The sequence below is a fragment of the Lynx canadensis genome, chromosome A3 (genome assembly GCF_007474595.2).
Source record: "Lynx canadensis isolate LIC74 chromosome A3, mLynCan4.pri.v2, whole genome shotgun sequence".
Taxonomy (NCBI): domain Eukaryota; kingdom Metazoa; phylum Chordata; class Mammalia; order Carnivora; family Felidae; genus Lynx; species Lynx canadensis.
The window spans coordinates 28857437-28928417 of record NC_044305.1 but is presented as its reverse complement, the minus strand read 5'-3'; the positions used below and the strand labels follow the sequence as shown (position 1 = coordinate 28928417).

General features: G+C 48.9%; 2 protein-coding genes across 3 annotated transcripts in view; one reads left to right on the top strand and one right to left on the bottom strand.

Moving 5' to 3' along the window:
* SNRPB (small nuclear ribonucleoprotein polypeptides B and B1) overlaps positions 1-6220 on the top strand; it is a 10333-nt gene extending 4113 nt beyond the window's left edge. Inside the window, exons 3-7 of one of the 2 annotated variants that reach the window (XM_030309923.3) lie at positions 1812-1923; positions 3977-4129; positions 4679-4817; positions 5136-5261; positions 5994-6220. In XM_030309923.3, the coding sequence (XP_030165783.1) occupies positions 1812-1923; positions 3977-4129; positions 4679-4817; positions 5136-5261; positions 5994-6004 (541 nt within the window). In that variant the 3' untranslated portion in view covers positions 6005-6220. The remainder of the gene's footprint in view (positions 1-1811; positions 1924-3976; positions 4130-4678; positions 4818-5135; positions 5262-5993) is intronic. The other variant, XM_030309922.3, reaches the window with a different exon arrangement.
* A 15937-nt stretch (positions 6221-22157) lies between these two features.
* On the bottom strand, positions 22158-59192 carry TGM6 (transglutaminase 6). The gene is made up of 13 exons (XM_030311769.1): positions 59186-59192; positions 46190-46363; positions 45420-45662; positions 44547-44665; positions 42884-43012; positions 41393-41570; positions 40473-40611; positions 38185-38288; positions 37865-38107; positions 26856-27197; positions 23747-23901; positions 23339-23472; positions 22158-22311 (listed from the first exon to the last, which is right to left on the bottom strand). Exons 1-13 carry the CDS (start codon positions 59190-59192, stop codon positions 22158-22160), a joined length of 2121 nt encoding a protein of 706 aa, XP_030167629.1.
* Positions 59193-70981: the final 11789 nt, after the last annotated feature.

Sequence of the window (70981 nt, the reverse complement as noted above, 5' to 3'; positions counted from 1 at the left end):
CAAAAATCGTGAGATCATGACCTGAGCCGAAGTCGGACGCTTAACTGACTGAGCCACCCAGGCGCCCCTAAATTTTTTTTTTGAATGTTTATTTTTGAGAGAGAGAGACAGAGCATGAGCAGGGGAGGGGCAGAGAGGGAGGGAGACACAATCTGAAGCAGGCTCCAGGCCCCAGGCCCCAAGCTGTCAGCACAGAGCCCGATGCGGGGCTCGAACTCACAGACCACGAGACCATGACCTGAGCTGAAGTTGGACACTCAACTGACTGAGCCACCCAGGTGCTCCATCTTTTATTTTTTTTAAATGAAATTATTCTGATAATTAAAAAATGTCTATTAGAAGATACATTTTAAAAATACATAAAAGCATATGAGGAAAAATTTAAATACCCAGAAAGGTTTGTTTTTTTTTTTTTTTTTAATGAAAGAACAATACGTGTTTTTAGTATAAAAAAAAAAAAAAAGAAAGAAAGAGAAAATAAAGATAGGCCCAAAAGAAAAGGAAGAACTATCTACCCCCAGAAAACTCTTAATTTAATATAAAAAATATCATTAAAAGGAAACCTTTACGTTTTTTTTTTAATTAAAAAAATTTTTTTCAGTTTATTTATTTTTGACAGACAGAGTGACGGGGGGAGGGCCAGAGAGAGGGGAAGAGAGAGAATCCCACGCAGGCTCTGCACTGTCAGCACGGAGCCCTGTGTGTGGCTTGACTCATAAACCGTGACGTCATGACTTGAGCTAAAACCAAGAGTCGGGCGCTTAACCGACTGAGCCACCCCGGCGCCCCAGAAACCTTTAAGCTTTTAAAAATCCAGGCATTTTGTCTTTCCTTTATTCTTAGGGTATTGGTTTTGGCTTTTTCTTCCCTTCCCCTGTCTTGTTACGGTTATTTTATTTCCCAGTTTACATTTACAGCTGACCCTCGAACAACCCAGGAGTTGGGGTGCAGACTCCACACCATTGAAAATCCACGTGTAACTCTTGACTTCTCCCAAACTGAACTACTAGTCTACTGTTGGCCAGGAAGCCTTACCAATAAGATAAACGTTTGATTAGCATGTAATTAGTGTGTTCTGTTTTGTATATACAGTATTCCTACAGTAAAGTAAAAGAAACGTTTTTAAAAATCATAAGGAAGAGAAAATACATTTATAGCACTGTATCAGAAAAAAATCCGCATCTAAGTGGCCCCGCACGGTTTAGACCCAGGTTGTTCAAGGGTCAGCGGTATATTTTGTTCATCCTTTTCTGGTTGTTGCGTTGGAACTTTCTGTTTTTGTGCTTTGAGGATAGAGGTGTAACTTCTATGAAGTTATTTTTCCTTTCTTCTACTTCTGAGGTGACCTGAGGGATGGAGTTAATAGTTCTGCGGGGTTGACTTGATGGTGGAAGGAGGCTTGCGTGCAAGAAGGCTGACTGGGATTCGGTCGACTGGAGTTGTTCAGGCTGCCTCTTCACACAGACGAGGCCTTAAGCTGAAGGGAGGGAATAGGGTAATGGCAAAGAAGAGTGGACTGAGGAAAGACCTTCACCATGGTTACAGAGCAACATTTGAGCCAGGGCTGGGCTTTCTTAACTCTTGTCCTATCTCTTGGCCAGCGCGTCCTCTTGGCGTGGGAGACAGCCACCTAAGGGGTTATGAGTCAGCCTGTGAGGACTGTGCAGAGGAGTTGCTTTAGAGAAAGTTTTTGTACCATTTGTCGAGAGATACAGTGTAAAAATTTTGGAGGCCCCTAGGCAGGTGAACGGGAGCTTTACCCTCTTTCTGATGCTTACTTTTTTTGTTTGTTTCCCTAAACCCATCCCCAGGCCAAAGAACTCAAAGCAAGCAGAAAGAGAAGAGAAGCGAGTCCTCGGTCTGGTGCTGCTTCGCGGGGAGAACCTAGTCTCCATGACTGTAGAGGGACCTCCTCCCAAAGACGTAAGTCAGCGTAGAGCAGAGCTCGCCAGTGCAAGGCCAGGAAGCCTTGGAGAAGGGAGCCCCTGCTGTGAGCCAGGCTCTGCCTTAGCTTCTCTGCATTTCATTGCATAATTCACAGGCATCCTCAGATTTTTGTCCTCCTTTTATAGACAATAGAATCTCCAAGAGGTTACCCTCTAAGTAGGAAGTAGCAATGGGGAACTAGAATTTGAGGGTTTCCAACTTTAAAGCCCTCTCTTCTTCCTCAGTTGATGTACAGAGTGAGTCAGGAGAAGAGGCACTTAAGGTCATCTGGTCAGTTCTTAATGTGATGGCAGTCTGGCTGGACAGTAAAAAGTCTTAACTCCAAACAGCAGAATGTATATATTTTGTACAGTTGGAGAAAACTAGTTAACATTTATGAAATGTCTGCTGTGCGAAGCACTTCAGTATTTTAGCCACTTCTTGTAAGCCGTTTTTTGAGATAAATCATTCCCACAAGAGAAGACAAACTGGGGGTTAGTAACTTGCCCAAGGTGTCTCAGCCATTAAGTGGTGAGGCTGGCATTTGATCCCAGGCAATCTTGGTTCTGTAAACACCAGCCTGCACTTAGAAATAGACTAGACTTTAGAGCATCTAACCAAGTTTTCTTGTTTTCGTTTTAAAACATTGTCATCAAAGAAATAATTTTTCTTATTTTTGTCCATGTACGTTTTTTTTTTTTAACATATAACGTGTGTAATACTGTGTTCTGCTTTTTCCCTTAACATTGTAAACATTCTTCTGATTGCTGTATTTTTTTCTTTTTCTTTTAAGTTTGTTTATTTTGAGAGAGAGAATGGGGGAGGGACACAGAGAGAGGGAGAGAGAGAATCCCAGGCAGGCTCCACACTCAGCACAGAGCTTGAACTGTGAGTTCATGACCTAAGCTGAACTCGAGTCAGACTCTTAACCGACTGAGCCACCCAGGCTCCCCTGCTGTATGCTTTTTAAAAGGCATGTTAATGACTTAAAAATATTCCCTTAAGTGAGGACAGAGTAGTTATCCTAGTCATCTCCCTCTCTCTTTTTTAATGTGTATTTAATTTATTTTGAGAGGGAGAGAGCGGATCCCCCAGGGGTCGAACTCCCCAACTTTGAGATCATGACCTGAGCGGAAATCCAGAGTCGACGCTTAACCAACTGAGCCACCCAGGTGCCCCCTAGTCATTTCTGTCTTTTTTGGACTCATACATTGACTCCAAAGGGAATAGGGAGCCTTTCCAATTATAAATGCCTGCAAGGGGTTTATCACATTTTTTGGTTGAAGCATACGTCTGTATTCATAACTCCTGGTGTCTGTTTCCAGTAGAAGTTGCTACTCACTCTAAATCTTCATGACTGCAACCGGTTTTGTTATAACCCCATCATTTACAGGTGAGGAAACAGCCCCAGAATTGTGGGATTACTTGCCCACTGTCACCTGCTAGGTGAGAATCAGAGCTGGGACTGGACTTCATTTCTCTTTGATGCCAGGTCAAGTGCTCTTGACTACTATACCCCCCTTTTTTTAAAAAATATTTGTTATTTTAATTTTATTATATTTTGGGGTGCGCCAGCAGGCAGGGGAGAGGGACAGAGAGAGGGAGAGGGAGAATCTCAAGCAGACTCCACACTCCCCATGGAGCCCGACACAGGGCTCGATCCCATGACCCCGGGATCGTGACCTGAGCCGAAATCAAGAGTCACGCGCTCAACCGACTGAGCCACCCAGGAGCCCCTGTGGTATATACCCTTCTGAATGGAGCCCTGGCCCTTTGTTGGTTTAATTTTCATAGGAATGCACGTAGGTTGAGTTGTGGTGTGTTTTCTCTAGACTTACTCTTAAGTTTCTCTAGCCTGCGCAGGGGTGACAGCTAGGCACATGATCTTGGATGGAAGAGGAATGTCATTAACACATGGGTGGCTAGGTAGTATCTTTAAGCTGTTTGGTTTGATGTCCTGTGAATCTGAGGGCCTCTCTTGGCAGTGGTGTTCCAAAGTGCACGGATTCTCTAGGCCCTAAGCATTTTAGCATATTTCTTTATTTTTTAGACTGGCATTGCCCGAGTGCCACTTGCTGGAGCTGCCGGGGGCCCAGGGATTGGCAGGGCTGCCGGCAGAGGAATCCCAGCTGGTGTTCCAATGCCGCAGGCTCCTGCAGGACTTGCCGGGCCAGTCCGAGGGGTTGGTGGGCCGTCGCAACAGGTAAGGGGTTGGGGAAGGGCACCAACTTCTTGTGGTTAAAATGGAGGACGGAGAGGGGCCCCACAGTTCGGGAAGAGTCCAGAAGGACCAACCTGTGACTCTCAGGCCGTCAGTATCTCATTGTCCTTCGTATGTAGTCCCAGACTCCCGTGAGAAGGGAAACCGAACGTTGTAAATTAACGTTGATGCTACTGAAGTAAAGAGATGCATGAAAGGTATTTTGGCCAACCACATTGGGGCAAAATGTTTCCACAACAGCATGTGAGGGAATGCTCTCTTACAACCGGTTATCCGTCATACTTGATAATGCAGTTGCCTTCCCTGATTTGGAGTGGGCCTCCTCAACTCCGGTCTAGAAGGTGGGAATTGAGCATTCAGGCTTGATCTTCTCTGGCAGGTGGTTTCAGATAGCCTGATGCTGATGCCGGGAGTTGCAGCGTGGGGGATCGATTGGGTGTCGGCTCCGTCTTAACCACGTTGGGGGCAGGAGAGTGGGATGCTGCATTGCCCTCTGCTGTTCTGCCTGACCCCGATCCCATGTCCTCTTAGGTGATGACCCCGCAAGGAAGAGGCACTGTGGCTGCTGCCGCCGCCGCCGCCACAGCCAGTATTGCAGGGGCCCCAACCCAGTATCCACCCGGCCGTGGGGGTCCTCCCCCACCTATGGGCCGAGGGGCACCCCCTCCAGGTGAGAAGCCTGTAAGGAGACCCCTGCTAATTGATGGAAGGTGCCTGCGCTGGATTCGTGATGAGACATAACGTTGACTGAAACTGGTGATGAGTTTGTGTAATTAAGCAGGATTACTCTGAGATCCAGCCTTGACTGACTGACCACGGAACTAGCTGGACAGGAGCCATGGGGAGCCCCACCTCTTTGGCTCAAGGCCCAGAGACTGGGAGGGTAGAATGGTCCGTCCTCAGAACTTGGTGGACAGTTTTGTTACGTTCCCTGCTACCTTTTCAAGACAGACACTTGAGCTGTGTTCTTGGGGCTTTTCTCTCGTAGGCATGATGGGCCCACCACCTGGCATGAGGCCTCCCATGGGTCCCCCGATGGGGATCCCCCCTGGACGGGGAACTCCGATGGGCATGCCCCCTCCGGGGATGCGGCCCCCTCCCCCGGGGATGCGAGGTAAGTGCCAATAGCAGTGATTTGGACTTCCTTAGAGAGCATGTTGGGATGGGGAATGGAAGGAAGGTTGAATTTTGACCATACCCTCTGGGCTTTCAGGCCTTAAGCCTAAGGATATGCACTCTTAGAGGGCAACTTTGTCCAGAAAGGGAAGAGGGGAAAAGTAGTTCTGAAATTGACCTTCCCTCCCTCTTAGAGCAGTTAGGGCAGTCCTACACCCGGGTACTTCTCAGTGTCCACGGTGGTGTTCTCAGGGCACTGTGCGATCATGCATTCTGAGAGTCCCCCACAAAGGTCATGGGATTGTCCTGTGTCCTTTGGCTTGACAATGTCTGGTAATGAAGAGGTTGCCGTACTACTTATTATGTATATCTCTCAAACTCCAATTTGAGAAATGCTGACAGACTCGTCCTCTCACTTTATAGATAAGGAAATGGGCCCCGACAGCTTAGTGTCCTGGCTCCCAGATTGGTGTTCTTTGCAGCAAGCCATGGTGGTCTCGAAGATAACCCACAGCCACACTGGTTGACCCCTGTGTCTCTAGTTAGGTTTTTTGTTGATGGGCTTTATAAGCCTAGGAACCCAGTCTGTCCCAGAGAAGTCCCTAGTTAGCATATATGTCGTATATGTCCCTCTGATCACTGGGTAACTGCAGGGTGTGGGAGGCTGGGGTGGGGCTGGGGATTTGAGTTGCAGATCAGGCACTGACTAAACTTCTTACTCTTACTTCAGGCCTTCTTTGACCCTTGGCCACAGAGTTACGGAAGTAGCTCCACAGAGGCGTGGGCCCGATTACCACAGACCTGTTTGTTTGTTATGCCGTTGTTCTCGGAGTCTCACGGGATTGTCTGGTTTCCCTTTCAGGGCCCCCTCCCCCGGGAATGCGCCCACCAAGGCCCTAGACTCATCTTGGCCCTCCTCAGCTCCCTGCCTGTTTCCCGTAAGGCTGTACATAGTCCTTTTACTTCCTTGTGGCCTGTGAAACTAGTTTATAATAAACTCTTAAGACTATTATAAACGTGTCTGGTGTGTCTGTTCAATTTTAGAAAGCCTTTGTTGGGTAGTTAATAGAGTCAGGAAAGGTTGCCTTGGAAAAGCTAGCCCTAATCTCTGCTGCTTCCTTTATGAAATATTTTACAGCGCATTTGCAGAGAAGCACAAACCTCTCTCCTACTGAGAGAATTAGCAACATTGAACTGCGAGACATTTCCACCTATCAGACTGGCAAAATTAGTTTGTTGAAGTAAACACTCATATACCGTTGGCGACACTTGTGAGTTGGCAGACCCTTTTTGGAAGGCACTCCTTGATAGCCTCTTGTGCGTTACTTGAGATTATATTCATTTTTATATGATAAGGGAGGAGGCAAGTAGTAAAAATGAAAAACAATCCCACTGGAAGAGGAACAGTTTTGGTATAACTCTCCCACCGTCACACGTGCATATAGCCTAAGTCGTGGGGCTCCGTGATTTCTTCCCCCTAGAGTCCATGTTCAGTTGATGGTCACTGAGCAGTACTGTAGTGCTTAGTACATCAAGCTTTGAGGTTACAGAAATAGGAAGTGGATGCTACTCTTAGGTTACTGTCTGGGGGAAGACGATTCTAGATGCAAAGGAGCCCTTGGGAAAAAAAAAAAAGGGTGATGCACTACTGGGGTGTTAGGAATTTCTTCAGGAACGTGAGGGTGGTTCAACACACAAACAACAGAATACCCCGCATTAATAGAAAAAAGTCCCTAATCGTTACGTCAATAGATGCGGAAAAAACATTTGACAAAATTCTGACACGCGTGATAAAGACACTCCGCAAATTAGGAATAGAAAGGAACTTTGTAAACATAAAGGGGGTTATTTGAAAAACCTACAGCCAACAGGAGTGAAAACTCTCCCTTTAGTGGAAGGAAGCAGTAAGCGTGCCCGCTTTTAACACTGCTGTTCAACATTGTCCTGGAGGTTACAGCCGCAGCAATTAGGTAAGGATATAGAATGAAAGGTGCACTTGGAAGACTTGATGTTGTTAAAATGGCAGTACTCTCCAAAGTGGTCCACAGATTCAAGTGCTATATCTGTCAAAATTCCAATGGCTTCTTTCCGTTTGTTTCTTTCAGGAACAGCAGCGGATCCTGGAGTTCGCATGAAGCTATAAGGAAGAGGCCCTAATTAGCAAAAATGATCTTGAAAAATGCTCAAAGTGGATGTCTGATTGTAAAACCTAGTACAAAGCTTCAGTAATCCAAGCAGTGCGGTACTGGCATAAAAGTAGACGTATAGACTAATGGAATAGAATTGAGAATCCAGAAACAAACCCTTGCGTGCACGGCTGGTATAAGAAGTCTCCAACAAACAGTGCTGGGACAATTGGATAACCAACGCAGAAGAATGAAGTTAGACCTGTGCCTCACTCCGTATGTCACTCGTTAACTCAAAATGGATCAACAGTCTGTAGGAGCTAAAACTACAAACCTACTAGAAGAAAACAGGTAAATCTTGACCTGGGGTCTGGTGATGGTTTCTTCGATTTGGTATCAAAAGAACAACTCTTGTGCATCCAAGGATATTATCAAGAATGCGATAAGGCAGTCTGTAGAAGGGGAGAAAATACTTGCAAATCCTAGATCTGACTTGGGTTTAATATCCAGACTCTGTAAGGAACGTTTGACGACTCAACAGTGAAAAGATAGACGGCCCAATTTAAGAGCAAAGGAATGGCCATTTCTTCAAACAAGATGTATATACAAATGGTAACAGGCACTGGAAAAGGACGGTTAACATCCTTGGTTATTAAAGAGATGCAAATTAACACCACAATGAGCTACCATTTCATACCCACTGGATGGCCTTCATGGAGAAAAAGGGCCAGAGGTGGGGCTGGGGAGGATGGGGGGAAAATGAACGCTTGTGCTCTGCTGGCAAAACAAAATGGTGCAGCCAGAGTGGAAAACAGTTTGGCGGTTCGTCAAAAAGTTAAACATAGAAATACCATATGATCCGGCAATCCCACTCCTAAGTATATACCCAAGAGAAATGAAAATAGACGTCAACACAGAAACTTGTATGTGAATGTTTACGGTACATGAATCATAATAGCCACAAAGCGGAAACAACTCGACGGTCCGTCGATGGATGAGTGGAGAAACAAACTGGGATATTACGTTCAATAAAATATTATTCAGCCATAAAAGAAATGTAAGTATTGATACGAACTATTTGGATGAATCTCAAAAACATTGAGCAAAGAGAAAGAAGCCAGAATCAAAAGGACACGTTATAGGATTCCTTTTATTTGAAATGTCCAGAATAGGTAAGATCACAGAGGCAGCAGATTAGAAGCTACCAGGGCGTAGGGATGGGGCCAAGGGAAATAGAGATTGATTACTTAGTGGATATGGGGTGTTTCTACCTGGTGATGAAAAGGTTTTGAAACTAGAGATGGCTGGTTATTGTACAACATAGTGAATGCAACTAAATACAGTCGGCTTCTAATGGTCACATTAAAGTGGTTAATTGTTAATGTTGGGTGAATGTTGCCTGAATTAAAAAGGAAGGAAGAGCAGTTTCTTTGTGGAGAGTTTACCAAGGCTTTTTATTGTGGGCGGGATATGTTAGCAGAGGAACAGGCCGAGGAGTAAGGGGCTTGGCGGTAGATTTTGGCAGAAAAATCAATGGCTGGCTCAGACAATGTCACCGGAACCTATACCCTGAGTTGCACAAACCGCAAAGCAAGGCTGAGGCACCAGCCCCCCTCCCCCGGCTAGCTTCCCATTTGCCTACCAGGTATGACCCAGAAGGGTTTTGTATTCTTAGCCTGAGCTGGAAGGCATAGACTCTTATTTTGCCACACACAAAAAACATTTTCTTCAACAAAGGAAAAATATAGAGAGTCACGCATTGCCAAGCAATTAGTAAAGTAAAACTACTAGATGCTTACAACTATCCTTGAAAATCCATAAAACCCTCTTGAAGTATGGTCTGCGTGGTTCTGTGTATACAACCATATGCAGAAAAATCCTTAGGAACCATTTACTAAACAAGAAAAAGAAAAAAAGTCTGCTGTCAGACATCTGGGCATTCCAACTATTTTCTCTTGAAGATAATTCCTGTGTCTCTGGTGGTGAAAGAGGTTTGGGATTGAATGTACATTTTGACCTGCCTGTAGGCTTTTCTCGGCTCCGGTGTTTGTATTAAGCCTTTCTAACATTAGTTCAGTTAGTAAATTGGTCTGTGGCTTGAGGATTGAAAGAGACAACATGAGTAAAACCATCAGGTTTGCTGTGGGTTTACATCCAAATTCTTGGTCAGACCCATATGCATACTATTCCATAGTTTATATATTCTGCTGGTTTCTTTTAAGAATATTTAATTGTATAAGTGTTCATTTAAGAATGACTGTAGAAAAAATACTCGGTCCTAGCATTCTTAACGTTCAACATGAATCTTTGCCTCCTTGGGTTTTGTGATCTTGCTATAGCCTCAACTTTCTGTTTGTTTTAACATCAGAACATCTCCAGATCTTTGCAAACATTATAATGACCTTAGTGTCTCATTAAGGGAACACTGAACATATCACTGTTTACTTAACCAGATCTCTGCAGTTGGACATTTAGCGTTTTCACTGTCAAATAACGTGATAATCGTACTTGTGCGTAAAGATCATTCTGTTTTTAGGTAATTCAAAAGGAGTTTCTGAGTCAAAGGTTGCAGATGTTTTCGTTAACTTTATTAAAACCCGAGTTGATTTGCCCTGTTCCAAAACACACGACTACACTTTTCACAGAATCCTCCTGAGAATTGATAATTGTCATTAAGAAGAAATACACTCCTGAAAATGGTATATCGTTATTATATCATTGTGTTCTTTTTATTTCCAAGGGGGGATTTCTTTTTCTTTTTTTCAAAGTGGTAGGTTTTATTTATTTATTTATTTATTTATTTATTTATTTATTTATTGCCAGTGTGGGAGAGGAGCAGAGGGAGAGAGGGAGAGAGAGAATGCCTTCCAGCTCAGGCTAAGAATACAATACATGTTCCATGCTCTGCTTAGAGCCCAGTGAGGGGCTGGATCCCATGACCCTGGGATCATGACCTGAGCCAAAATCGAGTTGGACAGTCAACCAGCTGAGCTACCCAGGCAGCTTAAATTATCAATTTCCTCTTTTGTGTATGTCTTTAAAAAAACTTTTGTGATAGACGTTTTCCTGTTATTACCTAAGTCCTAAGAATGATGATGGATGGATGTCACCTGATCATTCTTATTTTGGGAATTCATACTATCTCTGATTTTTCATGATTACAACCAGGCAGTAATGAATATTGCGTATAGAAATACTTTCTCTTTGGATTTTGTAAGTTTTTAGGAGAAATACTCATGATTCAAAGGCGGGCACTAGAAGGAAGGAAGTTCTCGTTTACTGAATGGGGGCGTGTGCCTGCACCCTCTGGAGGAGCTATGTACTGGGCTCAGCCAGTTAGGTTGCCTGTGGGGAAAGGAATCTAGTCCCAGGGGAACAGACATGAAAGGAAGTTCCCACTGTATACCATTTAGAACATTTAAACTATGAACCATGTGAGCGCATTACCTCATTAAAAAAATTCAGTACATTTTAAAAGTTAAAAATGGCGAATAATGAATGTACTTAAAAACAAATCCACCAGGAGGCAGCATTGCTCTGTCAGGAAGGGAGCCTCCAGTGTCTGAGCTCAGTCTTGCACCTGTGCTGGGATTGTGGGTTGATCTTTTTTCTTCCTCATCTTCTGTATTGTTCTGATTTTCTACAAAGACCCACACGGAGATAAACTACACTTTATTTAAGCAAAGGAGGAAGTGTCAAGCCCTGCCCCTCTTTGGCTGTGGGCCATGCCTCTGTACGTGTGTATAAATTCCTGAAAGTAGATTACCAAAGAAGAGAATGGATACGCTTAAAATGTTGATAGATACACCAAATAAATAACCCTCCAATTGTGTTATCTTGCACCGTTTGTAACAGTGTAGGCAGGTGCCTGTTTCCCACATCCTTGCCGAGTCGGTGTGTTGATACATTGTTAGATCTTGTTCAATCTGATAAATTTAAAAAAAGGCTTGTTTTAATTAGTAAATAGTTATAAGGAAGGATAGTGATGTTTTCATATATTTATTTTTTTGTGAGAGACTCTCCCACTCTAATGAGGGCAGGAAATTCATCCATGTTGTTTCCCATGGCTTTGTGCACTCCACACATGTTGTTGAATGAATGAAAGATAAATAAATTTTCTAGGCTCTGGTTTCCTCATTTGTAAAATGCCAGCGTTGTCTTGTTGGGGGGATTGACACCCCTCCCATCCAAATTTGATTGAATAGCTGGGACTGATGACCCTACACACGCATCAAGGGGATATGAAAATTTTTATTGTTGACATAAAGTGGCTTTTGTGGCAGAGCGGGCAGGCTCCTAAGCAGGTGTGAAAATGGCTTGAGAGAGCAAGGAGAGGTGACTGTCCCATTTTATTGTGCTTACGGGGTGGGGCTGTGGTGAGGGTCCCTTGAGAGGGACCACACGTGCCAAGGGAGGGAGCCCAAAGGCTTTCTTGTGGGCTTCAAAGCTGTTAGCAGTGAAACATAAAAAAATGAAATTGGACTTTGTATTACAGGGTGATGGAACAGCACCTCACTGAAGATTAGACGACGTTATATAATATACATAATAAGGTTGGCACAAAGGAAGCCGGTAAATACTTGTCATTAGCATTGTTCTTGAGTCTTTCAATTTTAACTTTGTAAAGGGATTTTTTTCTTTTGAATATAACCCTAGGATATTTTTTTTCAGGAGTGGGATCTATAGTTACAGGGTTTGGCTACTCTTATGTAGGATGTGGCTTGTTTTTTTCATCCCGGTGGATTAGCTACAGTGCTTTGCATGAAGTCAAAGATAGAACATGCTCATTTCCAGAATGCCTTGTATTGAGGGCCTTGCATAGTGCTGGGTGCTTCACATGTGTTATGTCAGGGAATGCTTGTTGACATGAAGGAGAGAGAATATCCCTGGGGTGTGGGGTGGGGAGGCTGGCTGGTAAAGCTGAACATATGCATGTTCTATGATCCAGCATTTCCACTCGTAGATGTGTACCCAACAGAAATGCTGGCATATGCTCACAAAAAGAAATACACAAGAATGTATATAGATAGCAACCCTATTCATACACAATAGCCCAAACTGGAAACCACCTAAATATCCATCGACAGTAAGCGGGTAAATTGTAGTATACAGTTTGAAAGATAGGAAAGATAAATTGCAGTATACCCACACCGTGCAATATTCCACATCAAAGAATATGACAGATCTACAATAATTCGCAGCAATATAGATGAATCTTCTATACGAAATGTCAAGTGACAGGAGTCAGGGCCAAAGAAAAGATACATATGTGCAATTCCATTCATATAAAGCACAAACACTAAACTTTGCTTCCACAATTTAGGATTATGGTTACTCTGGGAGGGGACACAAAGGGAGCTTCTAGGGTGCTGGGAATATTCTATTTCTTGATCTGGGCGCCCGTTACCTAAGTGGGTTGTTTGTGAAAATGCAGCAATGCTGCACACTTTTGATATAAATACATTTTTGTATGCATGTTAAGCCCATATAAAAATTAAAATGAAATTTTCATTGGGGGAAAATGTAAAAGGAAGCTTCCCACTATGCTAACTGTGGTAGTGTCTAGGCGAGGAGACTCTGGCTGGTATTTTCCCTACTCTTTCTGTATGTTTTTTTTTTTTTTCACATTTATTTATTTTTGAGAGAGAGAGCACAAGTGGGGGAGGGGCAGAGAGAGAAGGAGACACAGAATCCGAAGCAGGTTCCAGGCTCTGAGCTGTCAGCACAGGGCCTGACATGAGGCTCGAACTCACAAGCCATGAGGTCATGACCAGAGCTGAAGTCGGACGCTCAACCGACTGAGCCACCCAGGCGCCCCTCTTTCTGTATGTTTCTGATTTACTATAATTCATTCATTCATTCATTCATTCGTTCATTCATTCATTCAATAAGTATTTACTGCATGCCTCCTATGTACTAGGCACTGATCTATTCAACTCTGCTGGGTATAAGAATGAACAAAATAGAATTCTCTGTACTTGATGGACTTACATTCTCCAAGAGGGAGATGGACACTAAATAATAAACATGTAAGTAAATTATGTCCAATGGTAACAATTGCTATGGAGGAAAACAAATCAGAAAGGGAGATGCAAAGTGCTGTGAACATTAGGGTGGTCAGGGACCGTCTTCTGATAAAGAGCAGTTTGAGCAGAAACCTGTTAGAACAAGGGAGCAAACCTGGTAGGTGTTGGTTGGGGATGGACCCTAAGGGTTCCAGGTGGGTGGTACAGCGACTGCCAAGGCACTGAGGTCGGAGCGCTCTGTATTTTTCAGAAAACGTCAAGAAGGGCACAACCCCAGTTACAAATTTATTCCATCTCGGCTCCAAACCCACCTTTGTCAGTAGAGGGCGCCGGAGAGACACTGCAGGATGGAGAGGGCTTGCTTTCTCGCTTCCGGCATGCTCTCGGCGGGCTTCTGCAGTTTCCACTGCTTCCCCAGGGCCCGGCTCCCACAGCCCCGGTGGTCTCGGCAGCACCAGGCTTCCGCAGGGAAGATGGCTTTGTTAGCACTGGCGCCTGCAATGCACCGGCCATCAGCAAGCACCCCGTGACCAGCAGCCTCCCCAGGCACCTGTCTTGGGCGGTTTTGTAAGAGCATTTCGAGGGAGATACCTCACCATGAATGGCTCTCCCTTGCACCCGGAGAGGGCAGATTTCCAGCAACTTCCACTAGTGAAGCACCACAGGGACTTCTCTGCCAATGTTCAGCCATAGCATATTCTCCCCAGTAGATGTGATCTCGACCTTGTTGGTGGGGGTGGGGCGTTGGGGGGGGGTAGTGGGCTCTTCCTGGGGCTCTCTCCACCCTAGGGCTAGCAGCCTCTTGTTAAATATGAAATTCCTAAATTCTTCGGAGGGCTCTTTCTTTTTTTTTTCTTTTTTTTAAGTTTGTTTATTTTTGAGACAGAGAGAGACAGAGCATGAACAGGGAAGGGTCAGAGAGAGAGGGAGACACAGAATCAGAAGCAGGCTCCAGGCTCCGAGCCATCAGCCCAGATCCCGACGCTGGGCTCGAACTCACGACCGCGAGATCCTGACCTGAGCCGAAGTCGGACGCTTAACCGACTGAGCCACCCAGGCGCCCCTGGAGGGCTCTTTATTTCTTATTAGCCAATCTCCGATTACTCCACCCTCGTTAGAGTCATTAATTCTTTATATTATACTTTCCCCATACAGATTCAGCATGGTAGCTCCTGACTGATCCACTCACTCTGGCTCTGGAGGAGTGGTAAGTACCAGAATGATAGGAGAAGCCAGAGAGCAGCCAAGGGGGCGCCAGAGAACCCTTGCTTTCACTCTGTGTGAGATGGGGCGCCCATGGAGGGGGTGTGAACAAAGGGATGACAAGATGTGACTTAGATTTGGAAGGCTCCCCTGATGGCCTCGGGGAGGAAGGAGAGAAGGCAAGCAGGAGCAGAGGCAGGGGAACCAGCGGGAAGGCGACGGTAATAGTCTAAGCAAAAAATGGCCACGGCTGGGATCTGAGTAGGCTTTTGGTGGTGGAGTCAAAAGGCATATGAATTCTGGACCTTTCGAAGGTGGAGCCGACAGGATTTGCCTTGGATGTCATGAGACGAGAGGGAAAAACGGGTAAAGAATAACTCCAAAGGGTTTTTGACCTGAAAGGCTGTAAGGAGGGAGTTCCCATCTGCCTTGGGAGGCGACGGGAATCAGGGATTCGGTTTTGGATGCGTTAAAATAGACACAAATTGAGAAGCATTTATTTAAGAAAATCTAGCAAACGACGGCAAAACCAACGGGAATCCACGGCATTTCAGCTCAGAGCAGCTGGTCTCCCTACCCCCAGCTCTGTGGTCCTACCGGGGCGAGGCAGGTCATGAGGATTGCAGCTCTGTGGGTGAAAGGGCCAGACTTTTTTGTAGAAAAGGGCAGAAAACTACATGCTCAGGGTTGATCTCAAACCCAACAGCAAGATCAGTGGCAAACTATCAGACAAGGCCAACGTCACAGTCGTAAGACGGGACGTCCATACTGGTTGGGGCAAGCAGCAGACTGGTAGACCAGCCAGAAGTTTAACAACGAGGGGCACCTGGGTGGCTTAGTCGGTTAGGTGACCGACATCGGCTCAGGCCATGAGCTCATGGTTCATGGGTATGAGCCCAAGTTGGGCTTTGTTGCTGACAGCTCAGAGCCTGGAGCCTGCTTCGGATTCTGTGTCTCCTCTCTCTCTCTAACCCCTCCCCTACTCATGTTCTCTCTCTCTCAAAAATAAATAAACATTAAAAAATTAAAAAAAAAATTAACAAGGAATATCTGGGAAGGAGGCAGCCAGAGTGGGTCTTGATTAAGATCCTACTTAAATCCCTTGTGGGCTGGAAGGCTGAGGTCATACCGAAGGCTATGAGCACCTAAAGGGAGATCAGAGGGCACACCGGCCAGCTGTTCCCTGCTGGTTGACCCTGAGGTGTTGTAAACACAGAACTTAAAAGATGGGGCCCACTTGTAAACTGCCCGAATTTTGCATTCCTGAAACCACCCACAGATTCATTAGCAAAGACTAGGAGCCGGGCCGCTCAAGGTGTTTCAGCGCAAGCTCTTGACTAATCTGCTGACCCAGGGATGACCTCTAAGAAGTCAGACTTAAAAACAAGGATCAAAAACACAACACCCCCAAACTCCAAGTGGAGAAATCAGTCACCACACAATGCAAGGGAAATAGACTTCATAGAATGAATCCAGGCAAACACATCAAGGACACAAAGAAGCAAATAAACAGCGGTAACAATTGCCTCTCCCGGGAGGGATCAGAATTCAATGTGAGAGCATTATCTGATGTAAAATGTCTGGTCTCCCGTAAAAATTATAAGACCTGCAACGCGCGTGCGCACACACACACACACACACACACACGCACACACAAGCTAGGAAAATGTGACCTCCCTTCTCCCCCGCCCCGCCCAGGGGTAAAAAACAACAATAGTCAATACACACAATCTCTGAGCAAAGACTTCAAAGCTGCTCTTATCAATTCACTGACCTAACAGATCTATAGGACACCCTGTCCAACAACAACAGAATACACAGTTGTTTTTTGGTTTAAGTTTATGTATTTTGAGAGAGAGCTGAAGGGGCAGAGAGAGAGGAAGAGAGAGAGAATCCGAAGGAGGCTCCTCGCTGCCAGCACAGAGCCCGATGTGGGGCTCGAACCCACGAACCGTGAGATCATGACCTGAGCTGAAACCGAGAGTCGGACACTTTAACCGACTGAGCCCCCCCAGGCGCCCCCCGGAATACACCTCCTTCTCAAGCACACGGTAACATTCTTGAGAGTGGATGATATGCTACACAATAAAGCAAACCTCTATCCATTAATTTTTTTTAAACTTTTTATTTTGAGATAATAATTCACGTGCCGTCGTAAGAAACAACACAGAAAGATCCCAGGTACTCTTTAGCCAGTTTGCCCCAATGGTAACATCTTGCAAAATTTATAGGACGGCATCCCAACTAGGATACTGGCGGTGACAGGGTTCAGAGAGTCCACATTCGAATCATCACGGGGATGCTTGTGTTGCCCTGTTATGGCCACATCGACTCTCTCTCACCTTCAGTCCTCCTTAACTTCAGGCAACCATTAATCTGTTCTCCCTTTCTAGAATTTTGTCAATTCAAGAAAGTTCTAGAAATGGAATCCTATACTGTGTCACCTATTAGAATTGGCTTTTTTTTTTTTAATTCGGCATAATTCTATGGGGATTCCTCCAGATTGTGTAGGTATCCATCGTTCATCCCTTTTTATCTCTGAGTAGTATTCCATGCTATAGATGGACCACTGTTTTTTGTTTTTGTTTTCAAAGTTTATTTATTGATTTATTTTGAGAGAGAGAGAGCAATCAGGGGAGGGGCAGAGAGAGAGAGAGAGAGAGGGAGAGAGAGAGAGCAAGAGAATCCCAAGCAGACTCTGCACTGTCAGTGCAGAGCCCCATGTGGGGCTTGAACTCCCAAACCGTGAGATCATGACCTGAGCCAAAGTCAAGAGTCGGACGCTTAACCGACTGAGCCATGGAGGCGCCCCAATTGTTGAATTACTTAGCAATGAAAGGACATCTAGGTTGTTTCCAGCTTGGGGCTGCTACAAATAAAACTGCTAAACATCCATGCACAGATGTTTATATGCACACAAGTTTCACTTCCTGGAATAAATGCCCAGGAGTGCGATTGCTTGCTTGTTTCTTAGTGCATATTCCTCCCTCCCGTCTTTCTTCCTCCTCCTTCTGTCCTTCCTTCCTCCCTCCCTTCCTTCCTCCCTCCCTCCCTCCCTCCGTCCCTCCCTCCTTCTTTCCCTCCTTCCTTGCTTCCGTCCTTCCTCCCTTCCTCCCTTCCCTCCCTCCCTTCCTTCCTTCCTTCCTTCCTTCCGAAACCACCAAATTATTTTCCACAGTGGCTGCAACATTTTACATTTATTCCAGCAAGGTAAGAGTGATCAAGAGTCTCCTTACCAGCATTTGGCATTGTCACCTTTTTAAAACGTCAGCAATTGTGTTGGTATATAGTGACATCTCATTGTGGTTTTAATTTGCATTTCCCTAGTGGCTAATAATATTGAATATCCTTTCATTTTTTTTTTTTTTTTTTTTTGCCATCTGTATATCCTCTTCATCGAAAAGGTTATGTCTTTTGCCCATTTTCTTAGATTGCTTTTTACTGTTGGATTTTGAGAGTTCTTTATGTATCCTGGATTCTAGTTCTCTGTCAGATACGTGGTTTGCAAACGTTTTTTCCCCCCAGTATGTAGCTTGTCTTTCATTCTTTCCACAGGATCTCTCACGGACGCACACATTTTGAATTGTGATGAAGTCCAATTTATCAAGTTTTCTTGCTGAGATTTTGATGGGAGTTGCATTAAACCTGTATATCAATTTGGGGATAACTGACTTAACTCTGCTGAATCTTCCCATTCATGAAAAAGAGATGTCTCTCCATTTATTTAAATCTGCCTTCGTTTCCCTCATCAGTATTTTTTAGTTTTCCGCACGGAAATCCATATGTTTTGTTAGATTGACATCTAAATATTTCATGTTTATGGACTGTAAATGTAAATTGAAAATAAATTTGGTTTGGATTGTTCGATGAGAGTCCATAGGAGTACAGCTGATTAAAATATTGGTTCCCGTGATTCTGGAGGCAGACGGGTCTGATATATACATCCCGTTGGTTCTGTTTCTCGCGAGAACCCCGGCTCACACAAGCACCCCCATTACCACAACCACTTTTCCACCTTGCCTGCTTCGGTTTGGGAAATAGTCTCGTAACCCACCAAGCCTCGCCAGTGAAGAGGAGACCAGGGATCTTTTGCGGGGACAGTCTCTTAGGCCTGTGGTAGAGGCAAAGATAATGTGAAGGGGAAGCTATTGGAGGGGTCAGGGTCAAGGTACTGGCCTCTGAATCTCCCTTGTCGGTTACCATCTCGAGACTGAAGGTTAGGGCTGCTGACCCATATCAAGAAGGTAGTGAGCTACAAGACACTTTGGGCACATTGGCCTTCACTTTGTTCCCGGGGTGTCCCAGGACAAGGTCGTTTTTGCCTCAGCGTCTCCATGAATCAGACTTCTTGGCTGCAAGCGGAAGAAACTGATCCTTGTCGGCTTAAGCAAAGCGGATGGGGTAGAAATTAAGGGCAACCTGGAGAAGATAGTAAGACACGGAGCAGACATCGGGAAATATGGGATTCGACGAGTCTTCAGAGGGTCAAGAAGTAGGCAGCCCGAGACAGCACGGCAGATTGTGTCTTTCCAGAAATATCTATGGCGATATTTTCAGTCCTCCAAGCTCTTCCAGAATCTTTGCACCTTTTTTTTTTTTAAATCATGAGCTGGGTCTATTTCCTCTTGAAACTTGGAGGAACTCTGTAAGTGCCTTGACGAACAGGATGTGGCAGAAGTGGCACTGGATGACCTCTAACCCCAAGGCATAAGGGCAATATGGCTTCCGTCTGACTCTCTTGAGATGCTTGCCCTTCTACTTTGTTGTGAGGAAACCCGGGCCACGTGGAGAAGCTGTAGGTGGGCGTCCTGGCTGACAGCCCAGCGTGGTGCTTGGCCAACAGCCAGCATCCACGGCCAGAAACGTGAGTGGATAAGCCTTCAGACATCCCCGGCCCAGCCTTTGAGCTGTCTCTGCTCCCCTAAGTCAAGCAGAGATGAGCTATCCCTACGCAGCCCTGACCAGACTGCAGTTTCATCAGCAAAATAACGGTCGTCGTGATTTTAAGCCTTAAGTTACGGGCTGGTTTGTTACACAGCAGTTGATAACTGGAACATGCGGCCACTATGTCAGAGCAGAAATTACCTGGCTGGGACACAGCCCAGGACCCCGAGGACCCCTCCACCCCTGTGAGACCGTCTGAACATTTATTCCCTCCATCCTGATCTCAGGAGAGAGCCCGTGCCCGCGTGAGTGAAGGTGCCCAGCCCTGGCTGCACCGTGAGGCAGGTTGAAGATGGAGAGAATAATAGTGTCTCCTTCGCTGAGTCGTTATGAAGGTTAAATAAATTCATATGCATCAAGCCCCCGAAACAGTTCCTGGCATGTAGTAAGAACACGGATTCGATTTTTAATCATTAGTTTTGTTACTATTAAAATGTGAGCTTGGATACCACTTCCTCGGGGAGTCTTTCTCTGATGCCGCCATGGGGACAGGTGTCATCCTAGCCCCCACGCCTCGGGGACATGTAATTAGCTTATTTACAGATTTGTTTGCTTGTTTCCTCTTAGGTCTCCTTTTACTTTTCACACCCTTTAAGGTGCTGTGATTGAATACCTGTGTCCCCGGCCGGAAAGTCATCGCCCTGGGCAGAGGGACCTTGTACTGTCACTGCTCTGTCCCTGGGTTGGACAGAATGCAGGTGGACGTGGCGACACATTGTCTAGACCTTCCTTCAGTGGACGGCTTGTTGCACCAGCTGCTGGGGGTGCTGCCTGCAGATGACCGTCACTGTCAACCCCCTCAGGGATGGCCTCCACTGTCGGGAGCTATCTTGCCCAAAGTCACACCTCTTCGGGGGCCAATCGGTGACGGATGCAGGTGTAGGAAGGCCCAGCCATCTTGGCCCAACTTAGGACAACTCTCAAAGGCCATGTTAGCTCCACAGCTGCCCGTGGGGTGGTCCCCAGCTGGCACTGGGCCAGTATCAGCACTCTCTTCCTCTCTCTGCCTATCCTGCTTCATCCCCCCCCTTCCACTGTGTTGACCCCCAGGTCATTCCTTACTAAATGTCCTGCACCCTACACTCCAAATCAGAGGGTCAGCCTCCTGGGACGTGAAACTTGGTTCAGCCAAGCCTGAGGAAGATGGGCAGTCGGCACTTGCTTCAAGGATGGGGTGTCTGGGGCCACTGGGGGCGGGGAGACCATCTTGGTCTCCCTGCTGAAAGGAGCGTCCCTTTTACTAAGCGTGGGAGATCCGCTCTGTTGTACTGAGCCCCCAGTACCCCTTCCTGCTGCTCAATCCTGAGGAAATGGCTGCCTCTTCTGAACCTCCAGCTGCCCCTCTTACGTGGACAGGATGAGCATCCAAAACCTAGGCTTGGAAAGGGGGTCCTCCACGCATCTGGGTTCTCTAAGCTGTCCTGCTGTGTAGACTCGTCAGAGAAATGCCTTCACTGAAGCCTCGGTCACAAGGATCACCCACCCCTCACTGTCTGTGTGTTTGCCTGACGCCCTTTTAGCAAAGACTCACTACATAAATTGTTTCCACGGAAGTCCGTATTCAGGAGGTGTCTCACTGCCTGTTTTGTTCTTGTTCAGATGATTTAAATTCCGTGACTAATCGTAATTCTTTTGACTGTCTGGGACATTTCGAGCTGATTTCTCTGACCTGTGCAGTTGTCCTCAGGTCCTGGTGGTCTCTACTCCAGTCCTCGTTCCAGAAATCTCTGTCCTGTTTTGATGCCAAGAACACGGTCGTGTGTAGTAAGCGGCTGGGGGTGTTTTGCAAAGTTAACACCGTTTCCATTTTCAGAAAGTAAATAACCCCTGGGCTGGTGGTAGGAGGCCCCTGATGACCGTGATGGGATCAGATTTGGGGTTTCATCCTCAAATGCAATCCGAGCTTGATGGCCTCTCTCCTGCTGTCCGCAGGTGCTGGTCGTGGGTCTTCACTGAGGGAACATCTCCCATTGCTTCAAATCTAACGATTTCCAGAACATGACTTTGGGGGTAACACTTTGGTGGTGTAAATGGCATCCACGCGGACCCCAATTCTGTCTGTAGCTCCCCAAGGCTGTGGACAAGGCTCTTCCCTCTACGTAAAATGGGAGTGTGGAGGGATGTGTGGGTGTCAGCTCTAACACTTTCGGGTTCCTCTTCAACGCTGGGAGGACATTCTTGGATCTGGATTTGGTCAGAGTGTTGAGGACCTGAGATGGAAGCAAGGAGAACCTAGGGGTCGGCCAGGGTGATGGTGGGCTGGCAGGGCAGGGGTGGCAGAGCTGGGTGGGCCACGGTCACAGTGATGCTTGATCAGCCTCCTGGCAATGAGGATGATGGGTGACGGGAGTGGAGGCTCCCAACATCACCCATCGTTGTCCAAAAGTTTAAGGATTGCTGAGTCTAACACCTTGTTTCACAGACGGGGAAACAGGCCCAAGAGAAGAAGGGACTTGCCCATGTTCGCAAAGTGGGGCAGAAACCGAAGCAGGACTGGAACCCAGGCCTCCTGGCTCCCACGCAAGAGAGGCAGAGAGGTGGACAGGGAGGGACCAGGGGCCATCTCCTCCCCTCTCAGCCCCTGGTGGTGGCCAGTCACTTGGCTGTGGCCACGTGGATGATCACAAAGCCTTTGATGTCTGGGAAGTAGGGGCTGATGAGGTCCACCTGCAGCTGCCTTGGGCCGCTCTTGGAAGGGGTGATGTTGAACTGGACCGAGGCCCTCTCCTGAGGCTCCAGGCTGGGCACACTGGGGAAAGGGGATGGGAGAAAGGCAGACCATCAGCCCCCTCTCCTTCTGAACCTGGCCTGCCCTCTCCAGAGCCCTTGGGATCAAGGACACACCTTGAGACTTGACATTTAAGCCTCACCAGTAGGCTTCCAGCATAATTTTCCCTTCTACCACTTCTCACCTCTTTCCACCCAACCAGGCTTGTCTCCTCCCTGTGCCCTGAACTTACCTTACACTTCCTCTCTCTGGGCTTTTGTCCGCACTGTTCCTCCCACCTAGGTTACCCTTTCTATTCCAATCACAACCAAGGGCCAGATCAAGTGTCTCTTCTTCCAGGAGACCCTCCCCGACAATACCAGCCATTGAGACCTCTGACTGGGAAACCCTCCATGCTTCTTGGTACCTGAAAACTTCTCAAGTCAGCATTCAAGGCCCAGCTCAAATATCAGCTCCGCTGCAGCTTTTCCCTGGTTCCACCTCATCCCCAATTAAGGGCTATTCCTGATTCTCTGGACCCTGGAGATCCATTCCTCTGCACAAATCACACGTATCTTCATTTGAAGGACCACCTGTCTAGGAGAACACTTCTCCAGGCAGAACCCCATCTGTTCATCTTGGTGTTCCCAAAGTTGACACATGGCTCAGAGAAGAGGTCATTATGATTAAGGATCATGTGAACGAGTGAGCGTGTGGATGCAAGAACGAAGGAGTGGATGGTTGAGAGTAAGTCAACAAGTGCATGAATGAACAGAACATGCGTGAATGAGTGGGGGAAGAAACCAGTCAAGACTGAGTTGAGCAGATAGATGAAGTGAATGAATGAGGGAATGAGTGAGTGGATGAGTTCCACAACTAAGCTAATGATGGAAGGAAGGAAGGAAGGAAGGAAGGAAGGAAGGAAGGAAGGAAAGTATACATAAATGAAGGCTGATGTAGGCTGTGAGCTGGTTCCTGGGAGGCCAGGGTATCTCCCGCACCCCTCTCTGTTGGTAGCTTCACCATCCTATAAGGAAGGTGGACCTTCCACTCCCAGGCTGATACTTACTCAATGCCGAGCTGTCCCTGGAGAAGGCCACTGCCCTCCACCATCAGCATACAATCCTCCACTGTCTCCAGGAGGGGGTTGACCACCGTCACTTTCACCACAACCGCCACCCCTACAATGGCTGGGCCCAGCACCTGGAGGGGTAACACCCATAAGTCATCCTTCTCCTCCTCCACACTCCCCCAGGAAACCTATGGGGCCCGGCTGGGACGCCGGTTGGGTCGTGGCATGGGCATTAATCATGGCATCCTCCCACCCCCTCAGTGAGCTCCATCATTATATCTATCCCCCCTGCATCCATGCCACCTCTCCACTGCCAGAGCTCATGGCACAACCCCCCGGCCTCTGATGCCCTCCCTCAGCTGTGAACGGGGACTTCCAGGAATGGGGAGTGCAGACTGGATTCACCTTGATGGTGATGACATCCTCCAGAGTGATGTCCTTCTCCACCAGGAGCTTCTCTCCTTTGGTGACAAAGCACATCGCAGCCAACAGGATCTTCTTGTCCTCTGTCAGGTCTTCCTTATACTGAGAGTAAGCTAGTGTGATTGGGATCTTTTTCTCTGGAAGGGAAAGCAGAGGTGGGAGTTAGGGGTCCAATGTTTTCTTTCAACGGGATCCAGAATGAGGCGGGAGTCTCAATTCCTAGTTATACTCTCTTTGGCCCTTGTCACCAAGCTGGGATGGGCATTATTAGTACCAGTTCACAGATGAAGACACCTAAGGCTCAGAGAGGTTAATTTCTTGTCCAATAGCAGACAGCAAGTAAGTCAAGGAGCCAAGATGAGGTGGGATCCAAATTCAGGCCAGTGGGCTACCTTCACACCACACAATTTCTCCATGAACTCCCGGAGGTGTGTTTAAACTTCCCCTAGTCATTCCAGATGGAAATCCCCCAGTCCATTATGTATTCCTCCCATTAGGAATCCACTCCCTGTCTATTGAGCACCTACTATGTGCCAGGTGCAGAGAAGAGAGAGGTCAAGGGTCTGCCTCAAGCTTCCAATCCAGTGAGGAGGCCAACTTCTTTGAAGCTTCTCCAAATCCTCCCTCGCCATGAAGGCCCATCCTAGTCAGCCCCACCAGGGGTGGAAAGCCTTCATGGACACCCCACTCAAGTGATCTCATGCCCTCTGCCTTCTGAGCTCCCATGGTCCTGGGACCCTCACCAGCCACAGACACCCTGCCTATGCATTTCCTTCTTTCGAGCAAGGCCACAGCTGATTGCCAGTCGGATTTGGATTTTTTGGACCACCATATGTTTTTTCTTTTAGGTACGATGTGTTCTTTCCAACTTGCTCTAGGTCCCCCCCCCCCCCCCCCCACTGCTCTTCCTGTAATTCTGTTTCCATATTGTCCCTGAAGTCATCTGAGTTTTCAACGTGTGGGTTTGGGTCCTTAAAGGATTTGAACTTGGTTCACTCCATGCTCCCCCAGAGCACATGTGCATACAGTAGATGCCTCCTGAATGCCCAGATGCTGATCCATTTATCAAAATTCTACATTGTTTCATGGGTTTCCTTAGTCCAGTAAGCCATTACTAAGACTCCTTACTACAATCACAGCAATAATTAATAATGGGAAAAGCTGACTTTTACTAACTTCGCTGCTGGGCCCTGGGGATCCAGCACATTCATCAGCTAATTCATTCCGTCCGTACAACAATTCCATGAGCAAGTATTATTATCCCCAACTTCTAATAATATCAATAACACTGTCAGTCCCTGCAAAAAATCACACGTTCCTTAGGTTGTAAGAACTATGCCAAATGCTTGATATATTTTACATCATTCACTCCTTGTGTGGTGGGAGATGGGTGGTTCTCAAAGTGTGGTCCTGGACCCAGGGGCACTGGCATCATCTGGGAACTTGTTAGAAATGCAAATTCGGGGTGCCTGGGTGGCTCAGTCGGTTAAGCGTCTGGCTTCCGCTCAGGTCATGATCTCACGGTTTGTGAGTTGGAGCCCTGAGTCGGGCTCTGTGCTGACCGCTCGGAGCCCGGAGGCTGCTTCAGATTCTGTGTCTCCCTCTCTCTCTGTCCCTCCCCCGCTCACGCTCTGTCTGTCTGTCTCTCTCAAAAATAAATAAACATTAAAAATAAAAATAAAAATAAAAGAAATGCAAATTCTAAGGCTCCGCAACAAAATATTAGTGACTTGAATCCCGCAACGTATACACAGAACTATCTATTTATTTAAAGATTATGCATCTATTAAAATGATGCGAATGAAGAGCTTATAAAAATATTTAAAGAACAATGTGATGTGGAAAGAGTGGAAAGATGTGGAAAGCACTAATGAACATTAAGCATGCACAGTTTAATTAGAGCTGTTTCGCAAAAGGCAAGAGGAATTAAAAATATGGAAGGAAAACATGGTAACAATTTGTAGGTGGGTGGCAGGATCACGGGTGACCTTTCTCTGTGCTCTCGAAATCCTTAATGAATATATACTACTTTTTTTTTTATATTTATTTATTTTTGAGACAGAGAGAGACAGAGCATGAACAGGGGAGGGGCAGAGAGAGAGGGAGACACAGAATCTGAAACAGGCTCCAGGCTCTGAGCTGTCAGCACAGAGCCCGACGCGGGGCTCGAACTCATGGACCGTGAGATCATGACCTGAGCTGAAGTCGGATGCTCAACCGACAGAGCCACCCGGGCGCCCCTAGTATATACTACTTTTAATATGAAAAAAAAAAAAAAGAAAACCGAGGAGAAAGTGTCTGTTAATATTTCCTTATGCAGTGTTATTGTGTTACTTGGGTTTCGTGAAAAACAAAAAGCAAAAACGTGAAAAGGTGCGTGACATCTCCTCTACGTGTTTTCACTCAGTCAAAACACACAAGCTTCCCCAGAAACGGGCCCAGGGAAGCAGTTTCTTTCTTTAATTGAATCCTGAGAGTTCAGAATGTCATGTGAGGGAGGAGAGGGAGAGGGGTGGGGGAAGGGAGAGGGTAGAGGGGGAGGGGTGAGAGAGGGGGGAGAGGGAGGGGGAAGAGCAGGAGGGGAGGGAAGGGAGGAGTGAGGACAGAGAAGGGTTGTAGGGATGCTGGCTCATGTGTGCAGAATTCTCGGGACAGACCCTTGCACCTGCGACCACGTGGCAGCCATTTCTTACTGGTCCACGCCTCTCACACAGGACTCTTGTAGCCAGACGGGCTCCAGAATAAGTTGGATGTTAGAAAGGTAGCACGGGGCCTATGTCGTGAAACGCTCCCAGCAGGTATTTACTCGGGGTGTCAATATTCACATGAACTGCGATCCCCTCTTCTTCATACGTTTGTCACCAGACGGTCAGGGGCTTTTATTATTAGTCCCATTACTTAGCCCCTCTGAGCTCAGTTTTCTCACCCGCCAAGTGGGGACGAGAGGCAGGCACTGAACAAATGGCCAGAAGCATGCCCATGTTTCCTGGGAATGGAGCAGGATGCTGGGAAGTCCCGCCCTGTCCCCCCAACTCCCGCCCCGGTCCCCCCAGTAAGGGGTTCCCACCAAGCGGAGCGGCGGCCTTCCTACCTTCTTCGGGCCCCAGCCGCACCGTATGGGATTCGTGCAGGATCTCCGCCACCGGCCTGCGGGTGTAGAGAATGGTGGCGCCGCTCAGGTTGACTCGGACCCTCTGGGCCCGGGAGGTGAGGTTGGCCAAGCACAGGGCCAGTCTCAGGTCGTGGCCCAGCATGGGCGGCTCCAGCATCTTGAACTTGCCGGTGATGCTGGGCTTGGTGGCGGGCTCCAGGAGGTCCTCCCGCCAAAGACCACGGCCGCCGGCCCTGCGGACCCGGCTCCTCCTCCCGGAGGCTTCCACACCGAACAGCTTCCTCACGGCCTTGCGGTACACCTGCCTCTCCTTCCGGGATCCTGCAGGCATCGTGCAAGGTGAGGCGGGCACCCCTCTCCTCCTCCCCCCCCCCCGTCCGGGGGCCCCCGGGGCCGTCCCTGCCATTTCCCTTCCTCTCCAGAGAAAGCCACCGTTTACAGACTGACAGCCCAGGAGCCAGAGGCGCACCTCAGCCAGGTGCCCTGTGTTCGGTTCTGGGACCATTTGAATACTTTTCAAGTCAGTCGCCAACAACTTCAGATCGGGAAATTTCGCACAAAAGTGCAGGTTCGCGGCTTCCCTGACAACTGGGTCGGAAGACTAGTGACGCGGATAGCTGACGCTTTTGTACACTTGCTATGATGTGCCGGGTTCTACAGTTCTAGATGATGTATTCTCCCCGACGAGGTCGGTACTGCTATCATCCCTGTTTTATAGGTAACGAGATATATATGTATGTGTATATACACACACATAAATATATATACACATATATATTTATCTATTTATTTATTATTTACTTCTATTATTTTTATTTTATTGTTATTATTTATTTTTATCCATTATTATATTATTTTATATTTTATAGGTAAGGATATATATATATATGTGTGTATATACACACACATATATATGTGTATATATATATGTATTCATTTTATTCATTTATTCATTATTATATTATTTTATATTTTATAGGTAAGGATATATATACGTATGTATGTATATGTATGTATGTATATGTACATATATGTATGTGTGTATACATACACATATGTGTATGTGTATATATATGTGTATATATGTGTGTATATATATACACACACACATATGTTTATTTGTTCATTTATTATTTACTTGTATTATTTTTATTTTATTGTCATTATTTATTTTTATTCATTATTATATTATTTTATATTTTATAGGTAAGGATATATATATGTGTATATACACACATATATATGTGTATATATATGCGTATATATGTGTGTATATATATATACACATATATATGTTTATTTGTTCATTTATTTATTATTTACTTATATTATTTTTATTTTATTGTTATTATTTATTTGTATTCATTATTATATTATTTTATATTTTATAGGTAAGGATATATATATGTGTGTATATATAGTGTGTAAATATATACACACATATATATGTTTATTTGTTCATTTATTTATTATTTACTTGTATTATTTTTATTTTATTGTTATTTATTTTTATTCATTATTATTTTATATTTTATAGGTAAGGATATATATATGTGTATATACACACATATATATGTGTATATATATGTATTCATTTTATTCATTTATGCATTATTATATTATTTTATATTTCATAGGTAAGGATATATATATGTATGTATATGTATGTATGTATATGTACATATATGTATGTGTGTGTATATATACACATATGTGTATGTGTGTATATATATGTGTGTATATATATATACACACATATATATATGTTTATTTGTTCATTTATTTATTATTTACTTATTATTTTTATTTTATTGTTATTATTTATTTTTATTCATCATTATATTATTTTATATTTTATAGGTAAGGATATATATGTGTATATGCACACATATATATATGTGTGTATATATATATATACACACATATATGTTTATTTGTTCATTTATTTATTATTAACTTGTATTATTTTTATTTTATTGTTATTATTTATTTTTATTCATTATTATTTTATATTTTATAGGTAAGGATATATATGTGTATATACACAATATATATATGTGTATATACATATGTATTCATTTTATTCATTTATTCATTATTATATTATTTTATATTTTATAGGTAAGGATATATATATATGTGTATATACACACATATATATGTGTATATATATGTGTATATATATGTGTGTATATATACACACACACATATATATGTTTATTTGTTCATTTATTTATTATTTACTTATTATTTTTATTTTATTGTTATTTATTTTTATTCATTATTATATTATTTTATATTTTATAGGTAAGGATATATATATACGTATGTATGTATATGTATGTATGTATATGTATATGTACATATATGTATGTGTGTGTATATATACACATATGTGTGAGTGAATATAATATAATATAATATAATATAATATAACAGTCTACAGGTGGGTAATGGCTGCCCCCACCCCCCCCTCCCCGGTGGGGATGTACTTTGGGGTTCTCCACGGTCCCACCTATAATCCCCACTGGCCTGATGCACTCTCGGTGCTGTCTACAAGGCGACGGGCAAGGTCAGGACCCTTGATCTCCCACCTGCCCGGTTGCTAGCACGGACTTGTCTTTTGACCTCCAGACCAATACGTCCAACTGGAGCCCTCCCGTCTCCACTGCATGATGTCCCACAGGTGCCCCAAACCCAACCGAACCTGCCAACTTCTTTCTGCCCAGTGGCATTCCCCCAGTGGACAAGCCAGAAACTGGCCGCATCCTTGGCTCTTCCCAGACCTTCCCCTCCCACAGTGGATCAGTCACCCAGTCCTGCGGAGCACCCTCATGGATCTCTAGAATCTGCCGTCTTTTCTCCTCACACCCCCATATACATTGCCTCACCAGGGGCGCCTGGATGGCTCAGTCGTTTGAGCGGCAGACTTCAGCTCGGGTCATGATCTAGCAGTTCATGAGTCCGAGCTCCACGATGTGCTCTGTGCTGACAGCAGAGAGGCCACTTTGGATCCTCTGTCTCCCCGTCTCTCTGCCCCTCCCCCGCTTGTTCTCTCTCCCTCTCTCTCTCAAAATAATTAAACTCAAGATTGCCTCACCATGGGGCCAGTTTGCCAGCAGATGCTGTGGACTTGTATTGCGATTATTATTACTTAGCCCTTCCTAGCCTCAGTGTTCCCATCTGTAAAGTGGAGACAAGAGGCTCACAGGCAAGGCACAAAGCGCTGTGTTCCAGAATGTTCCCTCCCTTCCTGGGAATGTAGGCTCTACCCTGACTCCAGTCCTTTTGCCGCCCTGAGCACCCCCAAATCCGGCTTTGATGGCTCCACTTCCCCACTTGAAAGAAACCTGTGGTGGGTGGTCTCCCACCATGCTTCCTCCCAAGCAACTTCTTCCAAGTGCCTTGATCCTATGTGACCTCCGCCTGAAGGGACCCATGTGGATCCAAAAGTTCTTTAACATCTCACGTTTCAATATGGAAATGTGTGTGAATGTTGCACTCTACCCTGTAATATAGTCCCAATATATTTTTTACTATAAAATGTTTCATTTCCCTGCCAAAGATTCTAATGTCACTTTCTCAGGGAGGCCTTCTCTGCCACTTGAGAACAGCCTTCCTCAGAGATAATTCCGTCAACTTCAAAATTCACCCATTTAAAGAATACAGTTCAATGCTTTTAGTATGTTCACAGAGTCCTCCACTTATCCCCACAATCTAATTTTAGGACATTTCATCACCTCAAAAAGAAACTCCATAACCATTAATGGGGGCTCCCAACTCTGCCCCCATTGAGCCCAGTCCTAGGCAACTGCTAGTCTGATTTCTAATTTACCTATTCTGGACAGTTCACATAAAGGGAGCCATACAATGTGTGCTCTTTGGGGACTGGCTTCCAAAAAAATTTTTTTTAATGTTTATTTATTTTTGAGAGAGAGAGTGTGAGTGGGGGAGGGGCAGAGAGAGAAGGAGACACAGAATCTGAAGGAGGTTCCGGTCTCTGAGCTGTCAGCACAGAGCCCGACACGGGGCTCAAACCCACAAACTGTGGGGTTAGGAAGTGAGCCGAAGTCAGACACTTAGCTGACTGGGCTACCAGGTGCCCCTGTGACTGGCTTTTTAAACATAATGTAAAAAAAAAAAAAAAAGAAAAAGAAAAAAAGGGGCGCCTGGGTGGCGCAGTCGGTTAAGCGTCCGACTTCAGCCAGGTCACGATCTCGTGGTCCGTGAGTTCGAGCCCTGCGTCAGGCTCTGGGCTGATGGCTCGGAGCCTGGAGCCTGTTTCCGATTCTGTGTCTCCCTCTCTCTCTGCCCCTCCCCCGTTCATGCTCTGTCTCTCTCTGTCCCCAAAATAAATAAAAACGTTGAAAAAAAAATAAATAAATAAACATAATGTAATGTTTTCCAAGTTCGTCCGTGTCATTGCATGTATCAGTACTTGGTTCCTTTTCATTGCTGAATAATATTCCATTGTATAGATACACCACATTTTGTTTATCCATTGATGGATATTTGGGTTGTTTCCACTCTTTAGCTATTTTGAATAATGTTGCTATGAATGTTCACGTCCAGGTTTTTTGTGTGGATGTTTGTTTTCATGTCTCTTGGGTATGTACCTAGAAGCGCATCTGCTGGGAATGGCAACTCTGCATTTAACATTTTGAGGAACTGTCAAACCGTTTTCCGAGGTGGTTGCACCATTGTACATCCCCACCAGCAATGTACGAGTGGCTCACTTTTCCATAAGCTCACCGACACTCATTGTCTATTTTTGATAATTGCAGTCCTAGCGGGTATGAAATGGTACGTTGTGGTTTTGGTTTGCGTTTATCTAGTGACTAATGACGTCAAGCATCTTTTCATGTGCTTATTGGCCATTTGTATATCATCCTTGGAGAAACATCTATTCAAATCCTTTGCCCATTTTCAAAAAATTGGATTATTTGTTCTTTTATTATTGAGTTGTAAGAGTTATTTATATATTCCAGATATAGGTACCCTTATTGGGTACATGATTTGCAAATATTTTCTCCTCTTCTCTGGGCTATCTTTCCATTTTTTGGAAAACTATAATTTGTAGCACACATTTTTAATTTTGATGAAGTCCCATTTATCATCTGTTTCTGTTGTCACTTGTGCTCTTGATGTCTTAACTAAAAAGGCTTTGTTTACCCCAAGATCATGAAGATTAACTCATGTTTTCCTTTAAAAGCTTATACTTTTAGGAACGCCTGAGTGGCTCAGTCGGTTAAGCGTCCGACTTCGGCTCAGGTCATGATCTCACGGCTCGTGAGTTCGAGCCCTGCATCGGGCTCTGTGCTGACAGCTCAGAGCCTAGAGCCTGCTTCAGATTCTGTGTCTCCCTCGCTGTCTGCCCATTCCCTGCTCAAGCGCTGTCTGTCTGTCTCTCTCTCAAAAATAAATAAACATTAAAAAAAAAGTTTATACTTTTAGCTCTTACATGTAGGTCTGCGATCCACTTGAGTTCATTTTCAAGTATGGTGTGATGCCGGAGGCCAACTTTACTTGTATTTGCATGTGGATAATCAGTGGTCCCAGCATCATTTGTTGCAGATTGCTCGTACTCTTTCCCCCCTGAATTGTCACGGCACCCTTGTCCAAATCAATTGAGCATAATTTTTAAGGTTTATTTCTGGACTCTCAGTTCTGCTCCGTTGACCCATATGTTCATTTTTATGCCAGAACCATACTGAGTGATCGTATATTTACAGTAAGTTTTGAATTTGGGAAGTGTGAGCCTTCCAACTTTGTTTTTCTTTTTCAATTGTTTTGGCTATCTTGGGTCCTTTGCATTCGCAAATGAATTTTAGGATCAGCTTGTCAGATTTGGAAAAAAAAAACCCAACAAAACTCACCTGGAACTTTGATCGGGATTACACGGAGTCTGTAGATCAGTTTTGGGTCATCGCCATTTTTCATGCCATAAAAATGAGAGGTCTTTCCATTTATTTAGGTCTTTGATGTCTTTCAACAGTGTTTTGTAGTTTTCAGTGTCTCAACTCTGCTCTTCTTTTGTGAAATTTACTCCTTAGTATTTTGGTCTTTTTGATGCTGTTGTAAATGGATCTGTTTTCTTCCTTTCACTTTCAGATTATACATTGTTAGTGTCCAGAAATACGATTAATTTTTGTAAATTGATATTGTATTCCACAATCCTGCTGAACTTAGTTTTTGGTTCTTAGAGCTTTTTACTGGATACCTTAGGATTTTATATAGACAAGATCATGCCACGTGCAAACAGAGGTAGTTTTATTTCTTCCTTTCCAATCTGAAAATTTGTCTATTTCTTTTTCTTTCCCCTCTCTCCTTTCTTCCTTCCTCCTTCCCTTCTTCCCTCCCTCCCTTCCTCCCTCGCTCCCTTCCGCCCTCCCTCCCTCCCTTCCTTTCTTCTTTCCTTCTTTTTATTTTTTAAAACTGTGGTGAGTTATATATAACATAACATTTACCATCTTAATAAGTGGACACTTCAGTGGCATTAAGTACATTCCTCTCCTTGTGCAATCATCACGACCATCCATCTGCATAACTCTTTTCATCTTGCAAAACAGAAACCCTGTATCTATTAAATAATGAAACTCCTCATTCCCTCCTCTGCCCAGCCCCTGGCAACTACTATTCTATTCTCTGTCTTTATGAATTCGACTACTCTAGGTGCCTTATAGAAGCAGAGTCACAGTATTTGTCGGTACGTTTGGGACGGGCTCATTTCACTTAGCGTCATGTCTTTGAAGTTCACCCATGTTGTAGCACGTGTCAGAAATACCTTCCTTTTAAAGGCTCAATAATATTGCATTGTATGTAAGTACCACCTTTTGTTTATGCATTCAGCTGTCAACAGACATTGGGGTTGCTTGTACCTTTTGGCCCCTGTGAATAACACTGCTACGAACATGAGTGAAATATCTCTTTGAGTTCCTGCTTTCCCTTCTTTTGGGTATCTATCCAGAAGTGGAATTGCTGGGTCATATGATGACTCTATTTTACATCATAAATTTAATGTTATAAAGAACCTCCCTACTATTTTCCCACAGGAAATGGAATCCACAAATACGGTGTGAGCTATGGTTTTTTTATAGATGGCTTTTTATCAGGCTCAGAAATTCGCTTCTGTTCTTAATTTGTCAAGTGGTTTCATCACAAAGGGGTGCTGGATTTTGTCAAATACCTTTTCTGATTATATTGAGATGATCATGTAGCCCTCATCCTTTTTCTTCTTTCTATTGATATGGTGTATTTTATTAATTAATTTTCAAGGTGAAAACCACCCTGTATTTCTGGGATAAATCCTACTTGGTTGTGACATGTAATCCTTTTTATAATGTTGCTGGATTCAGTTTGTTAGCATTTCTGTTGATGAGTTTTGCTTCTACATTCTTAAGGAGTATTATCTCTAGTTTTCTTGTGATGTCGTCATCTGGTTTTGCTATCAGGATGAATGAATTGGGAAGTGTTCACTCCTCTTCTATTTTTTTTTCGAAAAACGTTTGAAGCATTGATATTTATGCTTTCAGTGTTTGGTAGAATTCACCAGTGACATCATCTGGACCTGGTCTTTTCTTTGTAGGAGGTTCTGGGTTACTAATTCAGTCGCTTTGCTTGTTACACACCCATTCAGAACTTCTATTTCTTCTTGAGGTGGTTTTGGCGATTCCTGGAGGAATTTGTCCATTTTATCTAAAGTCGCCTAATACGTGAGGACAGTCAGTGTGTTATTTGCACGTATGGTTTCCTTGGCTTGAAGGGCTTGCTCTCTCGTGGCTCAGCATCTGGGCTGGCTCGGGGGTACGAGCAAAGCACACTACATCCAGGAGCTCTGAATCTTTGTGCCCTATTGTGTGTGTCCTGCTTCAGTAGACAGAGCGAGCAGACGGGCCCGAGTCCCTGGCGTCCCACCTCCAGAATGGGCTGCCCAAGCCCATGGCTTGGATGAACAGCGCTACTTACAGGGAGTCTGGAATCAGGAGGCAGAATGCTTTCCCAGCCCTTCTTCTCCTGGTTAAGACTTGTTGCCTTCAGCCTCTCTTCCCCTGGAATGCCTTTCCGGACACTTCCCCTCTGGCTGAGTCAGGACTCCCTCCTCTGTGCTCCTTCAGCCTTCTGGCCTCCCCAACACAGTGCTGACCACCCTGTGCGGTCCTCACACTATCGGCTCACTGCGTAGCGAGTTCTCTGGGCTCTTCTCTCTGTTTCCTGCCTCTGAATTATGCCCGGCAGTCAGGAGGCACTCTCTTTCCAGCACATAGGAAAGAGCTTAGCAGGTATACAGAATATTGTGGGCACTCATGGAAGAGAGGGGCGGTCTAGCCCCGGGGGGCGGGGAGAGAGAGTCAGAGGTCCTGAGATTAGACATCTCGTTAGAATCCCCGCTCTTTCGAGGCTTGGGCCACTTGGGGAGGTGACTTCACCAAGCTGTGCCTCGGTTTGAGTATCTGTAAAATGGCATTTTTATGAATATTAAATAAGATAGTGCATGGGCACCGGTTACCACCATGCGTCACACGTTTCAGACGCTCTTGGTGTGATTATTATTATTACCAGCCTAGACGTGAAGCCACTTGACCCACCATAGGCGGTCGATCAGTAGTAGATGCGACAAGACAGTGGCCAGAAGATGTACCCCAAGAGCGTGGGCTCTGGAGCCGGACTCCCCGTTTGCTAGCCACGCCCCTTGGCTGAATCCACTTCCTTTACTGCACCCGTGTTTAGACTGGACGCTGTGCCAGCGTCTACCCCACAAGCTCACGCGAGCGCTTTACAAGCACTTGTTAAATACAATAACTAAATAACATGTGAAGACGGCCGGGCCCTGGCAGCCGCTCAGTGATGGTGACCGCTGTCACCTGTTACATGATGGCGATTTGTCCCGTGGCCATGGCGAGAGTTTAGGACAAAAGACTTCCAAGACTCCGTGCCCTAAGCTCCCGATGCTCCCAGCGGAGGGGACCAGACATCAACCCGCAGAGCTTAACGAGAGAAGCGCCAGTTCAGAGGAGGCCTCGCCACCTCCCGCCCCGTCCACAGCACCCTGAGACAGCAGGAAGGGGCCTGCGGGGGCGGAGGTCATCAAGAGCGAAGGAAGTGCCCCGCTCCTAGGGAAGGGACCGACAGAACATTGGTGTGCGTGAGGACGCAGGGGTGTTTACGAGAATCGGTGTGAGGGTTTGGGGGTGCTGACTGGGAAAGATCGGGGTTGACTACAGGAAGGGGAAGCCGGCACTGCGTCCCCACGGGAGAGGTGTGCGGATCCTGCGTTGCTGACCGAACAAGCAGCGGAGAACTGACGGCCTTGGCAGGGGGAGGACGGCGTGCCAAGGCCTCTCTCTCACCCGCCTTTGAGTAAAGGCCCTGCAGAACCTGCGGTCAAAAGCCGCCGTGCAGCAGAGGGAAGCCGTGTGACTGCCAGTGTGGTCGGGGGGCATCTGCTGAAAGTGGGGGCCAAATGTCTCCAGAGATCGGCAGTGCCTGGCGGGGGAGGGTAGGGCCCGGAAGCGGGTCCCGATGGCCCAGGTTGTCCTGGAGCCACCACCTGCCCTCAAGCAGAGAGAATGAACGGGGCGGGGGGGGGGGGGGGGCAGGGCACACTCACCCAGGGGCAGGGAATCCTTGCCTGCCCAGTACAGTCAAAGACATCTGCTCTCCTCTCTCCTCCTCCTCCTCCCCTCCTCCTCCTCCCCCTCGGCCTAACACTCTAGAAGACCCACACTGTGTTCTCAACATCAGCTGTGCCGGGGGATCACCTCAAGAGCTTTAAAAAGTCCTGGTGTCTGGGCCACACCCTCTGGGCGCTGTGATTCCTTTGGGCAGGGCACACGCAGTCTGGGCTGCAGCGATAGATTAAAATGGCCATCATACTTTCATTGTAACTCTTACCACCAAAAGGTGGAGTCTGCTCCCCTCCGCCTGGAGCTGGGGCGGCCTTGAGAACGGCTTTGACCAACAGAACACGGCAGAAGTGGCACGATGCAAATTCTGAGCGAGGCCTCTAGAGACCTCGCAGCCTTCATTCTCCCCCTCTGGGAGTCCCGCCCCTTCCTGAACGAGCCAGGGTTGGCCTATTGGGTCAGGAGAGGCCACGGCGGCGGGGAGGCAAGACCAGGCTGCCCGGCGGACCCATCCGACGCCCCAGACACAGCAAGATCCCAGCCGACTCCACAGGGAGCAGGTGCACCATCCAGTCGAGCACAGCCCAGATTGCTGAGCTCCGGAATCCTGCTCAAACCAGGAGCTGTTTCATCTACACAACGAACCACAGCGCCCTCGGTGATTCCAGTGTGCGACTAGAGCTGCAGACCGCTATGCTGGGGAGTAGACGAGGGAGGGGTGCAGGCGTCCAGAGAGCCCAGTGCCCCCTCCTGGAGAGCAGCCTCCCGGGGGGGAAACTGGCTTGCACTCAGGGGAGCGGAGAGAGACAGACCCGCTCGTTATTCAAATCACATTGTTTTAATGAGCAGAATTGGTGGGCCATATTTGGATCGGATCATGGCATTGGTAAGAGACCTGTTATCCCACGGGAAAGAGTGACTGGAAACGTGTATAGCCGGAGTTGGCTATTAAGAAAATACGCCTGTTGTCTTCTTGTACCCCGACGAGCAGAGGCTCTTCAGGAAACCAGTAACCAGCAATCTGTGAATTTCTAGAATTCACTAGAATTCTTGGCAGATGGTAAACTGAAGCTGCTATCATTACTGTTATTATTTTAAACTATGCCTGGTGCTGTGTAGCCCACGTGTTCAATAAATAATACCTGCTGCTATCATCACCATTATTAGTATTTATGATCATGGGGGAATATACCTAACACAGTGCCTGGCAGAGTAAGTGGTCAATGAAATGTAGCTTTTATTATTAGATGTGGGAAGCCTTCTACTTATACACGGAGGAAGCTGTTAATAGAAGCTAAAGGCACTCGGCTCAACGCACAGACACGGCGCGGAATAAAGCTCTCGAGGCTGCCATATTGTCCTTACCTTCCGGATACTTGTAGAAGCTCGTGATGTCCACACGGGAGTCGCTGCCCACGGCCTTGGTGCTAATGCACCTCCCGATCTTCTTTGTGTCCGAGTATACCCGCTCCCGGCTCTCATCCTCGTGCCACAGCCAGGTGACGTAGTCCGCATTGACCTCCGCAAACACAAAGGGGCCGTCGTGGGCCAGGTGCACGTCCCCCTCGCGGATGGCGGTGACTGAGGCTGGGCCGCACCGGAACACGCCTGGGCAGGAGGGATGAGCGTGAGCGGAATGGGCGAGGCAAAGCGGGGGTCTGGGACCCACCCGGCTGAGCCCCTACCTTCGCTCTCCTCCTGGGGGGTGGCGTCCAGAACCTGCCAGCCATTGTAAGAGGGGCCCAGGTCCTGACGGGCAAACCAACTCTCATTCCAGACATGGAAATTCCTGCCACAGAGAGAGGATGGGGCAGGGTGGCCTTCAGTGAGACAGAGGCCCATAGGATGGCAAGTTTCTACTGTGAGCCAGGCCCTGGGCCCAAACTCCGCAGTACTGTGGCTGAATCTTATGAAACATTCAGTGCACCATGTTGATGAACAGTTCTATATACGATCTGTATGTATAAATGTATGTATGTGTGTATATATGCATGTATATATATATTCCATTTGTAAGTATATGTATGTATGTACGTAGATGTATATATATGTGTGTGCGTATACATATATATATATATGACATATATATATATATGAAACTGTTGTTCAAGGTATCAGAAATACAATCACAGACAACACAGAAGATCTTGCCCTCATGCAGCTTACGTTCTAACAAAGGAGAAGGAGGGGGAGGCACCAAAAAGAAGGAAGCAGCTATAAATAAAACAAATGCAAGTAACAATAAATACTGTGAAGAAAGAGAGAGACCTGAGTAGAGAGTAACTGCTGGAGACCTGCTCTAGGAAAATGACGTCTAAGGTGAGGCTTAAATAAGAAAGGCTTAGCCGTCCGAAGAGTGAAGGGAACAGTGTTCCAGGGGGAAGGAACAGCATGTGCAAAGACTCTGAGACCAGAAAAGGCGTTGTGTATTCAAGGAACAGAAAGCATGTAAGTATGGGGTACCTGGGTGGCTCAGCTGGCTCGGCGTCTGACTCTTGATTTTGGTGTCATGGTCCCAGGGTCATGGGATCGAGCCCCGCATCGGGCTCTGTGCTGAGTGTGCAGCCTGCTTAAGATTCTCTCTCTCCCTCTGCCCCTCTCCCCCACTCACGCTCTCTCTAAAAAAACACACACACACACAAAAACCAAAAACTAACCAACCACCCCCCCCCAAAAAACCCCAAAACAAAAAAAACCCAAGAAGGTATGTATCTCTAGGCTACAGCCAGCATGAGGGGCAGGTAGGATTCAGATTACGCAGAGCTCTGTAGGTCTTGGTAAGGAGTTCAGACTTTAAGTTTCCCTGTCAAAGATGGGACTATGAGACCAGCAAAGCAAAGTGACATCATTTGCCCAAGGTCACGCAGTAAGGAAGCAGGAGGGAGAAACCCCGGGTTGCCTGTCTTGGCATCTTTAGAGCTGACCTCAGCATTCCTCTTAAGGAGGTAGTGATCTCCGGGAGAATATCTGGATAGGCATTTGGGGGCAGACTGATAACCTGTGAATTGACAGGGGCCCCGGCACAAAAATGTCCATTCTGTGTGAAGAAAAACTTGTTGGTGGTGGTGGTGGCGGTGGTGGTTCTCCTGCAGGGAGAGGGGATGAGGGGAGCCAACAGGAGAAGGAAAGGGGAGAAGGGAGGCAGAGAGAAAGAATGAGGGCAGAGACCTCGAGAGTGTGCATGTGGGGGAGGGGCGGAGAGCGAGAATCCCAAGTAGGCTCCATGCCTACTGCAGACACAGTTCCACGCCATCAGGGTGGGACCTGACTTGGGGCTCAGTCTCCCGAAGTGTGAGGTCATGACCTGAGCCAAAATCAAGAGTCGGAGGCTTGACCTACTGAGCCACCCAGGGGCCCCCCCGCCGCCGCCCAATTTTATTTTAAAACTGCGAAATGCACGAGCAAGATGAACAGTATTGCACTCTGGTGCCGATACTAAGTGGGTAAAAAGCGGGGCAGTGAGAAGACTGAGCGTGTATGTTCTTGTGTCTGTAGAGCCTCCCTCTGAAGAGACGCGGGAAGCGAGTCGCCATGTTGGCTCCATGAGGAGGACGGGAGGCTGGAACCTGGCGGGTGGCCCATTTTGTACAGTTTGAGCGTGAACGTATTTCCTATTAAAAACATTAAATTAAAATGAATTGTTCAAAGCTCTCGGGGAAGAGTCTTGTCGCAGCTGAGGAGGGAGGTTGCCTCCCACCTGAGACACACACATGGCACGCAGGCAGCTGACAGAGGCAGGGGCGTGACACAGGGGCCAGGACGCAGAGGGAATCTCGGTCCTCATCCCCAGGTCACAGGAATCTAGGGGAAGGCTCAGAGCCCCCTGGATGGGGAACTAGGGTTCAAGGCACTCAGATCTTGAGTCCCCCCTTTGGCCTCTGGGTCACCCCTGAAGGTGCCTCTCCTTCCTGCCGACAGGGTCAGGGAGCCCTTGGGCTGGGCTGGGTTGGGGACCCAGGGGACGAGGACCCACCACATGCTGTCTTCTGTCAGGTCCTCCAGGGTCCGCCCGAAGGAGTCCACGTATTTGTCCACGCTCAGGTTCCTGTCCGTGTCATGGGCTGAGTTAAAGTTGGACACGACCCGGGTCGCGATCCCCAGGCACCTGAGGACTGAAAAGCAGGAGGTTGGCGAGGTGCCCCCAGCAGGCAGTAGGCCTCATCTCTTCCACAGCCCCTCCCGTGTCTGTCTGTCTGTCTACTTTTCCTGCTTCCGCCCTCGGAAGCGCCTCCTTCCCTGTAGAACCTCTCAAGGGACTTCCCAAGACACTAGGCCACCCCCATTTGAATCACGGGCTCTGAGGCCAGTGGGAACTTGGAAGTCATATAATAACCATGTAATTGCCAGTTCGGGTTCGAGGGGACTGGAGGCCTGGGGCGGGGGGGGGGGCACAGGACTTGCTCAAAGGCACTCAAAGAGCTCGAGACAGGAGCTGGACCTCCTTCAGCAAAATAAAAGATCAAAAGTTACATAAACGAACTGTCTGGTTTCTCTCATCGTTAACCAGACTTCTACTTCCCCATCACCAATTAAAGAACACTTGGGGTGCCTGGGTGGCTCAGGCGGTTAAGCGTTTGCCTTCAGGTCAGGTCACGATCTCAGGGTTCAGGAGTTCAAGCCCCATGTGGGGCTCTCAGCTGTGCACACAGAGCCCACATCAGATCCTCGGTCCTCCTCTCTCTGCCCCTCCCCCACTTGTGCCTGCTCTCTCTCTCTCTCAAAAATAAATAAATAAATAAAAACTAAAAAAAAAAACTTTAAAAAAAAAGAAACACATTTTAAAGGAGGGTGAGGGTGGGGGTGGAGGGGTGGGGTGGACTGTATGCGAATATATACAAATGGAGGCAAAAGAGGGAGCCGGCCTGGGGTCAGGGACCCTCTTTCCCTGGGTACCTGTGCACATGACTCCAGCGAAGACCCAGCACTGGCCGTATTTGACTGGCTTGAACCTGCCCTTGAACCACTTGTGCAGAATGGCCACGCTGCCACGCCAGTGCAGGGGGCTGGTGCCACCGCCGTACTTGCCCTGCCACTGGCCTTGAACCACTCCCCGGTCGTTGTTGCTGTTCACCTGGACGGAGGGGGGCATGGGTCCGTCACCAGGCAGGGCCTCCCTCCTCAGGGCGTCGCCACTGTAAAGTCCCCTTACGCTTTGGACCCCCTCCTCATTTGGGGTCACCCCTTACTTTTAAATTACCTGAAAATTAGGGGCATCTGTTCTCTTAACATACCTACTTCGGGTACCATTTATTAAATGACCTGCCATGAGGATTCTCTATTACTGAAAATTACCTATGATTTTGCAGCATTTCCCCTTTTAAATGATCTGTTTTGGGGACTGGTGCTGGTATAAGTATAGAGACAGTGAGATTAACACCGAGATTAAGAGGGGTGAAGGGACCCGTCCAAGTCACATGGCAAGTTAGCAAAAAGTGCGGGTGACCCCCAAGTTCAGGACTTTGACTTAGAGCCTGCACTGTTATCCCACAGGGCTGTGACACTCTACTCTCTGGAACTGGTCACTGCTTTTGAGTCTCTGTGTTCCAACATCCCTCTGGGATCTTGAGGAATGAAGGGTACCAAATACGAGAAAATCGGCTCCATCCAATTGTGGAATCACAGGTAGCCATCCACTGATCTCAACACCTGCTTGTGGTCGGCCTTCTGGCTATCTTTGCAGGAGGAAGCGTTGTTGTGTGTAACGTAATAAGGAAGGCACTCTTCCCAGGGAGAGATGGGCCTGTGCACTCCCTCCCTGAATCTGGGCTGGACTGTGACTGCTTTGACCAGTGACTATGGCAGAAGGGATGCGGTGGCAATTTCCGGGGCTTCTTTTTTGGAACAGTTGTTCGGAGAGAAGCCAGCTGCTACGTCTGATGACCCTGAGATCGCCATGCCGTGAGGAAGCCCAAGCTAGCCACACGGAGAGGCTGCGTGGACAGAGAGCCGTGACCGGCCAGCCTCAGCTGTTCTAACCACCCCGGGCCCAGGGACAGGAGAGTGAGCAAATCATCTTGACATTCCAGCTCCAGCAGACACAGCGTGGAAGAGAACCAAAGATCCAGACTTCTAGAACCAAGGCCGCAGATATACGGTCTCATCAAACCATTCCAGCCATCTGCAGCCATTCAGATGCCCCCAGCGGAAGCATCTTAGAGGAGAGACAAGCCATCCTGTCCTCACGGCGCTCTGCCCAAGTCCCTGATCTATAAAACCATGAGCATAATAAGCGACTGTTTCGTGCCACTGAGTTTTGGGGTGGTTTGGGGGCAGCGATAGAGAATTAAAACAAAAGGTGACTTGGGAAAATCATAGGATGGGACCCTGGGGTTGGTTCAGGGACCCATGAGAAAGTGTGTATGCAGGGACGGTGGGGCTCCTCACCATGGCGCTGATGGCCCTGGTGACGTAGATGGGGTCATGGCGGCAGGACACGTCGATGGCTGGGTCATCTTGGTAAAGAGGACTTCGGTCCAGGATGGAGAGGCAGATGTTCAGAATGTCCTCCTCAAACTGTCCCCAGAGAGTCTGTGCTTAGAGGCCAGAGTCGCACCCATATTCCAGACCCTCTTACAATACTTACCCAGTGGGTCCCTTGTGTTGTGCATGGGAATTCACCTACCCCCACCCTGGGACACCACAGAGCATCCCCACCTCAGAAACCCTCCCTCAGAGAGTCACCGCGAGCCAGAAGCTCAACCTTAATCAAGTCCCTGCCCTGTGCCGTAACTGCCCCCAACGCTCCCCACTACCCGCGGTAAAGTTTGTGGTAAACGAGTGACTCTGGAGCCGCGTCTACCCGGCCTGCCCACTCCTTCAGTTCCAATGAGTTTTCCAAATACATTTGAATGAACGGACAACATTTAAACACCGGAGCATCTTGGGGCGCCTGGGTGGCTCAGTCGGTTAAGCATCCGACTCTCGATTTCGGCCCAGGTCCTGGTCTCACGGTTCATGGAATCGAACCCCATGCCGGGCTCTGTGCTGACAGTACGGAGCCTGCTTGGGATTCTGTCTCTCTCCCTCTCTCTCTGCCCCTCCCCCTCCCCCCCCCCCCCCCCCCCCCCCCCCCCCCGTCTCTTTCTCAGAATAAGTAAACATTTAAAATCTGGAGGATCTTTACATACAAATTAAGATTTCAGGTCTCTGAAGCTCCCTGAAGGATCTTGGGAAGGTCCGGGGAACCCTGGGTTCCCTTGGCCACATGGCAGGAAGAGGTGGGTGCTGAGAAGTGGTTACCCCTTAGGCGGGCCCCAGACTCTCCAGTACCTTCATCACTACTCGGATTCAAACTCTGGCTCCTGAACCTGACAGTCAGGGTCCTTCACTGGCCCAGCCAACCTTTCTCCAGGACACCCGCAGCCCAAGCAGACCTAATTCCTCTAGCAGACCCTCCTCTGCTCCCTGACTCCCACCTGCTATGGGCTCTGCCCTCTCCCTGGCCAGGCTGTGCCCAGCCCCATTATCGGGAAGTCTCCACCATCCCCGGGGTGGATTTTCTTTCACACTTTTCTGACTTCCCTCTGGCCCCATCTCTACCACTCTGATGCCCGCCCCCCTCCCCTTCCCCCCCCCTCCACCATCACGCCCTTTATTGTAATTATTTATCTGCCAATGTCTCTTAAAAGTGTGGTCCCAGACCCGCAGCCTCAGCACCACCTAGGACCTCGTTAGAAATGCACATTCTCACAGCCCACCCCAGATCTACAGAACCAGCAACTCTGGGGTGGGGCCCAGCCATCCGTGTATTTTAAAGAGCCCTCCACGGGAATCCGGCGCACGCACAAGACCGAGCATCCCTGATCGAAGCTATTGATTCTTCTACAAAGCACCGTATCCAAAGCACCTCCCCTTCCCAAGGGCCCAGAGCCTGTCTTAGCGCAGCTATTAGTAGATTAGTGAATGAATGGATCTGTTCTAAGAGTCAGCCCGGCTTGTCCCCGCTGGGGAGGGAGGAAGTGAGCAGAGCAGACAGAAGGGCTCCTGGCCTGACTTTCTGCACGCCCCGGCCCGCATCCCCCCGCCTCTGGCCTGTGCTTCTGGAGACCTGCCCGTAGTTCCAGCCCTGGGCTCGGATGTGCTTCTCCACGCCTCGGAAGATGATCCCGCTGTCATTGAGCACGTACTCCTGTCTCTCCTCCTCTGAGGCCAGAAACACGTCGTCCTCTGAAAAGCAGTTGTCAGGCTCAGCATGGGCTGGGGCTCTGGCCTTGTAGGCCTGGGGAAGGGGCTACATCAGGGAGAGCTCCGGGACGGTGCCGGGAGGCTTGGGACGGGAGAGGGCAAGAGGGGGCTTGCGGGCTCCTAGGCTGCCTTCCGGCGGGGCCCCATTCCCCCTGGGGGCTCCGTTCCCCGGGGCAGGGACCCACCCAGCCCAGCCCAAGACAGAAGGACTCGAGGAATCCTGACACCTTTGAGAGGCCCTGCTTGATGGCGACAGCAGCCTCATATTTTAGAAATATTTAATAAAAATACTGACCCCAGTACCCCTTACGAGGGACCTTGTACATTACAACCATTAGCGCTGTGAGTTCTCACCATAATCCCAGGAGGTAGGCACTGTTACCACTCCCGTGTCACCCATGAGGAAACCAAGACTCATAGAGGGAAGCAGAGCTAGGACTGAGCCAAGGCTGCTGATGGCTCAAGCCGGGCTCTTGCCCATTGCTGGGCCTCTCCTCCTACGAGGCCCCATCTCTGCCTACTGGCCCCCGTGCGCCAGAAACTGCTGATTCTTGCTCCTCCAGCCCAGGATCCTTTGTAGCACCTGCTTCCTCTGCCCAGTGCCCACCTCTGCCTAAGCTCAGCTCTCGCCAAGCTCTGGGCATCCACCTCCCCGTTGCTTAGCCTGTCTTCCAGGCCCCTGCTAAGGGCAGGCCCACCTCTAGGACAGCTTCCGGGAAAGCTTGCCAGCTCCTACCTGGGCACCATGGGTTGAAAAGGAGAACAAACTCGCCCAGCTTTCGGTCATTATGTTTTCGGCGAGAGGAGACCCTGGTGCTCATCAGGTAGCGGCCGATGACAGCGTTGGGAGGGCTGCTGATGCTGACGGTCACGGTGTTCTCAGTCTCAGCCTCCTTCACCGCTGTCCAGGTCTTGCCCGCTTCTGGCTCCGATATCTGGAACACGGCTTTGGTGTGGCGGTCCTCGGAGGCCTGGGGTCCTGGCGGAGGGGAGAGGCACTCAGGAGATCCAGCTGCCCCTAGGGAGCCCAGCTCTAGAGAAGCAGAAAAGCTACAAGCCTGGAATGCCCACCTTCGCTCCCTGAACTGCTGGGACACTGTGGGGGGCCACCTCCGCGGTTCTGATTCCCACCCACCTCCTGGATCTAGGAGAAAGTAATGGGGACTTTCAAAGTCCACCCTTTGTCTAAGAAAGAAAAGCTTGGGCTCCCAAAGTACCTGAAGGATTTCCATCATCTTCCAGAGCCCTCCATTCCTTGGTACGCAAAGAATTCCAGAGCTGTCCTCTCATCTCCCCCACTGCCTGCTGGCAAATGCCTGCCAGCCGTCCCCGCAAGCTGTCATCAAAGACCTCTAGGGTTCCGGAGCTCAGCCCCCCCCCCCCCCCCCCCCGCCCCGGCAGGGACACGCTTCCCTCTGGGCTGATGACCAAAGGGTCTCGGGTCACCGGTCACAAGACAAATCTTTCTGAATGTAGACCAGCAGAGGGCATTGGCCTGACAATTACCTGTCTCCACCGTGAAGATGATGGTCTCCTGGTCCTCCAGGGGTCTGCTCAGCTCCAGCACCAAGGTGAACGTGTGGCCCCTGCGTACCACCAGCTCAGGGCAGGGGTACTCCTGGGTGTGGTGGGCAACGCCATTTCTCAGGCTCTGCCAGTCCACCTCGGTGACTCTGATCCCTGAGCCGGGGGAGGACAGGGAGGTGAGGCCAAGCCCTTGACATGTTTCTCACCCCCCTCCGCCTTGCCCTCCTGCAGTCATTGGTTCACGCGGCTACTTTTTATCCTATGCGATTGATTCCGGTCATTCTCAGTAGTTCACGTTCCTTAAAGTTTCCGCCGACGTCGAATTAACGAATACCGAACCATGACTCTTACAGCAAATGCAGGGTTAGGTTCTTGTTAGCTTCTGTTCACAATTCTTCCATCCGCCGATCAATAGGTAACCTTCTCTTGTGTGTTCTTCTGTTTAAAGACACCTTATTTAATATATCGTTGAGTCATTAACGTTGCACTCACGGACAACATAATTCATGCCTGAGCCAAGTTCATCTGACACACTGGTTTTCTTAGAAGGCACATCACAGCCTCCTGTGTTTAGGAACATTGGACAGCGCTTCTGCCCTACACTTGGGGCCCTTTTAAACAGCAAAATCCCCGACAGAGAGGGACAAACATGCAAAAAAACCGTGGCATGAAATAGACCCAAAAGGACACACTGTTTCCAGTAGGAGAGTGGAAACAAGAAGGCAGGATGTGGACTTTTTCAACCTTGTCTGGAAACGAGCATGTTAGGTGACTCCGTTTTTCCTATTCTGTGCCTGGCTGCAGGTGATCACGAAAGTACCAAGATTTGGAATTCAGAATAAATTTTAGGGGCGTCTGGGTGGCTCAGTCAGTTAAGTGTCCGGCTTCGGCTCAGATCTTGATCTAACGGTTCGTGAGTTCAAGCCCCGCATCGGGCTCCGTGCTGACAGCTCGGAGCCCGGAGCCTGCTTCGGATTCTGTGTCTCCCTCTCTCTCGGGCTTGCCCTGGCCAGGGGAGGAGGTTGGCGTTAAGCAGATAGGGCTCAGGTGTTTAAGAGCACGCTTTGAAAGCGTCCTCGCAGCACGGCCCCCGGTCCCCCCCTGGGCAAGTGATCCGAGAAACCGATGTGGGAGCTGAAATGCCTTTCGTGACCTACCCTCCGAAGTTACAGGGTCGCCCCCACTGTCTGCTATTAGTCAAGGCAGCTACAAAGGTCTGCCCAGGTTCAAGGGGAGGGAACACACCCCACCGCTTGATGAAAAATGGGTCAATGTTACATGGTGGGAACGTGTTGGATTAGATATATATTGATATGACCATGCTGTGAAACGGTCGGGTCTGTGATTGTACGGAACCCCCGAGCCCTGCTGCCTTTACCTTTGGCCCCACAGGAGTCACAGACCCCAAATACCCGACTTTAAAGCACAGCATGGCTTTGGACCATGCGCACCAGAGCAGCGGCTCGTCTGGACCAAGGTCTGGGGAGAGCCGGCCAAAATGTTTGGCTTTTTAAAGGCAGATTGTATTTTCCAGAGATGGTTGCAATAATATCGCCCATCGCTCGTGCTTTTCCTATCATATGATGTTGGTACTGCCCTCATCAAGATGTAGGATAAAGGTCAGGGCACCTGGGTAGCTCAGTCGGTTAAGCTCCGGCTTCGGCTCAGGTCATGATTGCACGGTTCGTGAGTTCGAGCCCGGCATTGGGCTCTGTGCTGACAGCTCAGAGCCTGGAGCCTGCTTTGGATTCTCTGTCTCTTTCTCTCTCTGCCCTTCCCTGACTTGTGCTCTGTCTCTCTCTGTCTCTCAAAAATAGATAAATGTTTAAAAAAAATTTTAAAAAGTAGGATAGGGGCACTTGGGTGGCTCAGTTGGTTAAGCATTGGACTTTGGCTCAGGTCGTGATCTCACAGTTTGTGAGTTCAAGCCCCACGTTGGGCTCTGTGCTGACAACTCAGAGGCTGGAGCCTGTTTCAGATTCTGTGTCTCCCCCTCTCTCGGCCCCTTCCCCTCTCTTGTATGCTGCCTCTCTCTCTCTCTCAAAAATAAATAAACATTAAAAAAAAAAAGAAGTAGGATATGTATTCCCTCTGCCTGAATCTGACAGGACTTGTGGCTAAAACAGAGTGACACTTTGTGACTTGCAAGTCTAGACCATAAAAGTCGATAGAGCTTCTGCCTGGTTCCCTTGAGTTGCTTGACCCGGGAACCCAGCGGCCACGCCATGAAGAAAGTCAAATGGCCCGTGGAGAAGTCCACGTGGAGAGGAACCAAGACTCCCCACCCACAGCCCCCTGAGCGCCCACCTCTGGTCACGTGCCTCCCCTGATCCTGAGTGAGGCAAAGACAAGCCGTCCCAGCTGAGCCCCGCCCAGGTTGTGGGTTTGTGAGTGAGCGAATGATTGCTGTTGTTTTAACTGTCCGAGTGTCGGGGCCGTTTGTTACGCAGCAGTAGCTAACCGAAACATGCGGGGAGCCCCAGTAATAACTTGGATGGAATTTTCCAACACGCCCGGTGGGAGCAGGACTCAGATTCCATTTGATTGAAGAGTATCAGTAAATGTGACCTATCTTTCACATCCGGGTTTGGGTTGTCCATTCATACCTGTTAAACTTTTTAATGTGCAGCTCTGGGATCTGGATAAATCTTTAGGAGCTTCTTCACCAATAACACTCAGCTTCTTTCCAATATGCATATCCTAACTTAGAGGCTGGGTAAGGCTGTCCCCGGTGATGTGAGAACCACCCTGCCCCCAACTATGACAATAAGAATAATAAGGTGGGGGCACCCGGGTGTCTCAGTCGGTTAAGCATCCGACTCTCGATTTCAGCTTAGGTCACGATCTCACGGTTTGTGAGCTCGAGCCCTACCTACATTAGGCTCTATGCTGACAGTGCAGAGCCTGCTTGGGATTGTCTCTCTCTCTCCCTCTCTCTCTGCCTCTACCCCACTCACATGCTCTTTCTCTCTCTCTCTTAAAATAAATAAACATTAGAAAAAATAATAGATGAATAGCTAACATATATATATATATATATGTATTTATATATATATTTAATGCTATGAGCTAGACATTATCCTCTATGACTTACATTTATGAATTCATTTAATCCTGACAGCGATCTTGAAGCAAACACTATTATTACCCTCATTTTACAGATGAGAAAACGGAGGCACAGAGAGGTGAAGTAACTTTACAAAGGTCACACAGCTAGTGTGGGTGATGCCCGGATTCCGTGCTATCCTGCCTGTCTGATGATCAAGGGCTGAGACCGGGAATCGGCAAATCTTGAGTAGTTGGGGTGTGGAATGGAGAAAACACAGGGTTTGGGGCCAGAGAGACCCGGACCCTGACCCCAGTCGGGCTGTGTCTCGTGTGCCCTCAGACACACCACGTCACCTTTCTGAGTCTCAGTGTCCTGGTCTAAAAACTGCAGGCACTGATGGCACCTGCCCCACAGGCCTCTTGGAAGGAAGGCAAAAAGACCGCCCCCATATGACATCCAGCGGTGTGGCATTTTGCATATGGCAGACACTCAGCGAGTATCATTTTCTTCCATCTTTCTGGAGAAGGTGGGACCTACGCTCTGATACCACAGGCTTCTGTCCCTCTTCCTGCTTGCCCTCTGCCTCCTCCCGTGGGCAAGGCAAAGTCCAAGTCCTCTGTGCAGCCTGGGAGCCCTGAGGAAGACCCTGTGACTAATTCCTCCCATCCTTCCGCCATAATTGGAATGGACCTGGTCCCAGGATTACTCTTCCTCAGCCTCTAATGATGATGGATCAGTGATAGTCAGTTGTTAATAGTGTCTTTGTAGCCACTCTACCCCTGGCTTCCATGACTCCTTGGGGTGCTTCTCCTCCCCCAAGGAAGAGCCTCAACTCCTCGGTCTGGTTCTTGAGACCTCCACTGGGAAGTTAGCCCCACTTTCCAATCTGTCATCACCCATGTTCCCTCTCATTTTCCTGGAGTCACTTAGACCTGGGTCAGCATCCTAGGTCTGTCATTTGCTCACCGTGTGTCCTTCAGCATGACTTCACCTTTCTCATCCATAAAATGGGTATAATAATCGCTTTCTCTCAGCTCTAATAATGACATTGAATAAGATGATGTGTGGAAAGCATCTGGCACATATTAGGTGCTCCTTAAATATCCGTTTTGTTTCTTCTCCTGTTGCATGATGTGATAGTTAATTTTATGTATCAACTTGGCTGGGCCATGGTGCTCAGAAATTTGGTCAAACGTTATTCCAGATGCTTTTGTGAAGTTGTTTTTTGGATGAGTTTACATTAAATTGGTGGACTTTAAATAAAGCAGATTACCCTCCGTAATGTGGGTGGGCCTCATCCAGGCAGTTAAGGCCTTAGTAGGACACTGACCTCCCCTGAGCAAGAAGCAATTCTGCCAGCAGATTGCCTTTGGACTCCAACTGCAACTCTTCCTTGAATCTCTAGCCAGCCAGCCTCCCCTGTGGACTTGGACTTGGTGGCCTCCATAATCGTGGAAGCCAATTCCTTAAAATCTCTCTCTCTCTCTCTCTCTCTCTCCTCTATCCCTATCATCTCTCTCTCTCTCTCTTTTAATGTTTACTTATTTATTTTTGAGAGACAGAGAAAGCATGAACAGGGGAGGGGCAGAGAGAGACCCACACAGAAAGAGAAGCAGGCTCCAGGCTCTGAGCTGTCAGCATGGAACCTGATGCAGGTTTGAACCCACGAACCGTGAGATCATGACCTGAGCTGAAATCAGATGCTTAACTGACCAAGCCACCCAGGTGCCCCTCTATCATCTATCTATCTATCCATCCATCCATCCATCATCTAGCGAGCGAGCCAGCCAGCAGCGAGCGAGCCAGCCAGCAGCGAGCGAGCCAGCCAGCCAGCAGCGAGCGAGCGAGCGAGCGAGCACAGCGAGAGCAGCGACAGCCAGCAGCGAGCGAGCGAGCGAGCCAGCCAGAGCCAGCAGCAGGAGCGAGCCAGCAGAGCGAGCGAGCCATCCAGCAGAGAGCGAGCCAGCAGCCAGCGCGAGCGAGAGAGACAGCCAGCAGGCGAGCGAGCAAGAGCGAGCCATGCCAGCCAGCCAGCAGAGAGGAGCGAGCCAGCCAGCAGGCGAGCGAGCGAGCGAGCCAGCCAGCCAGCCATGCCAGCAGTCGAGCGAGCCAGCCCAGCCAGGCAGCGAGCGAGTCCAGCCAGCAGCGAGCGAGCCAGCCAGCCACCAGCCAGCAGCGAGCCAGCCAGCCCATCAAGCCATCCATCCATCATCTATCTATCCATCCATCCTCTATCTATCTATCCATCCATCCATCATCTATCCATCCATCCATCCATCCATCGTCTATCTATCTATCTATCCATCCATCATCTATCTATCCTTCCATTATCTATCTATCTATCTATCTATCTATCTATCTATGTGTCTGTCTATCTATCTAGTCTACATACACACACATCCTGTTGGTTCTATTTCTCTGGAGAACCTTGAGTAATACACAAGGAGAGTATGGAACATTGTATTTTTCAAAGGTGGCTTCACTAATTCATATAGATGATGGATGGATGCCATTCTACACATTTTTCTTATAATGTGATTGAAATCCTTCCCACTGTGGGGTGGGGTTCATATACTCTCTCCTTAATTCTGCACAGGCGCTTGGGACTGTTCTGACCAATATATATGGTGGAATGTGAATGCCACAGGCCTTCTGGTGTTGAGACATAAACAGGATGCAGCTTCTGCCTGGCTACTTCTTCCTCAGGATAAGCACCTTTGAAGCCCTGAGCACGTGTGCTCTTTCCCTCTGTCTCTGTCTCTCTCTCTCTGTGTCTGTCTGTCTGTCTGTTTGTCTGTCTCTCTCTCCATCACATCTATCTATCAACCAATCACCTATCTATCTGACAAAGTGCAGCAACACAGAGACCACCATGCTGGAGAGGCCTTGAGGAAAGACCAAGATAGAGTCTGAGAAGCCCAAGCACCTGACAGGGCAGGAAGAAGCGTTTATGATGATCCCACCCCAGCCACAGTCAAACCGCAAGGATGAGGAGATCTGGGCAGCAGGTGCATGGCTGGACCAGGTGCAGCATCAGAACGGGGAGGAACAATGGTAATAAATGACTGCTACTGCCTGAAGCCAGTGTCTTGGGGTGATTTTTTATGCAGCTACAGTGAGATAGGATTTCAGAAATTGCATCTCTATATGAAGAGGTGGAAGGAGAAAGCCAGCTTAGAAAAGATATGATTTGGAGAAAAAAAAAAATCCCTTGTGTGGCTTCCTTTCCTTACATAGACTATGGGCACCAGGTGGCCCTCTCTGGGTCAAGGAATGATGGGACCTCTGTGGCCTGAAAAAGGCAGCTCCTCTAAGTCCTGCTTGATATAGGAAACTGGGGAAGAGGTGGGTACGTTTATAGAAGGAGGAACTCAGGAAGAAAAGAATGGGGTCCCTAAACTCTCGCCTTTTGAGGTTCAATATTACTGGAGGGTTTTTTTTTTTTAATGTTTACTTATTTATTTTGAGAGGGAGAGTGAGCAGAGGAGGGGGAGAGAGAGAGAGGGAGACAGAATCCCAAGCAGGTTCCACACTGTCAAACGTGGGGCCCACCATGGGGCTCGAACTCATGAACCACGAGATCATGACCTGAGCCGAAATCGAGAGCTGGACGCTTTCCCGACTGAGCCACCCAGGTGCCCCTGGAGGTTTTTTCTGATAAATTAAGTGGTTTTGATTGGAGATCTCCTGCTGATAACGCCAAGGTTACATCTCCACTCTGATTTCTCCCTTGAAATCCAAACAATATGTTCAGCCATCTACTTGAAATCTCCATTGGGTGGTCTTCTAGGAAAATCCAACCTAACATACCCAAAGCAGAACTCCCCATTTCTTCCCTACCCCATCCCCAAATCCCTGCTCTCCTGTGTCTTGGGAGATGTCCCATCTGCCCTGGCACTCAGGACTAAGGCAAGGAATCTCTGATTTCCCCTTTGCTCTCACCCCCCCACCCCTTATCCGATCCATCATCAAGTCCCGATGGGACCACCTCCAAAACCTGCATCAAGCCCATCACACACCTCTGTCTCCACCACTACCCTAGGCCAAGCAATGAACGTCTTTCTTGTCTAGACTGCAACAGCCTTCCAACCGGTCTCCACTTATGAGGAGCTGGGCTGGTACCACAGTCTCAATCCCCAGGCCTGAGATTCATGGAGAAGGCTAGTTCTAGCTAACTCTAACCAGGCTGGAAGCCCCAGCCTGGCACCATGATCTGGGGATAATGACCAAACATGCAAATGAGAACTAACATAGCTGACGCGTGAGCCCCAAGCTTGGGAGCTCCTACAGCCAACCAGCGTGCTGGGTGAGCAAGGACTGGTTACAACAGCGATCCCTGTGGGGCGGTGGCTGGAACAGCAGCGCCAGGAGACTTCCCTCACTGGAGAGCTCCCTCTCACATCTGAGAGTAGAGTGGAAGCCTCCCACTGACTTTGCCCCTGCGGTTCTTGGTCAGGAACTTTCCTCTCAAGTCCCAGAAGTCTGTGCTCGGGTGGCCTCTGTTTTGTCTGCACACATAGGCCAGAACCCCAGTTACCTTGTACGTAGGATTGTCTAATAGCCGCAGAGCTGAGAGGGCCATTAGACACCCAGGTCTTTTGTTTCATTGACAGAAACTGAGACCCAGAGATGGGAAGAAAGAGACTTCTTGCCTGAGGATGCTAAGCCAAGCCACAGCTTGCGCGGGGAAAGGCCAACACAGGGTGCAATTGTTTGTGTGTGTGTGTGCGTGTGTGTGTGTGTTTAGGGGATGAGTGAGGAGTGGGACGTGAGGTTGTTGGGTGGTAATTATCTCAGTGCTGGCATGCCCCAGGGATTCTTGCAAAGGGGGTGGTTAGGAGGTAAAAAGAGTCCCTGGGCTCCGGGTCATGGGTTCAAGTCCCGGGAGTCCTGCCTTGGCTTCACCTTTCCCCGCCACAGCCCAAAGCATCTCCCACCACCCTCCGGGCAAGAGCCCCATCACAGTGGGGCAAGAGGGGTAGAATGAGCCAGAACTGCCATTGTCACCATTACCCCCGAATCTCAAAGGCCACCTCTCTCACAACTTCCTGCCGGAGTCGAATTCCCTCCTCCGAATTTCCGGTGGATACGTGACCATAGTTCCAGCTTTCATGCCTCTTGCAGGCCACTCACCCGCTGCCCAGATGTTAAAACGTCCTTCCTTCTGCTCAACCAAAGACTTTTTTCTTGCAACCTTTGCCCCAGCTGTTCCCACTCTGCCTCTCCGTTAACCCCCCCCCCACCCCCGAACATGGCTGTTCTTTTTGCCCTTTGCTGGTTTTGCAGAGCTGTTACTGAGAAATCCTGACTTGCCACCCATCCCCCCAGGCCAGACCTGACCTGACCCAGGAGGTCACTGCTCTGGTCCTTGTGTTGTCTGTCCCTAGAGCTGCATCTCCGGTGACCTAAGTCATCCGTACTTGTGAACATCACACCCTCATGACCCGGCCTGGGTGGGCCGATTGTCAGGGCTAGGCAACCAGGATCCTGCTGGGAGAAAGCAACCATTCTGGTGGTTACAGGCCAGTTCTTTCCTAACTGGTGTCCTCCTCAGCCCTCCTGGGGACAGATGGGCACAGAGGAGGGCAGCCCAAGGCCAAGGGATACAAGGGACACAAGAGATACAAGAGATACGAGAGATAGGGGATGGGTTCCTGATCCCCAGTTAAAACGAACCCAGTGTCACCCCCTCCACGTGCTCGGCGTGAATCCTGCCGAGACTAAGGCTGTGTCTCTAATCAGTCACCAAGGAAGCCCGGTCACAGTTGTTTGCTCACAGGTCTTTCTCCTCCACTGGACTGTGGGCTCCGTGAAGGCAAGACCTGGGTCTCATTCTCTCTGGGTTGTTAGAGCCCCGCTCAGGGCTCAGGACATAGTAGAGGCTCAGTGAATATTGGTTGGATGAACGAATGTCCCTCCCTGTCCCTTGGCTGGGACAAGGGTGTGAAAAGGGGAGCTCCGCAGCTTCCTGGAACACCCTTGGGGATCAACACCTATGCCCCGTCAGCTGCCCACACCCCGTCCTCTCCACCCACCTGTAATCCCCTCTGTCAAGCGGACACATTCCAAAACCTGCCCTTCCTTCCTGTCTTCCTGCCTTCTGCAGCCATGGGCCCAGGACATGGGTAGAGCCCCGGCCACCGGCTCCCTGTGGGATGTGGGCTAAGTTGCTTCCTCTCTCGGGGCCTCAGTGTCCTTATCTGTGAAATGAGTCCGGAAGAGCACTTAGGGACTGGGTTGTGGGGGGGTTTGCTGGACCAAGTGTCTCTGACAGCCCCAGGGCTCCTCTCAGCCCCTCCCCACAACACGCCCCCCACACCCCCAAGCCCGTGCTGATGTAGGCTTGTCACATAGCCCCTTGGTGGGCACCAGGGAAGGGATGGGAGAGGCGACGTCCCACCAAGGCCTTCTCTGGTCCACACCTGAGGCCCTGAGGACCGAATGGATGACGTATTATCAACCCTGGGCCCCCACCCTGGGGATATGCTGGGTGAGCTCCAGCCCCGAGCTCAAGGCCCATGACCGCCAAACCTGAGGCTGTGCCCGCCACACATACAGAAAGAGGGAAGCCGTAAGAGCATTCTCTCCGCCTACCCTCTCACCCCAAAGCCTCGTGGCCTCTCCACCTGCCGTCTTTTTCTTCTCCTTCCCACCTTCCCCTCTTGGCCTTCCTTCCCATAGCAATTAGGCGCCCGATTTCAGAGGCACACACTTCAGTTCAAATGCAGGCTTCGTGGATCCTTGGCTGTGTGACCTGAGGCAAGGGACTGAACCCCTCTGAATCCTGGGACTGGTGATAGTAGCCACCTCCCCCGTTTGTAACGATCAAGTGAAACAATTTCCACAGAGTACGTAGAGCGGGACCCGGCACGTATTAGGTGCTCAGTAAACATGCGTGTTATTAATCGTATGATCGTCAGTATTTGCCCAAGAACGGCTGGCTGCCAGTCCAGTGTTCTGCCAATTAGTGCTATCCCGAACCTTCCACTTATTGGCTGTGCGGCCCTCGATAAGTGAGTGGACCTCTCTGAGGTTCAGACTGCCTGCCCTGAAGCGTGGCAATACTAATACGTTCCTCATAGACTTTTCTGGAAGATGAGGTGACGGCCAGAAGTAGGGCAAGGAAGAGAATGCGTCTCCTAGCCCTGGAAACCCAGAGAGTGGAAGGAGCTATCAATAAACACTCTTGAGCCACAAGCTTCAGCCACGGCGAGTGGTCTCGCTCTGTATACGGTACTTAGCCCGGCGCCGGGTCACCCTTAGCTGGGTCAGCAGATGGGAGTCCTCCTCCTCTCCCCGGATCCCTCCCGCCACTTCAGTCCACCCCTCCCTGTTCCTACGCCCATTGTTTTTCCTTTTACTCTCCCCTCTTCGCCTCTTGCTTAAATTACTGCCTGGCTCCCACAGCCTCCCGGCATTTTCCAGCTCATTTCATTCGCTCCATCCTGTTACTATGGAGAACCCGAGCTTCAGCAAGGAGAGGGGACCCTTCTGACCGCACGAGCATCAGCATGTCATTGCCCCTGCTCTAGAGCCATCAGATCCACGGCCGTTAGGCTGGCGTTCAAGGTCCCTCACCATCTGCCCCCGCCTCCCACTCCCCTCCCGGCCAACCTCATCTTCGCTCCAGCTCGCTTGCTCACCAGCTGGTCCCACAGGCCAGCCGAAGAACGAGTTTTACTTGGAGGGAAGGTGGCCTCCCGCCCGCCCAGCTCTTCACCACCAGCCCACTCCCAGCCCTAGCTCACCCCGACTATTTCTCCTCCCGCCCTTGGGTGACACCAGTCAGCTGATGATGCCTTCCTCCCCAGATCTCTGTCCCAGCCCCAGGGATGGCACCCAGTGGGGCCAAGCCCAGGAGGTTCTCTACTGACGCCAGCAATCTCTCCCAGACATTGGACTCAGCATAATCGGTTTTTAATGGGCCCTATTATAACCCTATCCGTAGTGTGCGTCATGGGCACCTGACCTCCACAGCTAAACGCTTAACTGGGGAGTTGCCTGGGGCCACTGTCCCTTTCCTTCCGGGTCCTCTTGGAAGCTGCTGGCCTCTGTCGCCAGTAGGCAGTGGTGAGAACATCCCAGCCGGAACCAACCATGCACAGAGTATGCCCCCTGATTCTTAGAATTTCTGAGCTGGGAAAAGCGAATTATAATCCACCAGCGGCAGAAGGGTCTCATTTCGTCTGCTAGCACCGATCGATTGCTAGGACTACTTGAAGTACTCTGTTGAGGAGAACGCTGGGGCCCTGTAGGGAGGAGTTCGGGGGTCAAGCAGCGACGTCTGCCACGGACAGTGAGGGCAGGAGGAACAGCCCACAGGCCACACGCTTTGCTTCCAGAATCTGATGTCTGGGTCATTCACGGACCGATTGCGTGATGGGCGCACGCCCACTGCTCTGAGGAGTAGGTCTCCAAGAAGCCAGGAGGACCCAGAAGACCGGGGAATTGAATTCAACCTAACTATCTATCACTGCTATTTGCTAGGCGTGATGGATCTCACGCTGTGATTTTACAGGTGGAAAATGAGCTTCAGAGAGAGGCATGGCCACCCAGCAAGTTAGTAACAGACCTGACATTGGAACTCTCTGTCACTGGCTTCGTCTCCCAGAAGGGTCCTTTCTCAGCAATGAAACTCCGTCCAGCGGAAGGCCCACAGTGTATCAGAGAATCGGGGTGGAGGGACCTCTCGGTGCGCCCTGAAAAGTAGATCCTGAAGCAAGCAGAGCCCGGGGCTCTGACGGGGAAGACGAACCCCAGGTCTCGAAGCAGCAGTCTGGGGTGTGAGCTGGGGTGGGGTGACCCTCAGGGAGCAGACCCCATCCGAAGAGCCAGAAAGGCCCAGGATGCCTGTAAGTGTTAGCAGCTCGCAGGGTGGAGCGAGAAGAAGTTCAAATATGACAAGGAAGCTAAACCACCTGGCTTTGAACGTCAAAAAATAAACAAGAGTTGACTCATGTAATTGTCACATGATCCTGGACGATAGAAAGCAGGAAGCACCACGTGAGGAACACCTTTAAAGACCTATGAGAGGGGCGCCTGGGTGGCACAGTCGGTTAAGTGAACGACTTCAGCCAGGTCACGATCTCGCGGTCCGCGAGTTCGAGCCCCGCGTCGGGCTCTGGGCTGATGGCTCGGAGCCTGGAGCCTGTTTCTGATTCTGTGTCTCCCTCTCTCTCTGCCCCTCCCCCGTTCATGCTCTGTCTCTCTCTGTCCCAAAAATAAATAAACGTTGAAAAAAAAAATAAATAAAGACCTATGAGAGCAGGACCCCCGCGGGTGCTGACTCACTCACCGCGGGACCCCAGCACCTAGCCAGAGGAGGTGGGAAACCCATAAGTGTTAGCTACCCAGAAGTGTTGCCCCTCACTATTCTGGCACGTTTTCTGAGCCTGCTGCCTCCGAGAGGCCCCACATGTGAAAACTGTGGGGAGTTCAGCACCTTCGGTCCCATCAGTTCCTCACAGCGGGCCTGCGAAGTGTATTCCAACTCCCATTTTACAGATGGGAACATGGAGGCACCAAAGGCAAGTTCCCTTGCTCAAGGCCACATGGCTCCTTTCACCTCAGACAGAGCTGTTCTTGCCCTCGAATCTTTGGGGTGGGAATTAAGAGGAGGTGGCCCCTGGGGCCTCTCTCTGCCCCTTCTCTGTCTTCCCCTGCTCGTCCTCCTCTGTTTCAGCAAGGCCTATGGGGAAGGCCTGGCCCCAGCCCAGGAAGGGCTCTGCCAGGGACTTGCTGGGCAGTCTGGGGCCGGCTCTTTCCATCTCTGGGCCTCCCTCAGGAGCACGAGGGAACGGCACACGGACCATGCAGCAACACAACCCCAAGGATCAGTGATCCAAGTTTCCCCGCGCAGACCCCCATTTCCCGAAGCTCCTCTCAGCGGCCCTGTGCCCCGAGGCCCCCAGGCCCTGCCCGCTCACCTGCCATGCCAGGCCGGCCTGCCCTGGCTTCCTCGGCGTGTGATGTGTGCACCTTCAGGACGGCGTGTCACAGCAGCCAGCCGGACCCGCGTTCACAAGGCAGATCCCGGGGCACTCCCAGGCAGGACGCCCAGCGTGCACGCGGAGGCGTGGCCCCTCTCGCCCTAGCAGTGGCACCTAATCACCCAGTAATTGCCCTGGTTTGCACCTCGAAGGTGTCCGGCGTGGGAGTGGCCTCAGCCAAGAGGCTTTCCTAACACAGAGCTGAGGGCTGGGCTGTGGGAGAAACTGAGGCCCAGAGAGGTCCCGGGACCTGGCAAGAACAGAGGAGGGAGGAGAGGAAAGCAGTTGGGGGGGGGGGGGGGCTGGGTTTGCCGTCTCCCATCCTTACCCTCCCAGCGAGAAAACGGAGGCTCAGAGAGGGTGCCCTAAGGGTACATCGTGATAAGCTGCAGAGCAGGGACCAGGACCCGGGTCTCGTGGCATCTGGTGCGGGGCCGTCTTCTCCCGTCCTGGGTGGGATGAGAAGGCTCCCGGGCCCCGGTGCCCTCTTCTGTGCGGCCTCCAGAGGCATGTACGGGGGGAAAGGCCTACGGTCCTCCCCGGGCCATGCCTCCACCACACCACACCCTCCACCTCCTGCACGGCCCCCCACCGACAGGCTCGGCCTCGAGGGAGGAGCCCTGAGTGTCAGACGGAGAAACTTTAGGCCCACACAGGCCTGGGTTTGAAGGCCAGCTCATCTCCTGGTGACAGGAGCGGTAAAATGAAGACGGCGGCCTCTCCTTACAGGGCAGCTATGGGGGGACTCACGGCAACCATGGGGGACTCGCGGCCAGGGCCTGGGCACCCGGGGATCCCGACTCCTTTGTCCCTCCCCTCTGGCCGGCCCATTCCCGATCTCTGTCACCCTAGGCTCTTGGGAGGAGGTTAATAAGAAAGAGGGGAGCGGCTCTCTGGCTCGAAGGCAAGCCTAATTCTCCTGACTTTGTGAGCTGGATCCATCCAGGAGCCGGGGGCCCTGACCTCGAACAAGACCTCTCCATCTCAGAACCCCGGCTTCTCCACCTATGACCTAACAGGACTGGCCTAAAGTATTCTTAAGTGTCATCCTAGTTCACAGGCTAAGATCCCGGGGCTCCAAGACCCGGGACGGCAAAGCGGCTGAAGTCTCATGTTGTCGCTGTCGAATGAAACGGAGGGGTTTTTTATCTTTCTGGAAGCTGGGAGGGAGGTTTCTCTCTGTTGGTAAGTGCCTGACTTGGGGCCCACGGGGGCTGGGTGGGGCTGGGTGGGGGAGGAAAGGGGAGGTAGGGGGGGTAGACGCTGGGAGACAGGGGCAAGGAGGGGCGAGGTGGGAGAGTGCTGTGCGCCTTTGCTCTCTGTGATCACCTGAGCACTCAGGAAAGGGTATAAAAACCCCAAGTGTTTGATGTGGTTGGATTTCTTATAGAAAATGGCAAAGGGGTTGAGTTCTGCTTGCCAGTTTGGTGCAGGGCAAACATGTTTAATGGGCTCTTTGGAGGCCTGCCCTGCCTTTAATTACTGCCTTCTGGCCCTGGCCCAGGGTTCTCCTTCCTTCTTGCCCTGCAGCCCGCAGACCCCGGGCCCTTCTGAAGCTGCTTTTCTGCCTGTGCCGGTCAAGCTCCTCCCCACTAATCACTGTCTCATCCAGGGCCCTTTATCTTTCATCTGGGGTTTGCCCGGACTGGGGCTCCCAGAATATAGGGCATTTAAAAATACCCCCCCTTCCCACAACCCCAAATAACAATTCATACTCAAGTTTACAGGAGGGCAATGTCCTGGGATAAAAGGCAGAAGCCCGGGCTCTGTTATCTCCAGGCCAAACTGGCTGTGTGACCCTCGGCCAGTCCCTTACCTTCCCTGGGCCTTGGTGCCTGATAACATTGCAGATTAGGTCTCGCCTGTCCCAACCTTCTCTGGTTCTAAATGATCAAGCAGGAGCCAAAGCCTGGGACAACTCGGGAGAGCCCAATCAGTGTTGCTTCACAAGTTAAAATCTGTGCCTGTGGAATAAACACATGCTTTAAAAATAGTTTGTTTTTCTGACTCTAAAGATTCTACGTGCTCGCGTAGAAAAGGCAAGCAACATAGAGAAAGAAGAAAGTATATACGCGTATCACTGCAAACATATGTAAATGCATGTATGTGCCTCAGGGTTGTAGGGAAGAAGTGGACGGAGAAGTGAATTTGTAACTTAACCTTTTCACTCGGCCGTATGTTGGGCTCATATTGTGATCTGGGCAGGGCCTCTGCCCTTTCAACAGTAAGGGGTTATTGATATAACCAGCAAAGTGTGAGCAGCAAAAGAAATGTTTTAAAAATCAGGGGCACCTGGGTGGCTCAGTCAGTTAAGCGCTCGACTTCTGCTCAGGTCACGATCTCACAGTTCGTGAGTTCAAGCCCCACATCGGGCTCCGTGCTGACAGCTCAGAGCCTGAAGCCTGCTTTAGATTCTGCCTCCCTCTCTCTCTGCCCCTCCCTTAACTCTCACTCTGTCTCTCTTTCTCTCTCAGAAATAAATAAACATTAAAAAAATTTAAAAAAAAAAATAAATTTTTAAAAAAATCAAACAGAGGGGGCGCCGGGGTGGCTGAGTCGGTTACGCGTCCGTCCCACTCTTGATTTCGGCTCAGGTCATGATCTCACAGTTCGTAGGATCGAGCCCGCGCCGGGCTCCCCGCTGACAGTGCGGGTCCTGCTTAGGATTCTCTCTTTCTCCCTCTCTCTCTGCCCCTCCCCACTCTCTCATTCTTGCTCTCTGAAAATGAATAAACAGTAAAAAAAATTTCAAAAATATCAAAACGATCACCTTTGGGAAAAGGAAAGATTTTTTTTTTTGGTTTATTTAATTTCAAGTTTACTCTTGTTTTAATTGTAGGCAACGGAGGGCACCATGACTTTTGCGGGACTCAGAGCATCTGTCCGGCCACGCCTTGGAGAGCGTCAGAGGCAGAGCTGTGAGTCCGTGAGTGTGTGGTTGTTGGGCCAGCTGTATCAGCGTCACCGGGGAGCTGGTTAGAAGTGTAGACTTCTGGGCCGTTCCCCAGGCCCGCTGAACCAGAATCTGCATTTTTAACCGTTCCTCGCATGATTCATCCGCATAATATGGTTCGAGAAACTCTACCGAGAGCAACCGTTCTCAAAGAGAGGTCCAGAATCACCAAGACGCTTTTAGGGAATCTGGGAAGTCAGTACTATTTTTATAGTACTATCAAGGGTTTTTTGGGGGGTGTGGAAGGGGTCTCTTTCATTTTTATTCTCTCATGGGTGTACCGTGGAGTTTTCCAGAAGGCTGCATGATATGTGATAGTGCAAAACACTGAATGCAAAAGCAGATCTGAGACTCCAGCTGTTTTCCTATGAAGGCTTCTATTTAAAGCGGTTTTCAAAAAAAAAAGAAACAAGGTAAAAGGAAAGAAAAAGTAAAACAATGCCCCTTTTACTGATATTATTTTTTGTTTTGGAAAATATGGTTCTTTTTCACAAATACATGTTAATTGTGTTCAGATGCAGGGTTTATTAGTTTTTATCCATTTATTTAAAAATGTTTTAATGTTTATTTATTTTTGGGAGAGACAGAGAGACAGAGCATGAGCAGGGGAGGGGAGAGAGAGAGAAGGAGACACGGAATCTGAAATAGGCTCTAGGCTCTGAGCTGTCAGCACAGAGCCCAACGCGGGGCTCGAACTCACGAACCATGAGATCATGACCTGAGCCAAAGTCAGACACTTAACTGACTGAGCTACCCAGGCACTCCATGGTTTAGTAGTTTTTAGGTGAGTTAATGCGTAAACATTTCCGTAAGTTTCTCAGTGTTAATTTCTTTTTTTAAAATTTATTTTGAGAGAGAGAGAGAGAGAGAGAGCACACACGAGCAGGGAAGGGACAAAGAGAGAGAGAGGAACAGAGAATCCAGAGCAGGCTCCACGCTGTCAGCACAGAGCCCTACAGGGACTTGATCCCACGAACCATGAGATCATGACCTGAGCCGAAACCAAGAGTCAGTCGCTTAACGGACTGAGCCACCCAGGTGCCCCTCTCAGTGTTAAATTCTAAATTGGTAAGTATCTCCTGATGTAACCCACATGAGCAAATGTTCTTTGGGGTGCTCAAAAATTTTTTCAGAGTGTAAAGAGGTCCTGAGATGGAACTGTTTGAGGACAGCTGGTCTAGACTCTACCTCCCCTCTAGGAGCGGGAGTGGGGAAGTGGGGAGTGGGGATCTGAGGCTGTGGCCTCAAGTAAAGATGAGGCCATGGGCCAGAAGACTCCAGGGGCAGCTGTGCCCTGCAGGGGGCAGCCCCCTGAGCCCTCTGGTGCTGGGTCCCCTCCTTTCCAGAGTCCCGTGGCTCCAGCCACGGCCAACCCTCTGCTGCCCGTGGGGGAATCCCAAGGTCTGAGCAGCCGGCTGGACACAGGATCCTCTGTGCTCAGGCTGGCAGTCATCGACATTGTCTCGGGAATTCATCCTCACAGGACAACGAGTCATCAGAACCCACCTCAGTTAGACCTGGACTGGTCCGGTAGCAGGCTGTCCTTTCCCCTCTCTGGGCCTCTGTCAACCCGAGCCCTGACATGGGAGCTGATACCGCTCCCCTCCATTGGATAAGTCATTGGGTAACTAATGACTCATCTCTACATCACTTCATCCTGAGAGTAATAACCTCGGTGACACAGACGGCCAGGGTTCAGGCTCTGGGAGGGAGATGTTTGCCCGGCCAGAGAAGGCAGGTGGCCGTCTCACAATTTTCAGCGGACCTTATTGTTGCTTACCGTGTGGGGGCCAGAAGCTGTGAAGCAAGCCGGGAGGTGCCCTCATCCCTGCCCCCAGTGACCAAGTGTCGCCCTGTTCATCCACCTGCCTGTCTATCAAACATCAGCAGGACCTAGAAGCCACTATGAATCTACAGAACATGCACAGCTTACTGTGTTGTTTTTTAAAAAATGTTCATATATATATATATATATATATAGAGAGAGAGAGGCAGAGCAGACAGAGAGAAAGAGAGAGGGAGAGAGAGAATCCCCAACAGGCTCCATACTGTCAGTGCAGAGCCCGACGTGGAGCTTGAACTCACGAACCGTGAGATCATGACCCGAGCCGAAATCAAGAGCCGGACATTTACCCTACTGAGCTACCCAGGCGCCCCTGCCTACTGTGTTTTTGCATTGAGTGCTCGTGATCTCTTCACATCCTTATACATTCATTCCCCATTCATTCACTCCTTCCAAAATTCATTCAACAAACACTTCTTCGTGCCCACTAGAGGGCAAATGAATCTCTGTGAAACTTACAGAGACATCAGTAACTGCATTTTTTTTTTTTTTTCAATCATTGTCAAGATACCAACCTATTCTGGACCTTCCCCTTGGTTCAATGTGGTTCACTCATTCTGCAGCGGGGGTAATGTTTTTGAAGTATTTTCAGCTGTATTTCTTATAAATTGTGTTGCCCTGGGGCCCCCTCCCCCGCCCCGTCCCCCACTGAAGCCAAGAGTTTGGATGTCAGGCATCGGCTGCCTGATTGGGTGTTCTGGTTTGTTTGCTTTGATTAGTGCCTGATAAGACAATGACCTTTAAAGCTAGGCTTTGCCAAGAAGGGGCTTAGTAAACTCTAAACCTCCTCTAGCAATCAGAAGCCAGGCAGGCCTAATGGATACGATCCTCGAGGTTACTGTAAACCAAGGCCAGAGATCTCTAGATATTCCATTTAAATCCTTTCCATCCAGGAAGTGAAGGAGGCCCCTCTCTGCTGATTGCGGGGAAGAGAACGGAGACCAGAGGAGGAGAAGCCGGCAGATTTCTTGACCTGACTTCGCCTCTTCAGACCAAATTTCCAGAGGTGGGAGGAAAGGCGGGGATAGTTGGTAGCTACACAGTTTGAGGGAAAAGCCAGAATGAAAAGGGTAATTGCCAACGAACCTGCGGAGGGAGATCAGAACTGTGGTTGCCTTTGGGGGTGAGGTGGGGACGGGGATTGAGAGGGCAGGGGCGTGAAAGAGCTTTCTGGGGTGATAGTTTGGGATTGTTGACTGGGATGTTTGTTTACACCGGCATTCGTTAAACTTCAACCAACGTACGCTTAAGGTTTGTATATTTCATTGTATGCACATTTAACATTTAGGAAAAGGAAGCTGTAAGCAAATTTCAAACTCTAGTCAGTGATAGGCATGTTGATTTAGAAGGAAGTGTATTGACATCTGGAATTTAATGATGGTGCAATTGAAAGGCACCAAAAATGAGATGGATGGATGGATGGATGGATGGATGTAGGGACACGTGATAAACCAAGTATAGTCACATGTTAATGGTAGAATCTAGGTGGTGGTTATATGGTGTTCACTATGAAACTCTTTGATGGGGCGCCTGGGTGGCTCAGTCCATTGAGGATCTGACTCTTGATCTCAGGGTCATGGGTTCAAGCCCTGTGTTGGGCTCCCTGCTGGGCGTGGAGCCTACTTAGAAAAATCTTGGACAAATTTTTATAAAAGCTATGTCTGAACTTTTTCCTAATAAAATGAAAAAGGGTTTTCCTTCCATGCTATATCATCTTGTCCAGCTGCCCAGCCCCTTTTGGATGCCTTTGCTGTGTTTTATGAATTTCCAGCCTCAAGAGTCCCAGTATTCGAAGGCAGAACACAGGACACTCAAAGCCTAGCCTCCCTTGCAGCTTGGGTGCAGGCCGGTGACCGGTACTCCTCAAATCGCATCCGGACTGCAGCTCAGAGTGTGTAACCCATGCACCCACCGCGTTTGCTCGCGCGAATGGTGGCGGAGGCCAGCTTCTATGCTGGTTATGCTTTCCCAGACCTCGCAAGGGTGAGTTCCCGCCCCAGAGGTGGTCTGGGCAGGGCAGGGGCAGGGGCATCAGCAGTACCTGCTCTTTCCTCTTCAGGCCAGTGGTGAAATGCCAGGCATCCTTCCTGGAAGCTGAGTGCTCCCGATGATTCTGTGAGTCCTCCTTATCCTTTTAAAAAACTCGTTTTTTTCTTTCTTTTAAAAAAAAATTTTTTTTTAACGTTTATTTATTTTTGACACAGAGAGAAAGAGCATGAACGGGGGAGGGGCAGAGAGAGAGGGAGACGCAGAATTTGCAACAGGCTCCAGGCTCTGAGCTGTCAGCACAGAGCCCGACGCGGGGCTTGAACTCACGGACAGGGAGATCATGACCTGAGCCGAAGTCGGACGCTTAACCGACTGAGCCACCCAGGCGCCCCTACTCATTTTTTTTCTTTGCTGAAAACAGCAGTTGCCAAGGAGGAGGCCTGAGAGGTGGGCCCGGAACAACCCTCTTGTAGATAACAGGTGGGGATCCAGATGTGCCCACGTGGCCCTGGGAAGCGGAGAAGTTGAAAGGGCTGGTGGAGGAGGCTTTCCAGTTCCAGAACCTGCATGTCAGGAGCTGGGATGCCCTTCTGCCGTTCTAACGACACGCAAACAACTGAAAACCAATAGCTCCTCTTAGATCTGTTGGAGAAGTGAGGCCACAGGGCAAGCTACTGACCCACAACTTGGAGAGATAGACATGGAGAGAGAATGGCAATTTACTGGTGCAAAAACCTCCGTGAGAGCCAGTCCTGGGATTGGAAAACCCAGTCTGTTATTGATGAATGGCTGGAGGCTCGGTGTGGGCAAGTCTGAGAGATAAAAACCCCAGGGGCACCATCCTGAGGGGACCCCACACCTTTGTGAGCTTTACCTCCAGAAGCCCTACTTGGATTCTCACAGTGACGATCATCATCATCAGAGAAAAACACCCCCGTGCTTCAGTCAGGGGGAGGGGGAAGGAACCATTTAGAAACATGCCTCTGTTTTTTCTTAACCAAGCCTGCCCTCAAGAGAAACTACTTAACTTCAGCCTAAACTACTGTGGTTTTGTAGAAGCCTAACTTTCTTGGGGCAAGGGAAATAGCCAACTCCGTCCGCTCTAGTCATCCTCTAGTCCCCACCGAAGGGGGTGGAGAGGGCCGAGAAACGCTTGTGAAGGTCACAGCCCAGAGGATCAGGTTCATTAAAATACTGTGACCCAATCGTAGAATGCTTCCCCTCCCCCCACACCTCACCGCCACATCACTAAAGGCCTATTTACCAGAGTTATTTTATCCCCGACATCATGTCCAGCTGTCAACAAAAAATCACAAGACACCCTAAAAGGCAAAACACAGTTTAAAGAGACAGAGAAAACATCAGAGCCAGGTTCAGACACAGCAGGGATGTTGGAATTATCAGTCCAGGAATTTTAAAAGAACTATGATTGGGCGCCTGGGTGGCTCAGTCGGTTAAGTGTCCAACTTTGGCTCAGGTCGTGATGTCACTGTTCCTGAGTTGGAGCCCCGTGTCCGGCTGTGTGCTGACAGCTCAGAGCCCGGAGCCTGCTTTGATTCTGTGTCTCCCTCTCTCTCTCTGCCCCTCCTCCACTCATGCTCTCTCTCTCTCTCTCTCTCTCTCTCTCTCAAAAATAAACATTAAAAAAATTAAAATAACTATAATTAACATGCTAAGGGCTCTAATGGAAAAAACAGACAATATGCTTAGGATGGGCAATGTAAGCAGGGAGAAGAAAATTCTAAGAAAGAATCAAAGGGAACGCCAGAAACACTGTAACAGAAATGAAGAACGCTTTTGATGGGTTCATCAGCAGACTGGAAAGGGCTGACAAAGAATCAGTGGGCTTGAGGTTATGTCGATCGATAACTTCCAAAGAAGAAAAACAAAGAGAGAAAAAAATAAACAAAAACCAATTCCCCACCCAAACCAGAACAGAACATCCAGAATCGTGGGACAACTACAGAAAGTGTCACGTCTGCTTAATGGGAATGCCAGACTATAAGAGAGAGAGAAAGAAACAAGAAATACTCAAAGCAATCACGAACGAGAATTTCCCCGAGGGAATGTCGGACGCCAAATCACAGATGTAGGTAGCTCAGAGATCACCAAGTAGAGTAAGTGAAAGCCTGTGGCCCTGGGAGCCAGCCCCACTCCCAGGGGGCCGCATGGGGTCCGGCACACATCACCTGTCACAGTCAAGGAGCAGACAGCCTGTCTGTGGACAGAGGACTCCATCATATAAGCCCCAGGTACAGTTCTGGAGAGAAGCAGGGAGAGAAAGAGATGTGAGAGACTGGGCATTCACCCAGTAGGGGCTGGATCATCACTCTGGGCCACTTGGACTAGAAGAACAAGGAATGACTGACTGACCTTTAAAATCTGTTGTTTCTGGAAGCAGTAAGACCAGGGCTCACAAAGATTAGGTCATGATATAACATTTAAGATCCTTCTTTTCTCTACCTTTTCGAGAAGCTACAACGGTCACCACGTACCGTTGTGCTTCCTGTGTGCCGCTGCTCAAACCTGCTCTTATGTATTATTAGTCACCGGTGTTGTGCCCCCTTTTTAGAGGAGAAAACCGAGGCTCGGAAAGGATGCGTATACGTCTCAAGGTCACGAATTTGAATACTGATAGAGCCAAACTTGAACCCGTGCAGCCTGAGTTTGGAGCCTATATTCTTAACCCGGGTTATGCAGCGGATCAACGTTCAGTCTGATGACAATTTTTTTTTTGTTTGTTTCTTCATTTCTTCAGTAAATAGCTGCTGCTACTTATGGGGCGAGGATAGACACAGCAGGAACACAGCAGGCATACAAGGAGATTGCTACGTTCTTGCTTCTCCGGTTAGCACTATTGAAGACGCCCCATTTCTACTTGTCAGCTACTGAATGCGTGTTAGTACCTACACTGGGCAAGGCACTGTGCAAGATTAAGGAGTTAGACACACTCCTGTTCCCAGGGATTATCTTGCTCAGAAGCCCTTCATTCATTCATTCATTCATTCACTCCATCATTTATAAAATGTTTATTAACACCTGCTCCTGGCAAAGCGACAATAGGGGGGTGGGGAGAAAGAGATAAAAATGAATAAGACAGAGTCCCCAGCCTTAAAGAAACTCCGATGTTTATAAGAGAGAGAAACCGGGGCGCCTGGGTGGCGCAGTCGGTTAAGCGTCCGACTTCAGCTCAGGTCACGATCTCGCGGTCCGTGAGTTCGAGCCCCGCGTCGGGCTCTGGGCTGATGGCTCAGAGCCTGGAGCCTGTTTCCGATTCTGTGTCTCCCTCTCTCTCTGCCCCTCGCCCGTTCATGCTCTGTCTCTCTCTGTCCCAAAAATAAATAAACGTTGAAAAAAAAAATTTAAAAAAAAAGAGAGAGAAACCAAATACCCCACATAATTACAGCACATGTTGGAAATTGATGATTCCCAAGAAATGCATAAACAGAGAGCGGGTTGGCTCAGGGCTGGGAGAGGCCATTTTAGCAAAAGTTTCCCAGGAAATGAATTAAAGGTAATCTAATTCTGTTGGGAGAATGATGTTCTTCTTGTGAGTTCTGAGTGCTTTTATTTTTTATTTTTATTAAATCTCAAATGGAACCAGTTGGGAAAAATACTCCCACAACCGAATCCCTAATCTCAGCCACCCCAAAGCATCCTTCAGACTCTCAAGGGAGCTGAAACAGAAAGAAAATGAACGATGTGTGAGAGCCTTCTGGGCTTCTGGCTCTGGCTGTGTCCAGGATGGTCCTCAGGCCCGTCACCCCAGAAAGCCAGCCGGGAATGCTCCCGCGCAGGCTTACTGAGAACTTTGCAGAACGAGGAGGGGTGGGGGAAGAAGGACACTGGAGCAGATACGGGCAGGCCTTTCCTGAAACCTCACCAAAATGGCAGGAAGGAACTTTTACGCAAAACGCATACATGCCCAGGAATGGGAGACCCCCGAGAGAAGGTGACAGCAGCAAAACTTAGAAATGTGGAGAGCACAAGGAAGCGTGGCAAATCGCTAGCAGACCTGAAAAACACTTCCCAACCTGGAATCACCAATGGGGAGAGCCAGGCAGGGGTGAAAACCAACTCAGTAGTCACTGCAGAGCTCCCCCCGTCCCCCGCCGCCCCCCCCCCCCAAGGCTCTGGAACAGACAGCGGCAGACATCTCCATAATCGGAGGCTGGGGTGCAGGGGCTCCTGCTAATAAAATAAAAGTTGGTTGGAAGTCTGTTTATGAAGCTTTAGTCTTCGGAGAGAACACAGCAGAGACTGGTGCACAGACACAGCGTTAGGGGCTGGGGTACCGCGCTGAAAACAGGTGCTTCGAGGGGGCGGCTTGCACACGACAGGCTGAGATGCTGGCCCACCCCTCCTCCGCCTCCCTCTCAACTTCTGACCCGTGATGTTGGCCGTCAGGAGGAAACACCTGTCGGAAGCCTGACCGGCCCCAAAGGAAAGACTTCAAGACGCAGATTTGGAGTTTCCCAGCTAAACAGCCCAAAGCTGTCACGGCGCCCATGACGCTCCTGTCCCCAGGCCTCCCCCAGCACCTCCTATCAACCCTTCATGCCCTCATCCTTAACTATGAGCAGAAAAGCATTACCAGACATCTGCAGAAAACTTCTCACCATGAACGAGGGGAAAAAATAAACATATTGAAACAGGAAACTTGGATGAAAGAGCCTGTTTGAGGAGAAAGTATTTCAGAAGAATAAACTACGTTTGGGAACCTCAGAACCATGGAAAGATAGTGCAGTCATGGACAAAACCAAAAAAAAAAAAAAAGAAAAAAAAAAGGAACGTTCAAAACAAACAAAAAGCTCTAGGAAGCTGCAGATTTGATAGCACAAACAAAAAACTAGAATGTAAGTCTTGGCAGAGAAAGTTGAAGATATTCCACAGTGAGTAGTATAAAAAGAAAAACAAGGAAGTGTGCATGATAAAGAAAAGATGAGAA

Coding starts and splice junctions, on each gene's coding strand:
- TGM6 (XM_030311769.1), bottom strand. Junction 40,612..41,392: donor CGCTGGAGTCATGTGCACAG/GTACCCAGGGAA, acceptor CCTGCTTTTCAG/TCCTCAGGTGCCTGGGGATC. Junction 23,902..26,855: donor GCGGCTGGGGCCCGAAGAAG/GTAGGAAGGCCG, acceptor TTTCCCTTCCAG/AGAAAAAGATCCCAATCACA.